The sequence below is a fragment of the Genypterus blacodes genome, unplaced genomic scaffold (assembly GCF_046128005.1).
Source record: "Genypterus blacodes isolate CSIRO-AG114 ecotype Tasmania unplaced genomic scaffold, CSIRO-AGI_Gbla_v1 ptg000083l_1, whole genome shotgun sequence".
In the NCBI taxonomy this organism is placed as follows: Eukaryota; Metazoa; Chordata; class Actinopteri; order Ophidiiformes; family Ophidiidae; genus Genypterus; species Genypterus blacodes.
Genome location: NW_027466888.1, coordinates 657,836 through 729,004, shown reverse-complemented (window position 1 = coordinate 729,004; position 71,169 = coordinate 657,836). Strand labels below are relative to the sequence as shown.

At 40.7% G+C, this 71,169-nt stretch overlaps 17 non-coding genes and 2 pseudogenes across 17 annotated transcripts; all 19 read left to right on the top strand.

Annotated features, from left to right (window-relative positions):
• Positions 1-35,587: 35,587 nt before the first annotated feature.
• Positions 35,588-35,706, top strand: LOC143007264 (5S ribosomal RNA). Its single transcript, XR_012964428.1, has one exon. It is a non-coding gene; the product is annotated as a 5S ribosomal RNA (ribosomal RNA).
• A 245-nt stretch (positions 35,707-35,951) lies between these two features.
• On the top strand, positions 35,952-36,070 carry LOC143007178 (5S ribosomal RNA). The gene has a single exon (XR_012964397.1). It is a non-coding gene; the product is annotated as a 5S ribosomal RNA (ribosomal RNA).
• A 448-nt stretch (positions 36,071-36,518) lies between these two features.
• Positions 36,519-36,637, top strand: LOC143007243 (5S ribosomal RNA). Its single transcript, XR_012964417.1, has one exon. It is a non-coding gene; the product is annotated as a 5S ribosomal RNA (ribosomal RNA).
• Positions 36,638-37,349: 712 nt separating this feature from the next.
• On the top strand, positions 37,350-37,468 carry LOC143007161 (5S ribosomal RNA). The gene has a single exon (XR_012964381.1). It is a non-coding gene; the product is annotated as a 5S ribosomal RNA (ribosomal RNA).
• Positions 37,469-37,925: 457 nt separating this feature from the next.
• On the top strand, positions 37,926-38,044 carry LOC143007232 (5S ribosomal RNA). Its single transcript, XR_012964416.1, has one exon. It is a non-coding gene; the product is annotated as a 5S ribosomal RNA (ribosomal RNA).
• Positions 38,045-38,483: 439 nt separating this feature from the next.
• Positions 38,484-38,602, top strand: LOC143007152 (5S ribosomal RNA). Its single transcript, XR_012964372.1, has one exon. It is a non-coding gene; the product is annotated as a 5S ribosomal RNA (ribosomal RNA).
• Positions 38,603-39,066: 464 nt separating this feature from the next.
• LOC143007144 (5S ribosomal RNA) lies at positions 39,067-39,185 on the top strand. Its single transcript, XR_012964365.1, has one exon. It is a non-coding gene; the product is annotated as a 5S ribosomal RNA (ribosomal RNA).
• Positions 39,186-39,642: 457 nt separating this feature from the next.
• On the top strand, positions 39,643-39,761 carry LOC143007272 (5S ribosomal RNA). Its single transcript, XR_012964436.1, has one exon. It is a non-coding gene; the product is annotated as a 5S ribosomal RNA (ribosomal RNA).
• A 246-nt stretch (positions 39,762-40,007) lies between these two features.
• Positions 40,008-40,126, top strand: LOC143007169 (5S ribosomal RNA). Its single transcript, XR_012964389.1, has one exon. It is a non-coding gene; the product is annotated as a 5S ribosomal RNA (ribosomal RNA).
• A 3,080-nt stretch (positions 40,127-43,206) lies between these two features.
• Positions 43,207-43,325, top strand: LOC143007173 (5S ribosomal RNA). Its single transcript, XR_012964392.1, has one exon. It is a non-coding gene; the product is annotated as a 5S ribosomal RNA (ribosomal RNA).
• Positions 43,326-43,570: 245 nt separating this feature from the next.
• On the top strand, positions 43,571-43,689 carry LOC143007196 (5S ribosomal RNA; annotated as a pseudogene).
• Positions 43,690-44,146: 457 nt separating this feature from the next.
• On the top strand, positions 44,147-44,265 carry LOC143007180 (5S ribosomal RNA). Its single transcript, XR_012964399.1, has one exon. It is a non-coding gene; the product is annotated as a 5S ribosomal RNA (ribosomal RNA).
• A 245-nt stretch (positions 44,266-44,510) lies between these two features.
• On the top strand, positions 44,511-44,629 carry LOC143007150 (5S ribosomal RNA). Its single transcript, XR_012964370.1, has one exon. It is a non-coding gene; the product is annotated as a 5S ribosomal RNA (ribosomal RNA).
• A 463-nt stretch (positions 44,630-45,092) lies between these two features.
• LOC143007163 (5S ribosomal RNA) lies at positions 45,093-45,211 on the top strand. Its single transcript, XR_012964383.1, has one exon. It is a non-coding gene; the product is annotated as a 5S ribosomal RNA (ribosomal RNA).
• A 245-nt stretch (positions 45,212-45,456) lies between these two features.
• LOC143007139 (5S ribosomal RNA) lies at positions 45,457-45,575 on the top strand. The gene has a single exon (XR_012964360.1). It is a non-coding gene; the product is annotated as a 5S ribosomal RNA (ribosomal RNA).
• Positions 45,576-46,038: 463 nt separating this feature from the next.
• Positions 46,039-46,157, top strand: LOC143007162 (5S ribosomal RNA). The gene has a single exon (XR_012964382.1). It is a non-coding gene; the product is annotated as a 5S ribosomal RNA (ribosomal RNA).
• Positions 46,158-46,402: 245 nt separating this feature from the next.
• LOC143007181 (5S ribosomal RNA) lies at positions 46,403-46,521 on the top strand. Its single transcript, XR_012964400.1, has one exon. It is a non-coding gene; the product is annotated as a 5S ribosomal RNA (ribosomal RNA).
• Positions 46,522-46,984: 463 nt separating this feature from the next.
• On the top strand, positions 46,985-47,103 carry LOC143007233 (5S ribosomal RNA; annotated as a pseudogene).
• A 239-nt stretch (positions 47,104-47,342) lies between these two features.
• LOC143007146 (5S ribosomal RNA) lies at positions 47,343-47,461 on the top strand. Its single transcript, XR_012964366.1, has one exon. It is a non-coding gene; the product is annotated as a 5S ribosomal RNA (ribosomal RNA).
• The last annotated feature ends 23,708 nt before the right edge of the window (positions 47,462-71,169 follow it).

Here is a 71,169-nt window from a genome sequence, read left to right as displayed (position 1 = left end):
AAACTTTAAAAGCCAATATCTGTGACAAGGAAGGAGATAGAGAGCAAAAATTTCAGACGCAGCATCCAGGCAGAAATGCCATCAATGTGTGTAAATTTGGGGCAAATTGGGGAATATTGAACATTTTCTAAAAATGTTGACCCGGGTCATCAATTTTTGAAACTGGAGAAAACTTTAAAAGCCAATATCTGTGACAAGGAAGGAGATAGAGAGCTAAAATTTCAGACGCAGCATCCAGACAGAAATCCCATCAATTTGTGTAAATTTGGGACAAATTGGGTAATATTGAAAATTTTCTAAAAATGTTGACCCGGGTCATCAATTTTTGAAACTGGAGAAAACTTGAAAAGCCCATATCTGTGACAAGGAAGGAGATAGAGAGCTAAAATTTCAGACGCAGCATCCAGGCAGAAATGCCATCAATGTGTGTAAATTTGGGGCAAATTGGGTAATATTGAAAATTTTCTAAAAATGTTGACCCGGGTCATCAATTTTTGAAACTGGAGAAAACTTGAAAAGCCCATATCTGTGACAAGGAAGGAGATAGAGAGCTACAATTTCAGAAGCAGCATCCAGACAGAAATGCCATCAATTTGTGTAAATTTGGGACAAATTGGGGAATATTGAAAATTTTCTAAAAATGTTGACCCGGGTCATCGATTTTTGAAACTAGAGAAAACTTGAAAAGCCCATATCTGTGACAAGGAAGGAGATAGAGAGCTACAATTTCAGACGCAGCATCCAGGCAGAAATGCCATCAATGTGTGTAAATTTGGGGCAAATTGGGGAATATTGAAAATTTTCTAAAAATGTTGACCCGCGGGTCATCGATTTTTGAAACTGGAGAAAACTTGAAAAGCCCATATCTGTGACAAGGAAGGAGATAGAGAGCTAAAATTTCAGACGCAGCATCCAGACAGAAATGCCATCAATTTGTGTAAATTTGGGACAAATTGGGGAATATTGGAAATTTTCTAAAAATGTTGACCCGCGGGTCATCGATTCTTGAAACTAGAGAAAACTTGAAAAGCCCATATCTGTGACAAGGAAGGAGATAGAGAGCTACAATTTCAGACGCAGCATCCAGGCAGAAATGTCATCAATGTGTGTAAATTTGGGGCAAATTGGGGAATATTGAAAATTTTCTAAAAATGTTGACCCGCGGGTCATCGATTTTTGAAACTGGAGAAAACTTGAAAAGCCCATATCTGTGACAAGGAAGGAGATAGAGAGCTACAATTTCAGAAGCAGCATCCAGACAGAAATGCCATCAATTTGTGTAAATTTGGGACAAATTGGGGAATATTGGAAATTTTCTAAAAATGTTGACCCGGGTCATCAATTTTTGAAACTGGAGAAAACTTTAAAAGCCAATATCTGTGACAAGGAAGGAGATAGAGAGCTACAATTTCAGACGCAGCATCCAGGCAGAAATGCCATCAATGTGTGTAAATTTGGGGCAAATTGGGGAATATTGAAAATTTTCTAAAAATGTTGACCCACGGGTCATCGATTCTTGAAACTAGAGAAAACTTTAAAAGCCAATATCTGTGACAAGGAAGGAGATAGAGAGCTAAAATTTCAGACGCAGCATCCAGGCAGAAATGCCATCAATGTGTGTAAATTTGGGACAAATTGGGGAATATTGAAAATTTTCTAAAAATGTTGACCCGCGAGTCATCGATTCTTGAAACTAGAGAAAACTTGAAAAGCCCATGTCTGTGACAAGGAAGGAGATAGAGAGCTAAAATTTCAGACGCAGCATCCAGGCAGAAATGCCATCAATGTGTGTAAATTTGGGGCAAATTGGGGAATATTGGAAATTTTCTAAAAATGTTGACCCGCGGGTCATCGATTCTTGAAACTAGAGAAAACTTGAAAAGCCCATATCTGTGACAAGGAAGGAGATAGAGAGCTACAATTTCAGACGCAGCATCCAGGCAGAAATGTCATCAATGTGTGTAAATTTGGGGCAAATTGGGGAATATTGAAAATTTTCTAAAAATGTTGACCCGCGGGTCATCGATTTTTGAAACTGGAGAAAACTTGAAAAGCCCATATCTGTGACAAGGAAGGAGATAGAGAGCTACAATTTCAGAAGCAGCATCCAGACAGAAATGCCATCAATTTGTGTAAATTTGGGACAAATTGGGGAATATTGGAAATTTTCTAAAAATGTTGACCCACGGGTCATCGATTCTTGAAACTAGAGAAAACTTTAAAAGCCAATATCTGTGACAAGGAAGGAGATAGAGAGCTAAAATTTCAGACGCAGCATCCAGGCAGAAATGCCATCAATGTGTGTAAATTTGGGACAAATTGGGGAATATTGAAAATTTTCTAAAAATGTTGACCCGCGAGTCATCGATTCTTGAAACTAGAGAAAACTTGAAAAGCCCATGTCTGTGACAAGGAAGGAGATAGAGAGCTAAAATTTCAGACGCAGCATCCAGGCAGAAATGCCATCAATGTGTGTAAATTTGGGGCAAATTGGGGAATATTGAAAATTTTCTAAAAATGTTGACCCGCGGGTCATCGATTCTTGAAACTAGAGAAAACTTGAAAAGCCCATATCTGTGACAAGGAAGGAGATAGAGAGCTACAATTTCAGACGCAGCATCCAGGCAGAAATGCCATCAATTTGTGTAAATTTGGGACAAATTGGGGAATATTGAAAATTTTCTAAAAATGTTGACCCGGGACATCAATTTTTGAAACTGGAGAAAACTTTAAAAGCCAATATCTGTGACAAGGAAGGAGATAGAGAGCTAAAATTTCAGACGCAGCATCCAGGCAGAAATGCCATCAATGTGTGTTAATTTGGGGCAAATTGGGGAATATTGAAAATTTTCTAAAAATGTTGACCCGCGGGTCATCGATTTTTGAAACTGGAGAAAACTTGAAAAGCCCATATCTGTGACAAGGAAGGAGATAGAGAGCTACAATTTCAGAAGCAGCATCCAGACAGAAATGCCATCAATTTGTGTAAATTTGGGACAAATTGGGGAATATTGAAAATTTTCTAAAAATGTTGACGCGGGTCATCAATTTTTGAAACTGGAGAAAACTTTAAAAGCCAATATCTGTGACAAGGAAGGAGATAGAGAGCTAAAATTTCAGACGCAGCATCCAGGCAGAAATGCCATCAATGTGTGTAAATTTGGGGCAAATTGGGGAATATTGAAAATTTTCTAAAAATGTTGACCCGCGGGTCATCGATTTTTGAAACTGGAGAAAACTTGAAAAGCCCATATCTGTGACAAGGAAGGAGATGGAGAGCTAAAATTTCAGACGCAGCATCCAGACAGAAATGCCATCAATTTGTGTAAATTTGGGACAAATTGGGGAATATTGAAAATTTTGGAAAAAAGTTGACCCGCGGGTCATCGATTCTTGAAACTAGAGAAAACTTGAAAAGCCCATATCTGTGACAAGGAAGGAGATAGAGAGCTACAATTTCAGACGCAGCATCCAGGCAGAAATCCCATCAATTTGTGTAAATTTGGGACAAATTGGGGAATATTGAAAATTTTCTAAAAATGTTGACCAGGGTCATCAATTTTTGAAACTGGAGAAAACTTGAAAAGCCCATATCTGTGACAAGGAAGGAGATAGAGAGCTAAAATTTCAGACGCAGCATCCAGACAGAAATTCCATCAATTTGTGTAAATTTGGGACAAATTGGGGAATATTGAAAATTTTGGAAAAAAGTTGACCCGCGGGTCATCGATTCTTGAAACTAGAGAAAACTTGAAAAGCACATATCTGTGACAAGGAAGGAGATAGAGAGCTAAAATTTCAGACGCAGCATCCAGACAGAAATGCCATCAATTTGTGTAAATTTGGGACAAAATGGGGAATATTGAAAATTTTGGAAAAAAGTTGACCCGCGGGTCATCGATTCTTGAAACTAGAGAAAACTTGAAAAGCCCATATCTGTGACAAGGAAGGAGATAGAGAGCTACAATTTCAGACGCAGCATCCAGGCAGAAATCCCATCAATTTGTGTAAATTTGGGACAAATTGGGGAATATTGAAAATTTTGGAAAAAAGTTGACCCGCGGGTCATCGATTCTTGAAACTAGAGAAAACTTGAAAAGCACATATCTGTGACAAGGAAGGAGATAGAGAGCTACAATTTCAGACGCAGCATCCAGACAGAAATGCCATCAATGTGTGTTAATTTGGGGCAAATTGGGGAATATTGAAAATTTTCTAAAAATGTTGACCCGCGGGTCATCGATTTTTGAAACTGGAGAAAACGTGAAAAGCCCATATCTGTGACAAGGAAGGAGATAGAGAGCTAAATTTTCAGACGCAGCATCCAGACAGAAATCCCATCAATTTGTGTAAATTTGGGACAAATTGGGGAATATTGGAAATTTTCTAAAATTGTTGACCCGGGTCATCAATTTTTGAAACTGGAGAAAACTTTAAAAGCCAATATCTGTGACAAGGAAGGAGATAGAGAGCAAAAATTTCAGGTGCAGCATCCAGGCAGAAATGCCATCAATGTGTGTAAATTTGGGGCAAATTGGGGAATATTGAAAATTTTCTAAAATTGTTGACCCGGGTCATCAATTTTTGAAACTGGAGAAAACTTTAAAAGCCCATATCTGTGACAAGGAAGGAGATAGAGAGCCAAATTTTCAGACGCAGCATCCAGACAGAAATCCCATCAATTTGTGTAAATTTGGGACAAATTGGGGAATATTGAAAATTTTCTAAAAATGTTGACCCGGGTCATCAATTTTTGAAACTGGAGAAAACTTTAAAAGCCAATATCTGTGACAAGGAAGGAGATAGAGAGCTAAAATTTCAGACGCAGCATCCAGGCAGAAATGCCATCAATGTGTGTAAATTTGGGGCAAATTGGGGAATATTGAACATTTTCTAAAAATGTTGACCTGGGTCATCAATTTTTGAAACTGGAGAAAACTTTAAAAGCCAATATCTGTGACAAGGAAGGAGATAGAGAGCTAAAATTTCAGACGCAGCATCCAGACAGAAATCCCATCAATTTGTGTAAATTTGGGACAAATTGGGTAATATTGAAAATTTTCTAAAAATGTTGACCCGGGTCATCAATTTTTGAAACTGGAGAAAACTTGAAAAGCCCATATCTGTGACAAGGAAGGAGATAGAGAGCTAAAATTTCAGACGCAGCATCCAGGCAGAAATTCCATCAATGTGTGTAAATTTGGGGCAAATTGGGTAATATTGAAAATTTTCTAAAAATGTTGACCCGGGTCATCAATTTTTGAAACTGGAGAAAACTTGAAAAGCCCATATCTGTGACAAGGAAGGAGATAGAGAGCTACAATTTCAGAAGCAGCATCCAGACAGAAATGCCATCAATTTGTGTAAATTTGGGACAAATTGGGGAATATTGAAAATTTTCTAAAAATGTTGACCCGGGTCATCGATTTTTGAAACTAGAGAAAACTTGAAAAGCCCATATCTGTGACAAGGAAGGAGATAGAGAGCTACAATTTCAGACGCAGCATCCAGGCAGAAATGCCATCAATGTGTGTAAATTTGGGGCAAATTGGGGAATATTGAAAATTTTCTAAAAATGTTGACCCGCGGGTCATCGATTTTTGAAACTGGAGAAAACTTGAAAAGCCCATATCTGTGACAAGGAAGGAGATAGAGAGCTAAAATTTCAGACGCAGCATCCAGACAGAAATGCCATCAATTTGTGTAAATTTGGGACAAATTGGGGAATATTGGAAATTTTCTAAAAATGTTGACCCGCGGGTCATCGATTCTTGAAACTAGAGAAAACTTGAAAAGCCCATATCTGTGACAAGGAAGGAGATAGAGAGCTACAATTTCAGAAGCAGCATCCAGACAGAAATGCCATCAATTTGTGTAAATTTGGGACAAATTGGGGAATATTGAAAATTTTCTAAAAATGTTGACCCGGGTCATCAATTTTTGAAACTGGAGAAAACTTTAAAAGCCAATATCTGTGACAAGGAAGGAGATAGAGAGCTAAAATTTCAGACGCAGCATCCAGGCAGAAATGCCATCAATGTGTGTAAATTTGGGGCAAATTGGGGAATATTGAAAATTTTCTAAAAATGTTGACCCGCGGGTCATCGATTTTTGAAACTGGAGAAAACTTGAAAAGCCCATATCTGTGACAAGGAAGGAGATGGAGAGCTAAAATTTCAGACGCAGCATCCAGACAGAAATGCCATCAATTTGTGTAAATTTGGGACAAATTGGGGAATATTGAAAATTTTGGAAAAAAGTTGACCCGCGGGTCATCGATTCTTGAAACTAGAGAAAACTTGAAAAGCCCATATCTGTGACAAGGAAGGAGATAGAGAGCTACAATTTCAGACGCAGCATCCAGGCAGAAATCCCATCAATTTGTGTAAATTTGGGACAAATTGGGGAATATTGAAAATTTTCTAAAAATGTTGACCCGGGTCATCAATTTTTGAAACTGGAGAAAACTTGAAAAGCCCATATCTGTGACAAGGAAGGAGATAGAGAGCTAAAATTTCAGACGCAGCATCCAGACAGAAATTCCATCAATTTGTGTAAATTTGGGACAAATTGGGGAATATTGAAAATTTTGGAAAAAAGTTGACCCGCGGGTCATCGATTCTTGAAACTAGAGAAAACTTGAAAAGCACATATCTGTGACAAGGAAGGAGATAGAGAGCTAAAATTTCAGACGCAGCATCCAGACAGAAATGCCATCAATTTGTGTAAATTTGGGACAAAATGGGGAATATTGAAAATTTTGGAAAAAAGTTGACCCGCGGGTCATCGATTCTTGAAACTAGAAAAAACTTGAAAAGCCCATATCTGTGACAAGGAAGGAGATAGAGAGCTACAATTTCAGACGCAGCATCCAGGCAGAAATCCCATCAATTTGTGTAAATTTGGGACAAATTGGGGAATATTGAAAATTTTGGAAAAAAGTTGACCCGCGGGTCATCGATTCTTGAAACTAGAGAAAACTTGAAAAGCACATATCTGTGACAAGGAAGGAGATAGAGAGCTACAATTTCAGACGCAGCATCCAGACAGAAATGCCATCAATGTGTGTTAATTTGGGGCAAATTGGGGAATATTGAAAATTTTCTAAAAATGTTGACCCGCGGGTCATCGATTTTTGAAACTGGAGAAAACGTGAAAAGCCCATATCTGTGACAAGGAAGGAGATAGAGAGCTAAATTTTCAGACGCAGCATCCAGACAGAAATCCCATCAATTTGTGTAAATTTGGGACAAATTGGGGAATATTGGAAATTTTCTAAAATTGTTGACCCGGGTCATCAATTTTTGAAACTGGAGAAAACTTGAAAAGCCAATATCTGTGACAAGGAAGGAGATAGAGAGCAAAAATTTCAGGTGCAGCATCCAGGCAGAAATGCCATCAATGTGTGTAAATTTGGGGCAAATTGGGGAATATTGAAAATTTTCTAAAATTGTTGACCCGGGTCATCAATTTTTGAAACTGGAGAAAACTTTAAAAGCCCATATCTGTGACAAGGAAGGAGATAGAGAGCCAAATTTTCAGACGCAGCATCCAGACAGAAATCCCATCAATTTGTGTAAATTTGGGACAAATTGGGGAATATTGAAAATTTTCTAAAAATGTTGACCCGGGTCATCAATTTTTGAAACTGGAGAAAACTTTAAAAGCCAATATCTGTGACAAGGAAGGAGATAGAGAGCTAAAATTTCAGACGCAGCATCCAGGCAGAAATGCCATCAATGTGTGTAAATTTGGGGCAAATTGGGGAATATTGAACATTTTCTAAAAATGTTGACCCGGGTCATCAATTTTTGAAACTGGAGAAAACTTTAAAAGCCAATATCTGTGACAAGGAAGGAGATAGAGAGCTAAAATTTCAGACGCAGCATCCAGACAGAAATCCCATCAATTTGTGTAAATTTGGGACAAATTGGGTAATATTGAAAATTTTCTAAAAATGTTGACCCGGGTCATCAATTTTTGAAACTGGAGAAAACTTGAAAAGCCCATATCTGTGACAAGGAAGGAGATAGAGAGCTAAAATTTCAGACGCAGCATCCAGGCAGAAATGCCATCAATGTGTGTAAATTTGGGGCAAATTGGGTAATATTGAAAATTTTCTAAAAATGTTGACCCGGGTCATCAATTTTTGAAACTGGAGAAAACTTGAAAAGCCCATATCTGTGACAAGGAAGGAGATAGAGAGCTACAATTTCAGAAGCAGCATCCAGACAGAAATGCCATCAATTTGTGTAAATTTGGGACAAATTGGGGAATATTGAAAATTTTCTAAAAATGTTGACCCGGGTCATCGATTTTTGAAACTAGAGAAAACTTGAAAAGCCCATATCTGTGACAAGGAAGGAGATAGAGAGCTACAATTTCAGACGCAGCATCCAGGCAGAAATGCCATCAATGTGTGTAAATTTGGGGCAAATTGGGGAATATTGAAAATTTTCTAAAAATGTTGACCCGCGGGTCATCGATTTTTGAAACTGGAGAAAACTTGAAAAGCCCATATCTGTGACAAGGAAGGAGATAGAGAGCTACAATTTCAGAAGCAGCATCCAGACAGAAATGCCATCAATTTGTGTAAATTTGGGACAAATTGGGGAATATTGGAAATTTTCTAAAAATGTTGACCCGGGTCATCAATTTTTGAAACTGGAGAAAACTTTAAAAGCCAATATCTGTGACAAGGAAGGAGATAGAGAGCTACAATTTCAGACGCAGCATCCAGGCAGAAATGCCATCAATGTGTGTAAATTTGGGGCAAATTGGGGAATATTGAAAATTTTCTAAAAATGTTGACCCACGGGTCATCGATTCTTGAAACTAGAGAAAACTTTAAAAGCCAATATCTGTGACAAGGAAGGAGATAGAGAGCTAAAATTTCAGACGCAGCATCCAGGCAGAAATGCCATCAATGTGTGTAAATTTGGGACAAATTGGGGAATATTGAAAATTTTCTAAAAATGTTGACCCGCGAGTCATCGATTCTTGAAACTAGAGAAAACTTGAAAAGCCCATGTCTGTGACAAGGAAGGAGATAGAGAGCTAAAATTTCAGACGCAGCATCCAGGCAGAAATGCCATCAATGTGTGTAAATTTGGGGCAAATTGGGGAATATTGAAAATTTTCTAAAAATGTTGACCCGCGGGTCATCGATTCTTGAAACTAGAGAAAACTTGAAAAGCCCATATCTGTGACAAGGAAGGAGATAGAGAGCTACAATTTCAGACGCAGCATCCAGGCAGAAATGCCATCAATGTGTGTAAATTTGGGGCAAATTGGGGAATATTGAAAATTTTCAAAAAATGTTGACCCGCGGGTCATCGATTCTTGAAACTAGAGAAAACTTGAAAAGCCAATATCTGTGACAAGGAAGGAGATAGAGAGCTACAATTTCAGACGCAGCATCCAGGCAGAAATGCCATCAATTTGTGTAAATTTGGGACAAATTGGGGAATATTGAAAATTTTCTAAAAATGTTGACCCGGGACATCAATTTTTGAAACTGGAGAAAACTTTAAAAGCCAATATCTGTGACAAGGAAGGAGATAGAGAGCTAAAATTTCAGACGCAGCATCCAGGCAGAAATGCCATCAATGTGTGTTAATTTGGGGCAAATTGGGGAATATTGAAAATTTTCTAAAAATGTTGACCCGCGGGTCATCGATTTTTGAAACTGGAGAAAACTTGAAAAGCCCATATCTGTGACAAGGAAGGAGATAGAGAGCTACAATTTCAGAAGCAGCATCCAGACAGAAATGCCATCAATTTGTGTAAATTTGGGACAAATTGGGGAATATTGAAAATTTTCTAAAAATGTTGACCCGGGTCATCAATTTTTGAAACTGGAGAAAACTTTAAAAGCCAATATCTGTGACAAGGAAGGAGATAGAGAGCTAAAATTTCAGACGCAGCATCCAGGCAGAAATGCCATCAATGTGTGTAAATTTGGGGCAAATTGGGGAATATTGAAAATTTTCTAAAAATGTTGACCCGCGGGTCATCGATTTTTGAAACTGGAGAAAACTTGAAAAGCCCATATCTGTGACAAGGAAGGAGATGGAGAGCTAAAATTTCAGACGCAGCATCCAGACAGAAATGCCATCAATTTGTGTAAATTTGGGACAAATTGGGGAATATTGAAAATTTTGGAAAAAAGTTGACCCGCGGGTCATCGATTCTTGAAACTAGAGAAAACTTGAAAAGCCCATATCTGTGACAAGGAAGGAGATAGAGAGCTACAATTTCAGACGCAGCATCCAGGCAGAAATCCCATCAATTTGTGTAAATTTGGGACAAATTGGGGAATATTGAAAATTTTCTAAAAATGTTGACCCGGGTCATCAATTTTTGAAACTGGAGAAAACTTGAAAAGCCCATATCTGTGACAAGGAAGGAGATAGAGAGCTAAAATTTCAGACGCAGCATCCAGACAGAAATTCCATCAATTTGTGTAAATTTGGGACAAATTGGGGAATATTGAAAATTTTGGAAAAAAGTTGACCCGCGGGTCATCGATTCTTGAAACTAGAGAAAACTTGAAAAGCACATATCTGTGACAAGGAAGGAGATAGAGAGCTAAAATTTCAGACGCAGCATCCAGACAGAAATGCCATCAATTTGTGTAAATTTGGGACAAAATGGGGAATATTGAAAATTTTGGAAAAAAGTTGACCCGCGGGTCATCGATTCTTGAAACTAGAGAAAACTTGAAAAGCCCATATCTGTGACAAGGAAGGAGATAGAGAGCTACAATTTCAGACGCAGCATCCAGGCAGAAATCCCATCAATTTGTGTAAATTTGGGACAAATTGGGGAATATTGAAAATTTTGGAAAAAAGTTGACCCGCGGGTCATCGATTCTTGAAACTAGAGAAAACTTGAAAAGCACATATCTGTGACAAGGAAGGAGATAGAGAGCTACAATTTCAGACGCAGCATCCAGACAGAAATGCCATCAATGTGTGTTAATTTGGGGCAAATTGGGGAATATTGAAAATTTTCTAAAAATGTTGACCCGCGGGTCATCGATTTTTGAAACTGGAGAAAACGTGAAAAGCCCATATCTGTGACAAGGAAGGAGATAGAGAGCTAAATTTTCAGACGCAGCATCCAGACAGAAATCCCATCAATTTGTGTAAATTTGGGACAAATTGGGGAATATTGAAAATTTTCTAAAAATGTTGACCCGGGTCATCAATTTTTGAAACTGGAGAAAACTTGAAAAGCCAATATCTGTGACAAGGAAGGAGATAGAGAGCTAAAATTTCAGACGCAGCATCCAGGCAGAAATGCCATCAATGTGTGTAAATTTGGGGCAAATTGGGTAATATTGAAAATTTTCTAAAAATGTTGACCCGGGTCATCAATTTTTGAAACTGGAGAAAACTTTAAAAGCCCATATCTCTGACAAGGAAGGAGATAGAGAGCTACAATTTCAGACGCAGCATCCAGGCAAAAATGCCATCAATGTGTGTAAATTTGGGGCAAATTGGGGAATATTGAAAATTTTCTAAAAATGTTGACCCGGGTCATCGATTTTTGAACCTGGAGAAAACTTGAAAAGCCCATATCTGTGACAAGGAAGGAGATAGAGATCTAAATTTTCAGACGCAGCATCCAGACAGAAATCCCATCAATTTGTGTAAATTTGGCACAAATTGGGGAATATTGAAAATTTTCTAAAAATGTTGACCCGGGTCATCAATTTTTGAAACTAGAGAAAACTTGAAAAGCCCATATCTGTGACAAGGAAGGAGATAGAGAGCTACAATTTCAGACGCAGCATCCAGGCAGAAATCCCATCAATTTGTGTAAATTTGGGACAAATTGGGGAATATTGAAAATTTTGGAAAAAAGTTGACCCGCGGGTCATCGATTCTTGAAACTAGAGAAAACTTGAAAAGCACATATCTGTGACAAGGAAGGAGATAGAGAGCTACAATTTCAGACGCAGCATCCAGACAGAAATGCCATCAATGTGTGTTAATTTGGGGCAAATTGGGGAATATTGAAAATTTTCTAAAAATGTTGACCCGCGGGTCATCGATTTTTGAAACTGGAGAAAACGTGAAAAGCCCATATCTGTGACAAGGAAGGAGATAGAGAGCTAAATTTTCAGACGCAGCATCCAGACAGAAATCCCATCAATTTGTGTAAATTTGGGACAAATTGGGGAATATTGAAAATTTTCTAAAAATGTTGACCCGGGTCATCAATTTTTGAAACTGGAGAAAACTTGAAAAGCCAATATCTGTGACAAGGAAGGAGATAGAGAGCTAAAATTTCAGACGCAGCATCCAGGCAGAAATGCCATCAATGTGTGTAAATTTGGGGCAAATTGGGTAATATTGAAAATTTTCTAAAAATGTTGACCCGGGTCATCAATTTTTGAAACTGGAGAAAACTTTAAAAGCCCATATCTCTGACAAGGAAGGAGATAGAGAGCTACAATTTCAGACGCAGCATCCAGGCAAAAATGCCATCAATGTGTGTAAATTTGGGGCAAATTGGGGAATATTGAAAATTTTCTAAAAATGTTGACCCGGGTCATCGATTTTTGAACCTGGAGAAAACTTGAAAAGCCCATATCTGTGACAAGGAAGGAGATAGAGATCTAAATTTTCAGACGCAGCATCCAGACAGAAATCCCATCAATTTGTGTAAATTTGGCACAAATTGGGGAATATTGAAAATTTTCTAAAAATGTTGACCCGGGTCATCAATTTTTGAAACTGGAGAAAACTTGAAAAGCCCATATCTGTGACAAGGAAGGAGATAGAGAGCTAAAATTTCAGACGCAGCATCCAGACAGAAATGCCATCAATTTGTGTAAATTTGGGACAAATTGGGGAATATTGAAAATTTTGGAAAAAAGTTGACCCCCGGGTCATCGATTCTTGAAACTAGAGAAAACTTGAAAAGCCCATATCTGTGACAAGGAAGGAGATAGAGAGCTAAAATTTCAGACGCAGCATCCAGGCAGAAATGCCATCAATGTGTGTAAATTTGGGACAAATTGGGGAATATTGAAAATTTTGGAAAAAAGTTGACCCCCGGGTCATCGATTCTTGAAACTAGAGAAAACTTGAAAAGCCCATATCTGTGACAAGGAAGGAGATAGAGAGCTAAAATTTCAGACGCAGCATCCAGACAGAAATTCCATCAATTTGTGTAAATTTGGGACAAATTGGGGAATATTGAAAATTTTCTAAAAATGTTACCCCGGGTCATCAATTTTTGAAACTGGAGAAAACTTGAAAAGCACATATCTGTAACAAGGAAGGAGATAGAGAGCTAAAATTTCAGACGCAGCATCCAGACAGAAATGCCATCAATTTGTGTAAATTTGGGACAAATTGGGGAATATTGAAAATTTTGGAAAAAAGTTGACCCGCGGGTCATCGATTCTTGAAACTAGAGAAAACTTGAAAAGCCCATATCTGTGACAAGGAAGGAGATAGAGAGCTAAAATTTCAGACGCAGCATCCAGACAGAAATGCCATCAATGTGTGTAAATTTGGGACAAATTGGGGAATATTGAAAATTTTGGAAAAAAGTTGACCCGCGGGTCATCGATTCTTGAAACTAGAGAAAACTTGAAAAGCCCATATCTGTGACAAGGAAGGAGATAGAGAGCTAAATTTTCAGACGCAGCATCCAGACAGAAATCCCATCAATTTGTGTAAATTTGGGACAAATTGGGGAATATTGACAATTTTCTAAAAATGTTGACCCGGGTCATCAATTTTTGAAACTGGAGAAAACTTGAAAAGCCCATATCTTTGACAAGGAAGGAGATAGAGAGCTACAATTTTCAGACGCAGCATCCAGACAGAAATCCCATCAATTTGTGTAAATTTGGGACAAATTGGGGAATATTGAAAATTTTCTAAAAATGTTGACCCGGGTCATCAATTTTTGAAACTGGAGAAAACTTGAAAAGCCCATATCTGTGACAAGGAAGGAGATAGAGAGCTACAATTTCAGAAGCAGCATCCAGACAGAAATGCCATCAATTTGTGTAAATTTGGGACAAATTGGGGAATATTGAAAATTTTCTAAAAATGTTGACCCGGGTCATCAATTTTTGAAACTGGAGAAAACTTGAAAAGCCCATATCTGTGACAAGGAAGGAGATAGAGAGCTACAATTTCAGAAGCAGCATCCAGACAGAAATGCCATCAATTTGTGTAAATTTGGGACAAATTGGGGAATATTGAAAATTTTCTAAAAATGTTGACCCGGGTCATCAATTTTTGAAACTGGAGAAAACTTGAAAAGCCCATATCTGTGACAAGGAAGGAGATAGAGAGCTAAAATTTCAGACGCAGCATCCAGACAGAAATGCCATCAATTTGTGTAAATTTGGGACAAATTGGGGAATATTGAAAATTTTGGAAAAAAGTTGACCCGCGGGTCATCGATTTTTGAAACTGGAGAAAACTTGAAAAGCCCATATCTGTGACAAGGAAGGAGATGGAGAGCTAAAATTTCAGACGCAGCATCCAGACAGAAATGCCATCAATTTTGTGTAAATTTGGGACAAAATGGGGAATATTGAAAAATTTGGAAAAAAGTTGACCCCCGGGTCATCAATTCTTGAAACTAGAGAAAACTTGAAAAGCCCAAATCTGTGACAAGGAAGGAGATAGAGAGCTACAAATTTCAGACGCAGCATCCAGACAGAAATGCCATCAATTTGTGTAAATTTGGGACAAATTGGGGAATATTGAAAATTTTCTAAAAATGTTGACCCGCGAGTCATCGATTCTTGAAACTAGAGAAAACTTGAAAAGCCCATGTCTGTGACAAGGAAGGAGATAGAGAGCTAAAATTTCAGACGCAGCATCCAGGCAGAAATGCCATCAATGTGTGTAAATTTGGGGCAAATTGGGGAATATTGTAAATTTTCTAAAAATTTTGACCCGCGGGTCATCGATTCTTGAAACTAGAGAAAACTTGAAAAGCCCATATCTGTGACAAGGAAGGAGATAGAGAGCTAAAATTTCAGACGCAGCATCCAGACAGAAAAGCCATCAATTTGTGTAAATTTGGGACAAATTGGGGAATATTGAAAATTTTGGAAAAAAGTTGACCCGCGGGTCATCGATTTTTGAAACTGGAGAAAACTTGAAAAGCCCATATCTGTGACAAGGAAGGAGATAGAGAGCTAAAATTTCAGACGCAGCATCCAGACAGAAATGCCATCAATTTGTGTAAATTTGGGACAAATTGGGGAATATTGAAAATTTTCTAAAAATGTTGACCCGCGAGTCATCGATTCTTGAAACTAGAGAAAACTTGAAAAGCCCATGTCTGTGACAAGGAAGGAGATAGAGAGCTAAAATTTCAGACGCAGCATCCAGGCAGAAATGCCATCAATGTGTGTAAATTTGGGGCAAATTGGGGAATATTGTAAATTTTCTAAAAATTTTGACCCGCGGGTCATCGATTCTTGAAACTAGAGAAAACTTGAAAAGCCCATATCTGTGACAAGGAAGGAGATAGAGAGCTAAAATTTCAGACGCAGCATCCAGACAGAAAAGCCATCAATTTGTGTAAATTTGGGACAAATTGGGGAATATTGAAAATTTTGGAAAAAAGTTGACCCGCGGGTCATCGATTTTTGAAACTGGAGAAAACTTGAAAAGCCCATATCTGTGACAAGGAAGGAGATAGAGAGCTAAAATTTCAGACGCAGCATCCAGACAGAAATGCCATCAATTTGTGTTAATTTGGGACAAATTGGGGAATATTAAAAATTTTCTAAAAATGTTGACCCGCGGGTCATCGATTCTTGAAACTAGAGAAAACTTGAAAACCCATATCTGTGACAAGGAAGGAGATAGAGAGCTAAAATTTCAGACGCAGCATCCAGGCAGAAATGCCATCAATGTGTGTAAATTTGGGGCAAATTGGGGAATATTGTAAATTTTCTAAAAATTTTGACCCGCGGGTCATCGATTCTTGAAACTAGAGAAAACTTGAAAAGCCCATATCTGTGACAAGGAAGGAGATAGAGAGCTAAAATTTCAGACGCAGCATCCAGACAGAAAAGCCATCAATTTGTGTAAATTTGGGACAAATTGGGGAATATTGAAAATTTTCTAAAAATGTTGACCCGCGGGTCATCGATTCTTGAAACTAGAGAAAACTTGAAAACCCATATCTGTGACAAGGAAGGAGATAGAGAGCTACAATTTCAGACGCAGCATCAAGGCAAAAATGCCATCAATTTGTGTAAATTTGGGGCAAATTGGGGAATATTGAAAATTTTCTAAAAATGTTGACCCGCGGGTCATCGATTCTTGAAACTAGAGAAAACTTGAAAAGCCCATATCTGTGACAAGGAAGGAGATAGAGAGCTACAATTTCAGACGCAGCATCCAGGCAGAAATGCCATCAATGTGTGTAAATTTGGGGCAAATTGGGGTATATTGAAAATTTTCTAAAAATGTTGACCCGGGTCATCGATTTTTGAACCTGGAGAAAACTTGAAAAGCCCATATCTGTGACAAGGAAGGAGATAGAGAGCTAAATTTTCAGACGCAGCATCCAGACAGAAATCCCATCAATTTGTGTAAATTTGGGACAAATTGGGGAATATTGACAATTTTCTAAAAATGTTGACCCGGGTCATCAATTTTTGAAACTGGAGAAAACTTGAAAAGCCCATATCTGTGACAAGGAAGGAGATGGAGAGCTAAAATTTCAGACGCAGCATCCAGACAGAAATGCCATCAATTTGTGTAAATTTGGGGCAAATTGGGGAATATTGAAAATTTTCTAAAAATGTTGACCCGCGGGTCATCGATTCTTGAAACTAGAGAAAACTTGAAAAGCCCATATCTGTGACAAGGAAGGAGATAGAGAGCTACAATTTCAGACGCAGCATCCAGGCAGAAATGCCATCAATGTGTGTAAATTTGGGGCAAATTGGGGTATATTGAAAATTTTCTAAAAATGTTGACCCGGGTCATCGATTTTTGAACCTGGAGAAAACTTGAAAAGCCCATATCTGTGACAAGGAAGGAGATAGAGAGCTAAATTTTCAGACGCAGCATCCAGACAGAAATCCCATCAATTTATGTAAATTTGGGACAAATTGGGGAATATTGACAATTTTCTAAAAATGTTGACCCGGGTCATCAATTTTTGAAACTGGAGAAAACTTGAAAAGCCCATATCTGTGACAAGGAAGGAGATGGAGAGCTAAAATTTCAGACGCAGCATCCAGACAGAAATGCCATCAATTTGTGTAAATTTGAGACAAATTGGGGAATATTGAAAATTTTCTAAAAATGTTGACCCGGGTCATCAATTTTTGAAACTGGAGAAAACTTTAAAAGCCAATATCTGTGACAAGGAAGGAGATAGAGAGCTAAAATTTCAGACGCAGCATCCAGGCAGATATGCCATCAATGTGTGTAAATTTGGGGCAAATTGGGGAATATTGAAAATTTTCTAAAAATGTTGACCCGCGGGTCATCGATTTTTGAAACTGGAGAAAACTTGAAAAGCCCATATCTGTGACAAGGAAGGAGATGGAGAGCTAAAATTTCAGACGCAGCATCCAGACAGAAATGCCATCAATTTGTGTAAATTTGGGACAAAATGGGGAATATTGAAAATTTTGGAAAAAAGTTGACCCGCGGGTCATCGATTCTTGAAACTAGAGAAAACTTGAAAAGCCCATATCTGTGACAAGGAAGGAGATAGAGAGCTACAATTTCAAACGCAGCATCCAGGCAGAAATGTCATCAATGTGTGTAAATTTGGGGCAAATTGGGGAAATTGAAAATTTTCTAAAAATGTTGACCCGGGTCATCGATTTTTGAAACTGGAGAAAACTTGAAAAGCCAAAATCTGTGACAAGGAAGGAGATAGAGAGCTACAATTTCAGACGCAGCATCCAGACAGAAATGCCATCAATGTGTGTTAATTTGGGGCAAATTGGGGAATATTGAAAATTTTCTAAAAATGTTGACCCGCGGGTCATCGATTTTTGAAACTGGAGAAAACTTGAAAAGCCCATATCTGTGACAAGGAAGGAGATGGAGAGCTAAAATTTCAGACGCAGCATCCAGACAGAAATGCCATCAATTTGTGTAAATTTGGGACAAAATGGGGAATATTGAAAATTTTGGAAAAAAGTTGACCCCCGGGTCATCAATTCTTGAAACTAGAGAAAACTTGAAAAGCCCAAATCTGTGACAAGGAAGGAGATAGAGAGCTAAAATTTCAGACGCAGCATCCAGACAGAAATGCCATCAATTTGTGTAAATTTGGGACAAATTGGGGAATATTGAAAATTTTCTAAAAATGTTGACCCGCGAGTCATCGATTCTTGAAACTAGAGAAAACTTGAAAAGCCCATGTCTGTGACAAGGAAGGAGATAGAGAGCTAAAATTTCAGACGCAGCATCCAGGCAGAAATGCCATCAATGTGTGTAAATTTGGGGCAAATTGGGGAATATTGTAAATTTTCTAAAAATGTTGACCCGCGGGTCATCGATTCTTGAAACTAGAGAAAACTTGAAAAGCCCATATCTGTGACAAGGAAGGAGATAGAGAGCTAAAATTTCAGACGCAGCATCCAGACAGAAAAGCCATCAATTTGTGTAAATTTGGGACAAATTGGGGAATATTGAAAATTTTGGAAAAAAGTTGACCCGCGGGTCATCGATTTTTGAAACTGGAGAAAACTTGAAAAGCCCATATCTGTGACAAGGAAGGAGATAGAGAGCTAAAATTTCAGACGCAGCATCCAGACAGAAATGCCATCAATTTGTGTTAATTTGGGACAAATTGGGGAATATTGAAAATTTTCTAAAAATGTTGACCCACGGGTCATCGATTCTTGAAACTAGAGAAAACTTGAAAACCCATATCTGTGACAAGGAAGGAGATAGAGAGCTACAATTTCAGACGCAGCATCCAGGCAAAAATGCCATCAATGTGTGTAAATTTCGGGCAAATTGGGGAATATTGAAAATTTTCTAAAAATGTTGACCCGCGGGTCATCGATTCTTGAAACTAGAGAAAACTTGAAAAGCCCATATCTCTGACAAGGAAGGAGATAGAGAGCTAAAATTTCAGACGCAGCATCCAGACAGAAATGCCATCAATGTGTGTAAATTTGGGTCAAATTGGGGAATATGGATAATTTTCTAAAAATGTTGACCCGGGTCATCGATTTTTGAACCTGGAGAAAACTTGTAAAGCCCATATGTGTGACAAGGAAGGAGATAGAGAGCTAAAATTTCAGACGCAGCATCCAGACAGAAATGCCATCAATGTGTGTAAATTTGGGACAAATTGGGGAATATTGAAAATTTTCTAAAAATGTTGATCGGGTCATCAATTTTTGAAACTGGAGAAAACTTTAAAAGCCCATATCTGTGACAAGGAAGGAGATAGAGAGCTACAATTTCAGACGCAGCATCCAGACAGAAATGCCATCAATGTGTGTAAATTTGGGGCAAATTGGGGAATATTGAAAATTTTCTAAAAATGTTGAACCCCGGGTCATCAATTTTTGAAACTGGAGAAAACTTTAAAAGCCCATATCTGTGACAAGGAAGGAGATAGAGAGCTAAAATTTCAGACGCAGCATCCAGGCAGAAATGCCATCAATTTGTATAAATTTGCGACAAATTGGGGAATATTGAAAATTTTGTAGAAAAGTTGACCCGGGTCATCGATTTTTGAAACTGGAGAAAACTTAAAAAGCCCATATCTGTGACAAGGAAGGAGATAGAGAGCTACAATTTCAGACGCAGCATCCAGGCAGAAATGCCATCAATGTGTGTGAATTTGGGGCAAATTGGGGAATATTGAAAATTTTCTAAAATTTTTGACCCGGGTCATCAATTTTTGAAACTGGAGAAAACTTGAAAAGCCCATATCTGTGACAAGGAAGGAGAAAGAGAGCTAAAATTTCAGACGCAGCATCCAGGCAGAAATGCCATCAATTTGTATGAATTTGCGACAAATTGGGGAATATTGAAAATTTTGTAGAAAAGTTGACCCGGGTCATCAATTTTTGAAACTGGAGAAAACTTTAAAAGCCAATATCTGTGACAAGGAAGGAGATAGAGAGCTACAATTTCATACGCAGCATCCAGGCAGAAATGCCATCAATGTGTGTAAATTTGGGGCAAATTGGGGAATATTGAAAATTTTCTAAAAATGTTGACCCGCGGGTCATCGATTTTTGAAACTGGAGAAAACTTGAAAAGCCCATATCTGTGACAAGGAAGGAGATGGAGAGCTAAAATTTCAGACGCAGCATCCAGACAGAAATGCCATCAATTTGTGTAAATTTGGGACAAAATGGGGAATATTGAAAATTTTGGAAAAAAGTTGACCCCCGGGTCATCGATTCTTGAAACTAGAGTAAACTTGAAAAGCCCATATCTGTGACAAGGAAGGAGATAGAGAGCTACAATTTCAGACGCAGCATCCAGGCAAAAATGCCATCAATGTGTGTAAATTTGGGGCAAATTGGGGAATATTGAAAATTTTCTAAAAATGTTGACCCGGGTCATCGATTTTTGAACCTGGAGAAAACTTGAAAAGCCCATATCTGTGACAAGGAAGGAGTAAGAGAGCTAAATTTTCAGACGCAGCATCCAGGCAGAAATGCCATCAATGTGTGTAAATTTCGGGCAAATTGGGGAATATTGAAAATTTTCTAAAAATGTTGAACCCCGGGTCATCAATTTTTGAAACTGGAGAAAACTTTAAAAGCCCATATCTGTGACAAGGAAGGAGATAGAGAGCTAAAATTTCAGACGCAGCATCCAGGCAGAAATGCCATCAATTTGTATAAATTTGCGACAAATTGGGGAATATTGAAAGTTTTGTAGAAAAGTTGACCCGGGTCATCGATTTTTGAAACTGGAGAAAACTTAAAAAGCCCATATCTGTGACAAGGAAGGAGATAGAGAGCTAAAATTTCAGACGCAGCATCTAGGCAGAAATGTCATCAATGTGTGTAAATTTGGGGCAAATTGGGGAATATTGAAAATTTTGGAAAAAAGTTGAACCCCGGGTCATCAATTTTTGAAACTGGAGAAAAATTGAAAAGCCCATATCTGTGACAAGGAAGGAGATAGAGAGCTAAAATTTCAGACGCAGCATCCAGACAGAAATGCCATCAATTTGTGGAAATTTGGGACAAATTGGGGAATATTGAAAATTTTCTAAAAATGTTGACCCGCGAGTCATCGATTCTTGAAACTAGAGAAAACTTGAAAAGTCCATGTCTGTGACAAGGAAGGAGATAGAGAGCTAAAATTTAAGACGCAGCATCCAGGCAGAAATGCCATCAATGTGTGTAAATTTGGGGCAAATTGGGGAATATTGAAAATTTTCTAAAAAGTTGACCCGCGGGTCATCGATTTTTGAAACTGGAGAAAACTTGAAAAGCCCATATCTGTGACAAGGAAGGAGATAGAGAGCTAAAATTTCAGACGCAGCATCCAGACAGAAATGCCATCAATTTGTGTTAATTTGGGACAAATTGGGGAATATTGAAAATTTTCTAAAAATGTTGACCCGCGGGTCATCGATTCTTGAAACTAGAGAAAACTTGAAAAGCCCATATCTCTGACAAGGAAGGAGATAGAGAGCTAAAATTTCAGACGCAGCATCCAGACAGAAATGCCATCAATGTGTGTAAATTTGGGTCAAATTGGGGAATATGGATAATTTTCTAAAAATGTTGACCCGGGTCATCGATTTTTGAACCTGGAGAAAACTTGTAAAGCCCATATGTGTGACAAGGAAGGAGATAGAGAGCTAAAATTTCAGACGCAGCATCCAGACAGAAATGCCATCAATTTGTGTAAATTTGGGGCAAATTGGGGAATATTGAAAATTTTCTAAAAATGTTGACCCGGGTCATCGATTTTTGAACCTGGAGAAAACTTGAAAAGCCCATATCTGTGACAAGGAAGGAGATAGAGAGCTAAATTTTCAGACGCAGCATCCAGACAGAAATGCCATCAATTTGTGTAAATTTGGGACAAATTGGGGAATATTGAAAATTTTGGAAAAAAGTTGACCCGCGGGTCATCGATTCTTGAAACTAGAGAAAACTTGAAAAGCCCATATCTGTGACAAGGAAGGAGATAGAGAGCTAAAATTTCAGACGCAGCATCCAGACAGAAATGCCATCAATGTGTGTAAATTTGGGACAAATTGGGGAATATTGAAAATTTTCTAAAAATGTTGATCGGGTCATCAATTTTTGAAACTGGAGAAAACTTTAAAAGCCCATATCTGTGACAAGGAAGGAGATAGAGAGCTACAATTTCAGACGCAGCATCCAGACAGAAATGCCATCAATGTGTGTAAATTTGGGGCAAATTGGGGAATATTGAAAATTTTCTAAAAATGTTGAACCCCGGGTCATCAATTTTTGAAACTGGAGAAAACTTTAAAAGCCCATATCTATGACAAGGAAGGAGATAGAGAGCTAAAATTTCAGACGCAGCATCCAGGCAGAAATGCCATCAATTTGTATAAATTTGCGACAAATTGGGGAATATTGAAAGTTTTGTAGAAAAGTTGACCCGGGTCATCGATTTTTGAAACTGGAGAAAACTTAAAAAGCCCATATCTGTGACAAGGAAGGAGATAGAGAGCTAAAATTTCAGACGCAGCATCTAGGCAGAAATGTCATCAATGTGTGTAAATTTGGGGCAAATTGGGGAATATTGAAAATTTTGGAAAAAAGTTGAACCCCGGGTCATCAATTTTTGAAACTGGAGAAAAATTGAAAAGCCCATATCTGTGACAAGGAAGGAGATAGAGAGCTAAAATTTCAGACGCAGCATCTAGGCAGAAATGTCATCAATGTGTGTAAATTTGGGGCAAATTGGGGAATATTGAAAATTTTCTAAAAATGTTGACCCGGTTCATCAATTTTTGAAACTGTAGAAAACTTGAAAAGCCCATATCTGTGACAAGGAAGGAGATAGATAGCTAAAATTTCAGACACAGCATCCAGACAGAAATGCCATCAATTTGTGTAAATTTGAGACAAATTGGGGAATATTGAACATTTTCTAAAAATGTTGACCCGCGGGTCATCGATTCTTGAAACTAGAGAAAACTTGAAAAGCCCATATCTGTGACAAGGAAGGAGATAGAGAGCTACAATTTCAGACGCAGCATCCAGACAGAAATGCCATCAATGTGTGTAAATTTGGGGCAAATTGGGGAATATTGAAAATTTTCTAAAAATGTTGACCCGGGTCATCAATTTTTGAAACTGGAGAAAACTTTAAAAGCCCATAACTGTGACAAGGAAGGAGATAGAGAGCTACAATTTCAGACGCAGCATCCAGACAGAAATGCCATCAATTTGTGTAAATTTGGGACAAATTGGGGAATATTGAAAATTTTCTAAAAATGTTGACCCGGGTCATCAATTTTTGAAACTGGAGAAAACTTTAAAAGCCAATATCTGTGACAAGGAAGGAGATAGAGAGCTACAATTTCAGACGCAGCATCCAGGCAGAAATGCCATCAATGTGTGTAAATTTGGGGCAAATTGGGGAATATGGAAAATTTTCTAAAAATGTTGACCCGGGTCATCGATTTTTGAACCTGGAGAAAACTTGAAAAGCCCATATCTGTGACAAGGAAGGAGATAGAGAGCTAAAATTTCAGACGCAGCATCCAGGCAGAAATGCCATCAATTTGTATAAATTTGCGACAAATTGGGGAATATTGAAAGTTTTGTAGAAAAGTTGACCCGGGTCATCGATTTTTGAAACTGGAGAAAACTTAAAAAGCCCATATCTGTGACAAGGAAGGAGATAGAGAGCTAAAATTTCAGACGCAGCATCTAGGCAGAAATGTCATCAATGTGTGTAAATTTGGGGCAAATTGGGGAATATTGAAAATTTTGGAAAAAAGTTGAACCCCGGGTCATCAATTTTTGAAACTGGAGAAAAATTGAAAAGCCCATATCTGTGACAAGGAAGGAGATAGAGAGCTAAAATTTCAGACGCAGGCTAAAATTTCAGACGCAGCATCTAGGCAGAAATGTCATCAATGTGTGTAAATTTGGGGCAAATTGGGGAATATTGAAAATTTTCTAAAAATGTTGACCCGGTTCATCAATTTTTGAAACTGTAGAAAACTTGAAAAGCCCATATCTGTGACAAGGAAGGAGATAGATAGCTAAAATTTCAGACACAGCATCCAGACAGAAATGCCATCAATTTGTGTAAATTTGAGACAAATTGGGGAATATTGAACATTTTCTAAAAATGTTGACCCGCGGGTCATCGATTCTTGAAACTAGAGAAAACTTGAAAAGCCCATATCTGTGACAAGGAAGGAGATAGAGAGCTACAATTTCAGACGCAGCATCCAGACAGAAATGCCATCAATGTGTGTAAATTTGGGGCAAATTGGGGAATATTGAAAATTTTCTAAAAATGTTGACCCGGGTCATCAATTTTTGAAACTGGAGAAAACTTTAAAAGCCCATAACTGTGACAAGGAAGGAGATAGAGAGCTACAATTTCAGACGCAGCATCCAGACAGAAATGCCATCAATTTGTGTAAATTTGGGACAAATTGGGGAATATTGAAAATTTTCTAAAAATGTTGACCCGGGTCATCAATTTTTGAAACTGGAGAAAACTTTAAAAGCCAATATCTGTGACAAGGAAGGAGATAGAGAGCTACAATTTCAGACGCAGCATCCAGGCAGAAATGCCATCAATGTGTGTAAATTTGGGGCAAATTGGGGAATATGGAAAATTTTCTAAAAATGTTGACCCGGGTCATCGATTTTTGAACCTGGAGAAAACTTGTAAAGCCCATATCTGTGACAAGGAAGGAGATAGAGAGCTAAAATTTCAGACGCAGCATCTAGGCAGAAATGTCATCAATGTGTGTAAATTTGGGGCAAATTGGGGAATATTGAAAATTTGGGAAAAAAGTTGAACCCCGGGTCATCAATTTTTGAAACTGGAGAAAAATTGAAAAGCCCATATCTGTGACAAGGAAGGAGATAGAGAGCTAAATTTTCAGACGCAGCATCCAGACAGAAATGCCATCAATTTGTGGCAATTTGGGACAAATTGGGGAATATTGAAAATTTTCTAAAAATGTTGACGCGGGTCATCAATTTTTGCAACTGGAGAAAACTTAAAAAGCCCATATCTGTGACAAGGAAGGAGATAGAGAGCTAAAATTTCAGACGCAGCATCCAGACAGAAATGCCATCAATTTGTGGAAATTTGGGACGAATTGGGGAATATTGAAAATTTTGGAAAAAAGTTGAACCCCGGGTCATCAATTTTTGAAACTGGAGAAAAATTGAAAAGCCCATATCTGTGACAAGGAAGGAGATAGAGAGCTAAATTTTCAGACGCAGCATCCAGACAGAAATGCCATCAATTTGTGGCAATTTGGGACAAATTGGGGAATATTGAAAATTTTCTAAAAATGTTGACCCGGGTCATCAATTTTTGAAACTGGAGAAAACTTAAAAAGCCCATATCTGTGACAAGGAAGGAGATAGAGAGCTAAAATTTCAGACGCAGCATCCAGACAGAAATGCCATCAATTTGTGGAAATTTGGGACGAATTGGGGAATATTGAAAATTTTGGAAAAAAGTTGACCGGCGGGTCAGCGATTCTTGAAACTCGAGAAAACTTGAAAAGCCCATATCTGTGACAAGGAAGGAGATAGATAGCTACAATTTCAGACGCAGCATCCAGACAGAAATACCATCAATGTGTGTAAATTTGGGGCAAATTGGGGAATATTGAAAATTTACTAAAAATGTTGACCCGGGTCATCAATTTTTGAAACTGGAGAAAACTTTAAAAGCCCATAACTGTGACAAGGAAGGAGATAGAGAGCTACAATTTCAGACGCAGCATCCAGACAGAAATGCCATCAATTTGTGTAAATTTGGGACAAATTGGGGAATATTGAAAATTTTCTAAAAATGTTGACCCGGGTCATCAATTTTTGAAACTGGAGAAAACTTTAAAAGCCAATATCTGTGACAAGGAAGGAGATAGAGAGCTACAATTTCAGACGCAGCATCCAGGCAGAAATGCCATCAATGTGTGTAAATTTGGGGCAAATTGGGGAATATGGAAAATTTTCTAAAAATGTTGACCCGGGTCATCGATTTTTGAACCTGGAGAAAACTTGAAAAGCCCATATCTGTGACAAGGAAGGAGATAGAGAGCTAAAATTTCAGACGCAGCATCTAGGCAGAAATGTCATCAATGTGTGTAAATTTGGGGCAAATTGGGGAATATTGAAAATTTTGGAAAAAAGTTGAACCCCGGGTCATCAATTTTTGAAACTGGAGAAAAATTGAAAAGCCCATATCTGTGACAAGGAAGGAGATAGAGAGCTAAATTTTCAGACGCAGCATCCAGACAGAAATGCCATCAATTTGTGGAAATTTGGGACAAATTGGGGAATATTGAAAATTTTCTAAAAATGTTGACCCGGGTCATCAATTTTTGAAACTGGAGAAAACTTAAAAAGCCCATATCTGTGACAAGGAAGGAGATAGAGAGCTAAAATTTCAGACGCAGCATCCAGACAGAAATGCCATCAATTTGTGGAAATTTGGGACGAATTGGGGAATATTGAAAATTTTGGAAAAAAGTTGACCGACGGGTCAGCGATTCTTGAAACTCGAGAAAACTTGAAAAGCCAATATCTGTGACAAGGAAGGAGATAGAGAGCTACAATTTCAGACGCAGCATCCAGACAGAAATGCCATCAATGTGTGTAAATTTGGGGCAAATTGGGGAATATTGAACATTTTCTAAAAATGTTGACCCGGATCATCGATTTTTGAACCTGGAGAAAACTTGTAAAGCCCATATCTGTGACAAGGAAGGAGATAGAGAGCTAAAATTTCAGACGCAGCATCCAGGCAGAAATGCCATCAATTTGTGTAAATTTGAGACAAATTGGGGTATATTGAACATTTTCTAAAAATGTTGACGCGGGTCATCGATTCTTGAAACTAGAGAAAACTTGAAAAGCCCATATCTGTGACAAGGAAGGAGATAGAGAGCTAAAATTTCAGACGCAGCATCCAGACAGAAATGCCATCAATGTGTGTAAATTTGGGGCAAATTGGGGAATATTGAAAATTTTCTAAAAATGTTGACCCGGGTCATCAATTTTTGAAACTGGAGAAAACTTAAAAAGCCCATATCTGTGACAAGGAAGGAGATAGAGAGCTAAAATTTCAGACGCAGCATCCAGGCAGAAATGCCATCAATGTGTGTGAATTTGGGGCAAATTGGGGAATATTGAAAATTTTCTAAAAATGTTGACCCGGTTCATCAATTTTTGAAACTGTAGAAAACTTGAAAAGCCCATATCTGTGACAAGGAAGGAGATAGATAGCTAAAATTTCAGACACAGCATCCAGACAGAAATGCCATCAATTTGTGTAAATTTGAGACAAATTGGGGAATATTGAACATTTTCTAAAAATGTTGACCCGCGGGTCATCGATTCTTGAAACTAGAGAAAACTTGAAAAGCCCATATCTGTGACAAGGAAGGAGATAGAGAGCTACAATTTCAGACGCAGCATCCAGACAGAAATGCCATCAATGTGTGTAAATTTGGGGCAAATTGGGGAATATTGAAAATTTACTAAAAATGTTGACCCGGGGCATCAATTTTTGAAACTGGAGAAAACTTTAAAAGCCAATATCTGTGACAAGGAAGGAGATAGAGAGCTACAATTTCAGACGCAGCATCCAGGCAGAAATGCCATCAATGTGTGTAAATTTGGGGCAAATTGGGGAATATGGAAAATTTTCTAAAAATGTTGACCCGGATCATCGATTTTTTAAAACCTGGAGAAAACTTGAAAAGCCCATATCTGTGACAAGGAAGGAGATAGAGAGCTAAAATTTCAGACGCAGCATCCAGACAGAAATGCCATCAATTTGTGTAAATTTGGGACAAATTGGGGAATATTGAAAATTTGGGCAAAATGTTGAACCGCGGGTCATCGATTTTTGAAACTGGAGAAAACTTGAAAAGCCCATATCTGTGACAAGGAAGGAGATAGAGAGCTCAAATTTCAGACGCAGCATCCTGGCAGAAATGCCATCAATGTGTGTAAATTTGGGGCAAATTGGGGAATATTGAAAATTTTCTAAAAATGTTGACCCGGGTCATCGATTTTTGAACCTGGAGAAAACTTGTAAAGCCCATAACTGTGACAAGGAAGGAGATAGAGAGCTACAATTTCAGACGCAGCATCCAGACAGAAATGCCATCAATGTGTGTAAATTTGGGGCAAATTGGGGAATATTGAAAATTTTGGAAAAAAGTTGACCCCCGGGTCATCGATTTTTGAAACTGGAGAAAACTTTAAAAGCCCATATCTGTGACAAGGAAGGAGATAGAGAGCTAAAATTTCAGACGCAGCATCCAGACAGAAATGCCATCAATTTGTGTAAATTTGGGGCAAATTGGGGAATATTGAAAAATTTCTAAAAATGTTGACCCGCGGATCATCGATTCTTGCAACTAGAGAAAACTTGAAAAGCCCATATCTGTGACAAGGAAGGAGATAGAGAGCTAAAATTTCAGACGCAGCATCCAGACAGAAATGCCATCAATTTGTGTAAATTTGAGACAAATTGGGGAATATTGAAAATTTTGGAAAAAAGTTGACCTGCGGGTCATCGATTCTTGAAACTAGAGAAAACTTGAAAAGCCCATATCTGTGACAAGGAAGGAGATAGAGAGCTAAAATTTCAGACGCAGCATCCAGACAGAAATGCCATCAATTTGTGTAAATTTGAGACAAATTGGGGAATATTGAACATTTTCTAAAAATGTTGACCCGCGGGTCATCGATTCTTGTAACTAGAGAAAACCTGAAAAGCCCATGTCTGTGACAAGGAAGGAGATAGAGAGCTACAATTTCAGACACAGCATCCAGGCAGAAAAGCCATCAATGTGTGTAAATTTGGGGCAAATTGGGGAATATTGAAAATTTTGGAAAAAAGTTGACCCCCGGGTCATCGATTTTTGAAACTGGAGAAAACTTTAAAAGCCCATATCTGTGACAAGGAAGGAGATAGAGAGCTAAAATTTCAGACGCAGCATCCAGACAGAAATGCCATCAATTTGTGTAAATTTGGGGCAAATTGGGGAATATTGAAAATTTTCTAAAAATGTTGACCCGCGGGTCATCGATTCTTGAAACTAGAGAAAACTTGAAAAGCCCATATCTGTGAAAAGGAAGGAGATAGAGGCTTCTGTGTTCTTCTGATGAAGGCATCATGTAAATTGTGATATACATGAACTTGAGTGTAGTCATGTGTACACGGTGACTTGAACTGGGTCTGTCTCACCTATAAAGAGCCTCTGTGTGGCTGCGCTCCTCGTTTACGGCCATACCACTCTGAACACGGAAGTAAGAGGAGGTGTGTGTGAGCTCCAGGCGTGCGTGTATTTTGACTGATCCTGTGCGGCAATTTTGATTTTGAGTTTGAACTGTGGCGTTTCTTTAAGCCCAGTTTTTTCGTTTCTTTGATAGCTCGGTTTTTGGAGCCACCCCCAGCAGTTTTGACTGTCTGGGGGACACTTTAAGTTATTTGTTTGTTTGGTTTGTGTTTTCCTGATGGAAAATAGTTTATACTGTGCTCCAAGTATGGTGAGAACCAGAGGAAAGGGAGCCAGAGTCGCTGCACCGGGCCCGGACCGGACGGCCGAGGCAAACGAGCCGATGGTGAAAGACGATCGGGCGTACAGGACCGTGGACGGTCAGAATATGACGGGAGAAATGGAGGACACACGTGCGGTGACAGCTCCTGACGTAGCCGAAAATGCGGAAGGAGGAAGAGGGCAGGAGAGAGAAATCATCAGAGAGGAAGAGATACGGATTATTAAGGATAAAGCTGAAGAGTTTCAGCAAAATTTAACGCTCGCCCTGGAGCTGATTGGAGAAGATAAAGTGACCGCAATGGAGCTGATCCAGGCAATACAAGACACTTGTGGGAAAATCATCGCCTGCCGGTACACGGGCAGAAATAAATATGAGATCACAATGAATCACCCGAAGGGGAAAGAAAGACTATTGGACGGCATAAAAATTGGACAGACCGCGATCATGTCCAAGGAGTTATGTAATGATGAGCTGGTGGTCTCGTTTCTGGGGCTGCCGGCGTATATCACGGACAGCGTCATTCTGGGCAAGCTGAACAGCTGGGGAGTGAGTGCAGTATCCCCGATCATCAGGAGAATGTGGCCGGGAACTAGAATTGCTGACGGAACAAGATACGTGAAAGTTAAATTCACGGAGACGGTCCAATCACTTCCATATTCGACCAAGTTTGAGACGGCTTTTGGAGCAGAGTTCTTCAGAGTTTTGCACGACAAACAGGTGAAAGTGTGCAGACAGTGCATACAGACTGGTCATATCCTGAGGGACTGTCCAGATTTCCTTTGTAGAAAATGTGGAGAGCAGGGGCACTATGCAAGGGAGTGCATGGGCAGAGGGAACAAATGCCAGAGCTGCAAAAAGGAGAGCAGCAGATGTGTTTGTGAGGACGTTGATCATGCTCCAGGGACGGGAGGAAAGCAACGTGAGGAGCAGGAAGAATCGAGAGAGAATATCTCTGAGAGGGAGGAGACCGAGAAGGATCGTGCGGAGGGGGAAGCGGAGAAAGGAAGAGACATACTGGAGTCGGACGGAGAGCAAGGAATGGAGGTGAGAGGATCGACAGCTGAGGTGCCGGGACATGGAGACGCAGCAGAGGGGCAGAGTGTGGATACATCGGAGAGAAAGGAGAGGAAGGTGAAAATTGTTCAACTTCAGCGGCCCCCAGAATCAGACTCAGAGATATGCTTGACGGGGTCTCAAGAGTCGGGGAACTCGGAGTCTGATATGGACCTCGGAAACAGCCAGGAGCTGGGGAAGAGAAGACTGCAATGGATGCTGAAGACAAGGGGATCAAAAAGAGGAAAAAGTAAGACGTGAACTGTAGCATAAAGATGATGGGCCTGATTTATCTCTATGTATTTACAATGTTAAAAATACTATCGCAAAACACAAACGGCTTAAGATGTATTAACAAGATGCGAGATGTTTTAAGGGTGGATACTTTTGACATCCTCTGTGTACAAGAGACTAAGTGGACAAGGGAGTGGAGAAGCTATCTGAGGGATACATGGGCTGGGAAAGTGTGGGCAAACAACGGTGTAAATGGACGAGCCGGAGTCGCTATTTTTGCTAAAGGAGATAAGATCCAAAATGTTAAGGAAATAGTGAAGGATGATGAGGGAAGGGTGATCGGTATTGAATTTATTTACAGGAATGTGCTTTACAAACTTTTGAATATTTATGCACCGAATGAGGACAACAAGCGTGGAATTTTCTTTGATCAACTAAAACCGCATTTGGGAGGGAACATTTGTGTAGTGGGGGATTTTAACTGTGCACTTACGAGATTGGATATATCAAGCAACAATACATACAAAAGTGATATAAGTAGGAAATCGCTAAATGAGCTTTTTGACTATTTCAACCTGGTAGATCTGTGGAGGGTGCGCAATATGGGAGAAAGGGGCTTTTCCAGACGACAGACGGTTCTGGGGAAACTTAAACAGTCCAGGATTGACTTATGTCTATTAGCATCTGGGCTGGAAAAAAAGATTTCAAAATGCTGGTATGAGTTCACAGGGTTTAGCGATCATGCAAGGTTATGGGTGGAGCTGGGGGAGAAAGAGCACAAAGGTGGAGGGTTATGGTGTTTAAATAACAGTGTTTTGCTGGATGAAAAATATAGGGAGAAAGTTGAAAATCTACTGAAAGAAAGAAAAAGAGAACTGCAGGGTGAGGGTTGTATAAATATGGGGGAGTGGTGGGAGGAGGTGAAATTGCACATCAAAAAAGTGACAATAAACTATTGTAAAAATAAAATGGAGAAGGAAAGAAGGACTGAGTATAGTTTAAGAGACCAGATTGATAAAGAGCTGGAAAGGTCGATTGCAGAGGAAAACTTCAACAATCTAAAATATCTCATGCTGAGAAAACAATTAGATGAGCTTGAGAAGAAATGGAGCAGAGGGGCAGCTATCAGATCGAGGATGAAGGATATTTTAGAAGGGGAAAAGAATACAAGTTTCTTTTTAGGGCTTGAAAAAAGACAGCAAAAGAAAGCTCATCTGCAAAACCTGAAAAATGAAGAGGGTAAGACAATGGAGAAGACAGGGGAAATGCTGGAGGTGGCTCATAAACATTTTAAAAAACTTTTTTCAAAGATGGAGGTAAACTCTACAGACCACAGTGTTTTTGAAGGGATAGAAAAAAAATTAGGGGAAGAGGACAGAGCAGACTGTGATAAAAACATAACAGAGGAAGAATTGGAAAGAGCAATAAATGGTTTGAATAAGAACAAAAGTCCAGGGCTGGATGGGTTATCGGGGGAATTTTACATCACCTTTAAACAGGTGATAAAGCCAATTCTCCTGAGAATCTTTCAATGCATGGAGCGGGAGGGGAAAGCATCTGGGGACTTCTTCACGGGGCTAATCCGAGTGGTGTATAAGAATAAGGGTGACAAAGGTGATTTGGGGAATTATAGGCCAATTAGTCTGCTAAATACAGATTATAAAATACTGGCTAAAATCCTGGCAAACAGATTGAAGGAGGTGATAGGCACAGTGGTGAATCCCTGTCAGTGTTATGGTGTGGTAGGGAGAGACATTAGTGACATCATCTTATCGATCCAGGACATCTTTGACAAAATGAATCAGAAGGGAGGGCTGTACATAGGGGTTGATTTAGAGAAGGCGTTTGATAGGGTGGATCATGATTTTTTGTTTAAAACACTGGGAAAGATGGGTTTCGGGGAAGGTTTCACTAAATGGATTAAGTTAATATATAGGAATGCCATCAGTAGGGTGAAAATAAACGGGAGGTTAACTGAGAGCTTCGCTCTGGAGAGGTCAATCAGGCAAGGATGCCCGCTTTCAGCTTTGTTATACTCCATAGCGGCAGAACCCTTGTCTGCCCTCATTAGGAGGGACCCAGGGATTTTGGGGATTGAAATGGAAGATAAAACGGACACGAAAATCTACCAGTACGCAGATGACATAAGTATTACGGTTAGGGATGAGAGGAGTGTAGACAGGGTGCTGCAGCATGTAGAGTGCTATGAGAGGGCATCTGGGGCCAAAATCAATGGGGAAAAAACCGAGCTAATGGGCTTTGGTGATGGTTTCGATTGTGTAAATAAATGGAATTTTGTAAAGAGAAATGAAATGGTGAAGGTTTTGGGTGTATACGTAGGTAAGAATCGAGATGCAGCAACAAAACAAACGTGGGGTGAAATAGAGGGAAAAATCAAAATGCGATTGGATTTCTGGTCCGGGAGGAAATTGAATCTAAGGGGTAAAGTGATAGTAACTAACGCCCTCCTCCTGTCCAAGTGTCAGTATGCGCTAAGAGTCTGTGAAATGCCGGACAGGGTAATAGGAAAGCTGAATGACATGATGAGTGCTTTCATCTGGAATAAAAAACAGCATTTGATAGCCAGGAAGGTGCTCATCAATGGGCAGAAGGAGGGCGGTTTGAAATTGGTGGACCTGAAAAGTAAAAAGCTTAGTGCACGGATTCGACTGTTAGGGAAATTTATGGGAAACGCAAAGATTTACGCGTGGCAGAAGTGCCTCGACTCTTGCCTACAGGGGTGGGATAATAGAGGAGTGTTTAATCTATGTAGGGAAACGGAGCAAAGGGAAAGAGCACAGGTTAATGCATTTACAGGGGAAATACTCGAAGCGTGGAATATTTTACTGGGGGATTTAAAGTTTAGATGTGAGACTGCGGAGCAGGTGTTACACCAACCAGTTTTCAGAAATCCGGCAATAAGGTGTCAGGGGAAGGTATTTTCAGGGAGGTACTTGGAGGAACTAGGTTTAAATCAGGTGAAGCACTTTATCCAAAGAGGTGGTGGATTTCTGCAGGAGGAAGTAATCCAGGAGGTCAGGGGAAGATTAGGGAAAGTGAGACCAATAGAGATCAAAAGACTATGCCAGAGAATTTTAGAGGGGTTACCTCGTAGCTGGGTGGCGCTGGTGAAGGGGGGGAGGGCAGAGAAGGCTCTGGAGTTGGTCAGTTTCTCCCTCATCCAAGGAGGGAAAGAGCATGACATACGATCAGTTAACTCCAAGATACTATATAGAGTGTTTTTGGGAAAGGAAAAGAAGAAAGCGGCAGCTGAGGAAGTATGGCTAAGGCAGTTCCATGGGCTTCAGAGGGAACACATTTGGTCAGATCTAAATGTGAAGTTCATTTCATCAGAGTGCTTTGATACAAATTTCAGGCTCAGACACAATAGAATATTTGTCAATTTGGTGCTAAACCAGATAAATAGACTCAACAGCAAGGTTTGTGATATATGTGAGGTGGAAGTGGAGACATTTAGGCACTTTATTTTTGAATGTAAGGAGTTAAAAGTGTTTTTTGAGAAACTGGACCAATGCTTTCAAAAATGTAGAGTCACAATCACGGAAAAGGAAAAATGGGAGAGGTTTTTTCTATTTGGGTATAAGGAAAGGAAAGCAGGGGTGAACAAATGGCTTATCAATTACATTCTGAGTTATGCCAAACATGTCATCAGACTTCGGAGAAACTATTCACATTTCGAGGACAAAAAAGTGAACATCTGGAGATTTTTCTGTAACTTAATGAAAAGGAATGTGAGTCTGCTGTGGGATGGTGGGGACAAGAATTTCAAACAAAAGGTGCTGGAAGATAACTGTCTATTTGTGTGTGGAAATCAGGGTGGGGTGCAAATGTCAATAGGTCAAGGGTGAGGGGTGATGGGTGAAGGAAAAAAAAAGAAAAAAAAAAAGATGTGATTAATGGTGTTATGGATTGTTGGAAATAATTTGATTTGATTTGAAATGACTTGTATTTACTTGTGTAAAATGTATTTGTAAAAATATTTATTTTTTGATAATAAAAGAGAAAAAAAAAAAAAAAAACACGCCTGATCTCGTCTGATCTCGGAAGCTAAGCAGCGTCGGGCCAGGTTAGCACTTGGATGGGAGACCGCCTGGGAATACCCGGTGCCGTAAACATTTTGTCCCTCTGAGCAGCAGGCCTCACCTGGTCCTCCTCCCTCATGTTTCACTTCCTCTGTCAACACCCAATTTCCCTCAGGAGAATAAAGTTGTATCTTATCTTATCTTATATGAAAGCATACATTCAGAAAATGAGTATTGCACATGGTCATAATATGAGAAGATTGAATGCACATGAGAAGTGAAGTACACGAGCCACTGTGTGACGATGATGATGATGAAAGTGAGCGTCAGAGATGTAAGTTGTCCCTCTGTATGTTCTATGTGATGATTATCAGTTTCATTAGGTAAGACTTCATTATCCAGAAATGTGTGTTTCTGATGAAGGCATCATGTAAATTGTGATATACATGAACTTGAGTGTAGTCATGTGTACACGGTGACTTGAACCTGGTCCGTCTCACCTATAAAGAGCCTCTGTGTGGCTGCTCTCCTCGTTTACGGCCATACCACTCTGAACACGCCCGATCTCATCTGATCTCGGAAGCTAAGCAGCGTCGGGCCAGGTTAGTACTTGGATGGGAGACCGCCTGGGAATACCCGGTGCTGCAAGCATTTTGGCCCTCTGAGCAGCAGGCCTCACCTGGTCCTCCTCCCTCATGTTTCACTACTTCTGTCAACACGCAATTTCCCTCTGGAGAATAAAGTTGTATCTTATCTTATCTGAAATGTTAGTGTTCTTCTGATGAAGGCATCATGTAAATTGTGATATACATGAACTTGAGTGTAGTCATGTGTACACGGTGACTTGAACTGGGTCTGTCTCACCTATAAAGAGCCTCTGTGTGGCTGCTCTCCTATTTTACGGCCATACCACTCTGAACACGCCCGATCTCGTCTGATCTCAGAAGCTAAGCAGCGTTGGGCCAGGTTTGTACTTGGATGGGAGACCGCCTGGGAATACCCGGTGCCGTTAGCATTTTGGCCCTCTGAGCAGCAGGCCTCACCTGGTCCTCCTCCCTCATGTTTCACTCCCTCTGTAAACACGCAATTTCCCTCGGGAGAATAAAGTTGTATCTTATCTTATCTTATATGAAAGCATACATTCAGAAAATGAGTATTGCACATGGTCATAATATGAGAAGATTGAATGCACATGAGAAGTGAAGTACACGAGCCACTGTGTGACAATGATGATGATGATGAGGATGAAAGTGAGCGTCAGAGATGTTAGTGGTCCCTCTGTATGTTCTATGTGATGATTATCAGTTTCATTAGGTAAGACTTCATTATCCAGAAATGTGTGTTTCTGATGAAGGCATCATGTAAATTGTGATATACATGAACTTGAGTGTAGTCATGTGTACACGGTGACTTGAACTGGGTCTGTCTCACCTATAAAGAGCCTCTGTGTGGCTGCTCTCCTCGTTTACGGCCATACCACTCTGAACACGCCCGATCTCGTCTGATCTCGGAAGCTAAGCAGCGTCGGGCCAGGTTAGTACTTGGATGGGAGACTGCCTGGGAATACCCGGTGCCGTAAGCATTTTGGCCCTCTGAGCAGCAGGCCTCACCTGGTCCTCCTCCCTCATGTTTCACTCCCTCTGTCAACACCCAATGTCCCTCGGGAGAATAAAGTTGTTTCTTATCTTATCTTATATGAAAGCATACATTCAGAAAATGAGTATTGCACATGGTCATAATATGAGGAGGTTGAATGCACATGAGAAGTGAAGTACACGAGCCTCTGTGTGACGATGATGATGATGAAAGTGAGCGTCAGAGATGTTAGTGGTCCCTCTTTATGTTCTATGTGATGATTATCAGTTTCATTGGGTTATACTTCATTATCCAGAAATGTGTGTTTCTGATGAAGGCATCATGTAACTTGTGATATACATGAACTTGAGTGTGTTCATGCGTACACAGCGTCTGATCTCGGAAACTAAGCAGCGTCGGGCCAGGTTAGTACTTGGATGGGAGACTGCCTAGGAATACCCGGTGCCGTAAACATTTTGTCCCTCTGAGCAGCAGGCCTCACCTGGTCCTCCTCCCTCATGTTTCACTCCCTCTGTGAACACGCAATTTCCCTCGGGAGAATAAAGTTGTATCTTATCTTATCTGAAATGTTAGTGTTCTTCTGATGAAGGCATCATGTAAATTGTGATATACATGAACTTGAGTGTAGTTATGTGTACACGGTGACTTGAACTGGGTCTGTCTCACCTATAAAGAGCCTCTGTGTGGCTGCTCTTCTCGTTTACGGCCATACCACTCTGAACACGCCTGATCTCGTCTGATCTCGGAAGCTAAGCAGCGTCGGGCCAGGTTAGTACTTGGATGGGAGACCGCCTGGGAATACCCGGTGCCGTAAGCATTTTGGCCCTCTGAGCAGCAGACCTCACCTGGTCCTCCTCCCTCATGTTTCACTCCATCTATCAACACCCAATGTCCCTCGGGAGAATAAAGTTGTATCTTATCTTATCTTATATGAAAGCATACATTCTGAAAATGAGTATTGCACATGGGCATAATATGAGTTGATTGAATGCACATGAGGAGTGAAGTACACGAGCCACTGTGTGACGATGATGATGATGATGATGATGATGATGATGAAAGTGAGCATCAGAGATGTTAGTGGTCCCTCTTTATGTTCTATGTGATGATTATCAGTTTCATTAGGTAAGACTTCATTATCCAGAAATGTGTGTTTCTGATGAAGGCATCATGTAAATTGTGATATTCATGAACTTGAGTGTAGTCATGTGTACACGGTGACTTGAACTGGGTCTGTCTCACCTATAAAGAGCCTCTGTGTGGCTGCTCTCCTCGTTTACGGCCATACCACTCTGAACACGCCCGATCTCGTCTGATCTCGGAAGCTAAGCAGCGTCGGGCCAGGTTAGTACTTGGATGGGAGACTGCCTGGGAATACCCGGTGCCGTAAGCATTTTGGCCCTCTGAGCAGCAGGCCTCACCTGGTCCTCCTCCCTCATGTTTCACTCCCTCTGTCAACACCCAATGTCCCTCGGGAGAATAAAGTTGTTTCTTATCTTATCTTATATGAAAGCATACATTCAGAAAATGAGTATTGCACATGGTCATAATATGAGGAGGTTGAATGCACATGAGAAGTGAAGTACACGAGCCTCTGTGTGACGATGATGATGATGAAAGTGAGCGTCAGAGATGTTAGTGGTCCCTCTTTATGTTCTATGTGATGATTATCAGTTTCATTAGGTAAGACTTCATTATCCAGAAATGTGTGTTTCTGATGAAGGCATCATGTAAATTGTGATATACATGAACTTGAGTGTAGTCATGTGTACACGGTGACTTGAACTGGGTCTTTCTCACCTATAAAGAGCCTCTGTGTGGCTGCTCTCCTCGTTTACGGCCATACCACTCTAAACACGCCTGATCTCGTCTGATCTCGGAAGCTAAGCAGCGTCGGGCCAGGTTAGTATTTGGATGGGAGACCGCCTGGGAATACCCGGTGCCGTAAGCATTTTGGCCCTCTGAGCAGCAGGCCTCACCTGGTCCTCCTCCCTCATGTTTCACTCCCTCTGTCAACACGCAATTTCCCTCAGGAGAATAAAGTTGTATCTTATCTTATCTCATATGAAAGCATACATTCAGAAAATGAGTATTGCACATGGGCATAATATGAGAAGATTGAATGCACATGAGAAGTGAAGTACACGAGCCTCTGTGTGACGATGATGATGATGATGATGATGATGATGATGATGATGAAAGTGAGCGTCAGAGATGTTAGTGGTCCCTCTTAATGTTCTATGTGATGATTATCAGTTTCATTAGGTTAGACTTCATTATCCAGAAATGTGTGTTTCTGATGAAGGCATCATGTAAATTGTGATATACATGAACTTGAGTGTAGTCATGCGTACACGGTGACTTGAACCTGGGTCTGTCTCACCTATAAAGAGCCTCTGTGTGGCTGCTCTCCTCGTTTACGGCCATACCACTCTGAACACGCCCGATCTCTTCTGATCTCAGAAGCTAAGCAGCGTCGGGCCAGGTTAGTACTTGGATGGGAGACCGCCTGGGAATACCCGGTGCCGTTAGCATTTTGGCCCTCTGAGCAGCAGGACTCACCTGGTCCTCCTTCCTCATGTTTCACTCACTCTGTGAACACGCAAGTTCCCTCGGGAGAATAAAGCTGTATCTTATCTTATCTTATATGAAAGCATACATTCAGAAAATGAGTATTGCACATGGGCATAATATGAGAAGATTGAATGCACATGAGAAGTGAAGTACACGAGCCACTGTGTGATGATGATGATGATGATGATGATGATGATGATGAAAGTGAGGGTCAGAGATGTTAGTGGTCCCTCTTTATGTTCTATGTGATGATTATCAGTTTCATTAGGTAAGACTTCATTATCCAGAAATGTGTGTTTCTGATGAAGGCATCATGTAAATTGTGATATACATGAACTTGAGTGTAGTCATGTGTACACGGTGACTTGAACCTGGTCTGTCTCACCTATAAAGAGCCTCTGTGTGGCTGCTCTCCTCGTTTACGGCCATACCACTCTGAACACGCCCGATCTCGTCTGATCTCGGAAGCTAAGCAGCGTCGGGCCAGGTTAGTACTTGGATGGGAGACCGCCTGGGAATACCCGGTGCAGTAAGCATTTTGGCCCTCTGAGCAGCAGGCCTCACCTGGTCCTCCTCCCTCATGTTTCACTCCCTCTGTCAACACGCAATTTCCCTCGGGAGAATAAAGTTGTATCTTATCTTATCTGAAATGTTAGTGTTCTTCTGATGAAGGCATCATGTAAATTGTGATATACATGAACTTGAGTGTAGTCATGCGTACACGGTGACTTGAACCTGGGTCTGTCTCACCTATAAAGAGCCTCTGTGTGGCTGCTCTCCTCGTTTACGGCCATACCACTCTGAACACGCCTGATCTCGTCTGATCTCGGAAGCTAAGCATCGTTGGGCCAGGTTCGTACTTGGATGGGAGACCGCCTAGGAATACCCGGTGCCGTAAGCATTTTGGCCCTCTGAGCAGCAGGCCTCAGCTGGTCCTCCTCCCTCATGTTTCACTCCCTCTGTCAACACCCAATGTCCCTCGGGAGAATAAAGTTGTATCTTATCTTATCTTATATGAAAGCATACATTCAGAAAATGAGTATGGCACATGGGCATAATATGAGATGATTGAATGCACATGAGAAGTGAAGTACACGAGCCACTGTGTGACGATGATGATGATGATGATGATGATGATGATGATGATGAAAGTCAGCGTCAGAGATGTTAGTGGTCCCTCTTAATGTTCTATGTGATGATTATCAGTTTCATTAGGTAAGACTTCATTATCCAGAAATGTGTGTTTCTGATGAAGGCATCATGTAAATTGTGATATTGTGGTGATTATACATAATTCCCCCTCGGACTATGGTGTGGGTAGGTGTGTTCCCCACGGTGGTTAAAAGGGCGAGGACTTCCGGTCCGTAGGTGTTGTTGTTCTGCTGTATTGATTGTACGAGACGAGTGAATCCGCATGTCTATAAAGTGGACGTTAAAACTCAATACGCCGCCTCCGACTCCCGTCCTTCGGCACTACACTGGTGACCCTGACGCGAGTCTCGACGAAGTATCCGAGACTGGACTGAACATGGCCGTTTTTCTGAAATTGCCGGAGTTTTGGGAGACGTCCGCGGCGGCATGGTTCGCACAGACGGAAGCTCAATTCGCCCTCCGCGGGATAACGGATGACGACACACGCTATTTCCACGTCGTCTCCGCACTGGGGAGCTCTACAGCGGCCCGGACAGTGGGGTGTATTACTTCTCTTCCTGCCCTGGAGAAATATGCAGCATTCAAGACTCTCCTGCTCAAAACCTTCGAGCTGTCACGGCCGGAACGAGCCCGACGCCTGTTCGCTATTCACGGCCTCGGAGACAGTAAGCCCTCAGAGCACATGGAGATGATGCTGAACCTGCTAGGTAAAGAAGAGCCAAATTTCCTGTTCATGGAACTGTTCCTTTGGCACATGCCGCCACACGTGCAAACAGCCTTAACTAATACAGCTATCACGGAGCCACGAGCTTTCGCCGAGGAGGCTGATCGCTTTTTCCTGGCTACCCAGCGTTTCGCCCCTGAGGTGCTAGCCCCGACGCGCAGCTACATGCCCCCCAGCAGAGGAATGCTAACTACAGGAGACCCTGTGACTGCTGACGGCCGCACAAATTCAAGCATGTGCTACTTCCATGCGCGTTTCGGCGCTAAAGCTAAGAGATGCCGGCCCCCTTGCAACTATGGACCGGCGGGAAACGACAGGGCCCACGTTCAGTTGTAGCCGTGAGCGTGGGTGCAACAAGCAGACTACTATTCATTAAGGACACCCTCTCCAGGCGTAACTTCCTCTGCGACACCGGAGCTAACAGGAGCGTTTTGCCGGCCACGAGGAGTGACACCGCCAGCGGAGGCTACGGCCCCCCATTGACGTCTGCTAACGACACCCCTATCCGCACCTATGGCACAAAGACTGTGAACCTGTGTCTCGAGGGCCGGCAGTTTACGTGGGATTTTGTTACGGCCGACATTTCCTTCCCCATCCTCGGTGCGGATTTCCTGTGCGCTCACGGACTACTAGTGGACGTCAAGAACAGCCGCTTGGTAGACGCATTGACATTCTCCTCGCTTGCTTGTGTCCGCGGTGAGGCAACATACGGCGGACTCTCCAGCTCTCTTGCTGAGGGGGACAGATATCAACGCCTACTTGGTGAGTTTCCCAGCCTGACGAAGCCCACCTTTTCCGCCACTACCATCAAGCACGGGGTTGAACACCACATTGACACTAAGGGCCCCCCGGTCTACGCTAGGGCCCGGCGGCTCAATCCTGTCAGGCTGGCAGTCGCCAGGTCAGAGTTTGCCAACATGGAGTGCCTGGGCATTATCCACCGCTCTGACAGCCCATGGGCCTCACCCCTCCACATCGTCCCTAAACCAGATGGCGGTTGTCGTCCGTGCGGAGACTACCGCCGCCTTAACGACGCTACCACACCGGACCGCTACCCGGTCCCCCACATCCAGGATTTCTCCGCACATCTGGCTGGCAAACTGGTTTTCTCCAAAGTGGATCTGGTGCGGGGCTACCACCAAGTCCCGGTGCACCCTGCAGACATCCCCAAAACGGCGGTGGTCACGCCGTTCGGACTGTTTGAGTTCCTGCGGATGCCGTTTGGACTTAAGAACGCTGCACAGTCTTTCCAGCGGTTGATGGATTCGGCGCTAAGACACATGCCGTTCATTTTCGTTTACCTAGACGATATTCTCGTTGCCAGCTCCTCGGAGGGAGAGCACCAAGTACACCTCCGGGATCTCTTCAAAAGGCTCGACCAGCACGGCTTGATTATCAACCCTGCGAAGTGCGTGTTCGGGTTGCCCTCCATCCAATTCCTCGGACATCTGGTGAGCAAAGAGGGGGCTGCCACCCTCCCGGCAAAGGTGGAGGCCGTGTCCGACTTTCCAAGACCGCACACAGCTCGTGCACTCCGGGAGTTTCTGGGGATGGTGACCTTTTATCACCGGTTCATCCGCCGGGCCGCCCACACTATGCGCCCGCTATACGAGGCTCTTAAGGGTAAGTCCCCCGGTCAGGCCGTCGACTGGACGGCTGAGAGGGATGCCGCGTTCGATGCCACCAAAGCCGCCCTGAGCCAAGCCACCATGCTGGCCCACCCGTCGCACAAGGCCCCCATCGCTATCACCACGGACGCGTCTGATTATGCTGTGGGAGCGGTGCACGAGCAATGGGTCGACGGCGCCTGGCAGCCACTCGCCTTTTTCAGCCGCCAGTTGACCCCCAGGGAGCGCAAGTACAGTGCGTTTGACAGAGAGCTCCTCGGCCTCTGGTTGGCAGTCCGCCATTTCAGGTTCCTGCTGGAAGGTCGAGAGTTTACGGCATTCGTGGACCATAAGCCGCTCACGTTCTGCATGTCCAAGGTGGCCGAGCCGTGGTCGGCCCGCCAGCAGCGTCAGCTCTCCTTCATATCGGAATACACCACGGACATCCGACACGTCGCCGGAAAGGACAACGTGGTGCTCTGTGTGGCTGCTCTCCTCGTTTACGGCCATACCACTCTGAACACGCCCGATCTCGTCTGATCTCGGAAGCTAAGCAGCGGCGGGCCAGGTTAGTACTTGGATGGGAGACCGCCTGGGAATACCCGGTGCCGTAAGCATTTTGGCCCTCTGAGCAGCAGGCCTCACCTGGTCCTCCTCCCTCATGTTTCACTCCCTCTGTCAACACGCAATTTCCCTCGGGAGAATAAAGTTGTATCTTATCTTATCTGAAATGTTAGTGTTTTTCTGATGAAGGCATCATGTAAATTGTGATATACATGAACTTGAGTGTAGTCATGTGTACACGGTGACTTGAACTTGGTCTGTCTCACCTATAAAGAGCCTCTGTGTGGCTGCTCTCCTATTTTACGGCCATACCACTCTGAACACGCCCGATCTCGTCTGATCTCAGAAGCTAAGCAGCGTTGGACCAGGTTTGTACTTGGATGGGAGACCGCCTGGGAATACCCGGTGCCGTTAGCATTTGGGCCCTCTGAGCAGCAGGCCTCACCGTGTCCTCCTCCCTCATGTTTCACTCCCTCTGTAAACACGCAATTTCCCTCGGGAGAATAAAGTTGTATCTTATCTTATCTTATATGAAAGCATACATTCAGAAAATGAGTATTGCACATGGGCATAATATGAGAAGATTGAATGCACATGAGAAGTGAAGTACACGAGCCACTGTGTGACGATGATGATGATGGAGATGATGATGATGATGAAAGTGAGCGTCAGAGATGTTAGTGGTCCCTCTTTATGTTCTATATGATGATTATCAGTTTCATTAGGTAAGACTTCATTATCCAGAAATGTGTGTTTCTGATGAAGGCATCATGTAAATTGTGATATACATGAACTTGAGTGTAGTCATGTGTACACGGTGACTTGAACTGGGTCCGTCTCACCTATGAAGAGCCTCTGTGTGGCTGCTCTCCTCGTTTACGGCCATACCACTCTGAACACGCCCGATCTCGTCTGATCTCGGAAGCTAAGCAGCATCGGGCCAGGTTAGTACTTGGATGGGAGACTGCCTGGGAATACCCGGTGCAGTAAGCATTTTGGCCCTCTGAGCAGCAGGCCTCACCTGGTCCTCCTCCCTCATGTTTCTCTACCTCTGTGAACACGCAATTTCCCTCGGGAGAATGAAGTTGTATCTTATCTTATCTGAATTGTTAGTGTTCTTCTGATGAAGGCATCATGTAAATTGTGATATACATGAACTTGAGTGTAGTCATGCGTACATGGTGACTTGAACTGGGTCTGTCTCACCTATAAAGAGCCTCTGTGTGGCTGTTCTCCTCGTTTACGGCCATACCACTCTGAACACGCCTGATCTCGTCTGATCTCGGAAGCTAAGCAGCGTCGGGCCAGGTTAGTACTTGGATGGGAGACCGCCTGGGAATACCCGGTGCCGTAAGCATTTTGGCCCTCTGAGCAGCAGGCCTCACCTGGTCCTCCTCCCTCATGTTTCACTCCCTCTGTCAACACCCAATGTCCCTCGGGAGAATAAAGTTGTATCTTATCTTATCTTATATGAAAGCATACATTCAGAAAATGAGTATTGCACATGGGCATAATATGAGATGATTGAATGCACATGAGGAGTGAAGTACACGAGCCACTGTGTGACGATGATGATGATGATGATGATGATGATAATGATGATGAAAGTGAGCGTCAGAGATGTTAGTGGTCCCTCTTTATGTTCTATGTGATGATTATCAGTTTCATTAGGTAAGACTTTATTATCCAGAAATGTGTGTTTCTGATGAAGGCATCATGTAAATTGTGATATACATGAACTTGAGTGTAGTCATGTGTACACGGTGACTTGAAATGGGTCTGTCTCACCTATAAAGAGCCTCTGTGTGGCTGCTCTCCTCGTTTACGGCTATACCACTCTGAACACGCCCGATCTCGTCTGATCTCGGAAGCTAATCAGCGTCGGGCCAGGTTAGTACTTGGTTGGGAGACCACATGGGAATAGCCGGTGCCGTAAGCATTTTGGCCCTCTGAGCAGCAGGCCTCACCTGGTCCTCCTCCCTCATGTTTCACTCCCTCTGTCAACACGCAATTTCCCTCGGGAGAATAAAGTTGTATCTTATCTTATCTGAAATGTTAGTGTTCTTCTGATGAAGGCATCATGTAAATTGTGATATACATGAACTTGAGTGTAGTCATGCGTACACGGTGACTTGAACTGGGTCTGTCTCACCTATAAAGAGCCTCTGTGTGGCTGTTCTCCTCGTTTACGGCCATACCACTCTGAACACGCCCGGTCTCGTCTGATCTCGGAAGCTAATCAGCGTCGGGCCAGGTTAGTACTTGGATGGGAGACTGCCTGGGAATACCCGGTGCCGTAAGCATTTTGGCCCTCTGAGCAGCAGGCCTCACCTGGTCCTCCTCCCTCATGTTTCACTCCCTCTGTCAACAACCAATGTCCCTCGGGAGAATAAAGTGGTATCTTATCTTATCTTATATGAAAGCATACATTCAGAAAATGAGTATTGCACATGGGCATAATATGAGATGATTGAATGCACATGGGGAGTGAAATACAGGAGCCACTGTGTGACGATGATGATGATGATGATGATGATGATGATGAGGATAAAAGTGAGCGTCAGAGATGTAAGTGGTCCCTCTGTATGTTCTATGTGATGATTATCAGTTTCATTAGGTAAGACTTTATTATCCAGAAATGTGTGTTTCTGATGAAGGCATCATGTAAATTTTGATATACATGAACTTGAGTGTAGTCATGTGTACACGGTGACTTGAACTGGGTCTGTCTCACCTATAAAGAGCCTCTGTGTGGCTGCTCTCCTCGTTTACGGCTATACCACTCTGAACACGCCCGATCTCGTCTGATCTCGGAAGCTAATCAGCGTCGGGCCAGGTTAGTACTTGGTTGGGAGACCACATGGGAATAGCCGGTGCCGTAAGCATTTTGGCCCTCTGAGCAGCAGGCCTCACCTGGTCCTCCTCCCTCATGTTTCACTCCCTCTGTCAACACGCAATTTCCCTCGGGAGAATAAAGTTGTATCTTATCTTATCTGAAATGTTAGTGTTCTTCTGATGAAGGCATCATGTAAATTGTGATATACATGAACTTGAGTGTAGTCATGCGTACACGGTGACTTGAACTGGGTCTGTCTCACCTATAAAGAGCCTCTGTGTGGCTGTTCTCCTCGTTTACGGCCATACCACTCTGAACACGCCCGGTCTCGTCTGATCTTGGAAGCTAATCAGCGTCGGGCCAGGTTAGTACTTGGATGGGAGACTGCCTGGGAATACCCGGTGCCGTAAGCATTTTGGCCCTCTGAGCAGCAGGCCTCACCTGGTCCTCCTCCCTCATGTTTCACTCCCTCTGTCAACAACCAATGTCCCTCGGGAGAATAAAGTGGTATCTTATCTTATCTTATATGAAAGCATACATTCAGAAAATGAGTATTGCACATGGGCATAATATGAGATGATTGAATGCACATGGGGAGTGAAGTACAGGAGCCACTGTGTGACGATGATGATGATGATGATGATGATGATGATGAGGATAAAAGCGAGCGTCAGAGATGTAAGTGGTCCCTCTGTATGTTCTATGTGATGATTATCAGTTTCATTAGGTAAGACTTTATTATCCAGAAATGTGTGTTTCTGATGAAGGCATCATGTAAATTTTGATATACATGAACTTGAGTGTAGTCATGTGTACACGGTGACTTGAACTGGGTCTGTCTCACCTATAAAGAGCCTCTGTGTGGCTGCTCTCCTCGTTTACGGACATACCACTCTGAACACGCCCGATCTCGTCTGATCTCGGAAGCTAATCAGCGTCGGGCCAGGTTAGTACTTGGATGGGAGACAGCCTGGGAATACCCGGTGCAGTAAGCATTTTGGCCCTATGAGCCGCAGGCCTCACCTGGTCCTCCTCGTTTCACTCCCTCTGTGAACACGCAATTTCCCTCGGGAGAATAAAGTTGTATCTTATCTTATCTGAAATGTTAGTGTTTTTCTGATGAAGGCATCATGTAAATTGGGATATACATGAACTTGAGTGTAGTCATGCGTACACGGTGACTTGAACTGGGTCTGTCTCACCTATAAAGAGCCTCTGTGTGGCTGCTCTCCTCGTTTACGGCCATACCACTCTGAACACGCCCGATCTCTTCTGATCTCGGAAGCTAATCAGCGTCGGGCCAGGTTAGTACTTACATGGGAGACCACTTGGGAATACCCGGTGCCGTAAGCATTTTGGCCCTCTGAGCAGCAGGCCTCACCTGGTCCTCCTCCCTCATGTTACACTCCCTCTGTCAACACGCAATTTCCCTCGGGAGAATAAAGTTGTATGTTATCTTATCTTATATGAAAGCATACATTCAGAAAATGAGTATTGCACATGGGCATAATATGAGAAGATTGAATGCACATGAGAAGTGAAGTACACGAGCCACTGTGTGACGATGATGATGATGATGATGATGATGATGATGAAAGTGCGCAGCATCCAGGCAGAAATGCCATCAATGTGTGTAAATTTGGGGCAAATCGGGGAATATTGAAAATTTTCTAAAAATGTTGACCCGGGTCATCAATTTTTGAAACTGGAGAAAACTTGAAAAGCCCATATCTGTGACAAGGAAGGAGATAGAGAGCTAAAATTTCAGACGCAGCATCCAGACAGAAATGCCATCAATGTGTGTAAATTTGGGGCAAATCGGGGAATATTGAAAATTTTCTAAAAATGTTGACCCGGGTCATCAATTTTTGAAACTGGAGAAAACTTGAAAAGCCCATATCTGTGACAAGGAAGGAGATAGAGAGCTAAAATTTCAGACGCAGCATCCAGGCAGAAATGCCATCAATGTGTGTAAATTTGGGGCAAATTGGGGAATATTGAAAATTTTCTAAAAATGTTGACCCGCGGGTCATTTATTTTTGAAACTGGAGAAAACTTTAAAAGCCCATATCTGTGACAAGGAAGGAGATAGAGAGCTAAAATTTCAGACGCAGCATCCAGACAGAAATGCCATCAATTTGTGTAAATTTGGGACAAATTGGGGAATATTGAAAATTTTCTAAAAATGTTGACCCGCGGGTCATCGATTCTTGAAACTAGAGAAAACTTGAAAAGCCCATATCTGTGACAAGGAAGGAGATAGAGAGCTTAAATTTCAGACGCAGAATCCAGACAGAATTTGTGTAAATTTGGGGCAAATTGGGGAATATTGAAAATTTTGGAAAAAAGTTGACCCCCGGGTCATCGATTTTTGAAACTGGAGAAAACTTGAAAAGCCCATATCTGTGACAAGGAAGGAGATAGAGAGCTAAAATTTCAGACGCAGCATCCAGACAGAAATGCCATCAATTTGTGTAAATTTGGGACAAATTGGGGAATATTGAAAATTTTCTATCTGTGACAAGGAAGGAGATAGAGAGCTAAAATTTCAGGCGCAGCATCCAGGCAGAAATGCCATCAATGTGTGTAAATTTGGGGCAAATTGGGGAATATTGAAAATTTTCTAAAAATGTTGACCCGCGGGTCATCGATTCTTGAAACTAGATAAAACTTGAAAAGCCCATATCTGTGACAAGGAAGGAGATAGAGAGCTAAAATTTCAGACGCAGCATCCAGACAGAAATGCCATCAATTTGTGTAAATATGGGGCAAATTGGGGAATATTGAAAATTTTCTAAAAATGTTGACCCGCGGGTCATCGATTCTTGAAACTAGAGAAAACTTGAAAAGCCCATATCTGTGACAAGGAAGGAGATAGAGAGCTAAAATTTCAGACGCAGAATCCAGACAGAATTTGTGTAAATTTGGGACGAATTGGTGAATATTGAAAATTTTCTAAAAATGTTGACCCGCGGGTCATTTATTTTTGAAACTGGAGAAAACTTTAAAAGCCCATATCTGTGACAAGGAAGGAGATAGAGAGCTAAAATTTCAGACGCAGCATCCAGACAGAAATGCCATCAATTTGTGTAAATTTGGGACAAATTGGGGAATATTGAAAATTTTCTATCTGTGACAAGGAAGGAGATAGAGAGCTAAAATTTCAGACGCAGCATCCAGGCAGAAATGCCATCAATGTGTGTAAATTTGGGGCAAATTGGGGAATATTGAAAATTTTCTAAAAATGTTGACCCGCGGGTCATCGATTCTTGAAACTAGATAAAACTTGAAAAGCCCATATCTGTGACAAGGAAGGAGATAGCATCCAGGCAGAAATGCCATCAATGTTGTAAATTTGGGACAAATTGGGGAATATTGAAAATATTCTAAAAATGTTGACCCGGGTCATCGATTCTTGAAACTAGAGAAAACTTGAAAAGCCCATATCTGTGACAAGGAAGGAGGTAGCATCCAGGCAGAAATGCCATCAATGTGTGTAAATTTGGGACAAATTGGGGAATATTGAAAATTTTCTAAAAATGTTGACCCGCGGGTCATCGATTTTTGAAACTGGAGAAAACTTTAAAAGCCCATATCTGTGACAATGAAGGAGATAGAGAGCTAAAATTTCAGACGCAGCATCCAGACAGAAATGCCATCAATTTGTGTAAATTTGGGACAAATTGGGGAATATTGAAAATTTTCTAAAAATGTTGACCCCCGGGTCATCGATTTTTGAAACTAGAGAAAACTTGAAAAGCCCATATCTGTGACAAGGAAGGAGATAGAGAGCTACAATTTCAGACGCAGCATCCAGGCAGAAATGCCATCAATTTGTGTAAATTTGGGACAAATTGGGGAATATTGAAAATTTTCTAAAAATGTTGACCCGCGGGTCATCGATTCTTGAAACTAGAGAAAACTTGAAAAGCCCATATCTGTGACAAGGAAGGAGATAGAGAGCTACAATTTCAGACGCAGCATCCAGGCAGAAATGCCATCAATGTGTATAAATTTGGGGCAAATTGGGGAATATTGAAAATTTTGGAAAAAAGTTGACCCCCGGGTAATCGATTTTTGAAACTGGAGAAAACTTGAAAAGCCCATATCTGTGACAAGGAAGGAGATAGAGAGCAGCATCCAGACAGAAATGCCATCAATTTGTGTAAATTTGGGACAAATTGGGGAATATTGAAAATTCTCTAAAAATGTTGACCCGCGGGTCATCGATTCTTGAAACTACAGAAAACTTGAAAAGCCCATATCTGTGACAAGGAAGGAGATAGAGAGCTACAAATTCAGACGCAGCATCCAGACAGAAATGCCATCAATTTGTGTAAATTTGGGCCAAATTGGGGAATATTTAAAATTTTGGAAAAATGTTGACCCGGGTCATCAATTTTTGAAACTGGAGAAAACTTTAAAAGCCAATATCTGTGACAAGGAAGGAGATAGAGAGCTACAATTTCAGACGCAGCATCCAGGCAGAAATGCCATCAATTTGTGTAAATTTGGGCCAAATTGGGGAATATTTAAAATTTTGGAAAAAAGTTGACCCCCGGGTCATCAATTTTTGAAACTGGAGAAAACTTTAAAAGCCCATATCTGTGACAAGGAAGGAGATAGAGAGCTAAAATTTCAGACGCAGCATCCAGACAGAATTTGTGTAAATTTGGGACAAATTGGGGAATATTGAAAATTTTCTAAAAATGTTGACCCGCGGGTCATCGATTCTTGAAACTACAGAAAACTTGAAAAGCCCATATCTGTGACAAGGAAGGAGATAGAGAGCTAAAATTTCAGACGCAGCATCCAGACAGAATTTGTGTAAATTTGGGACAAATTGGGGAATATTGAAATTTTCTAAAAATGTTGACCCGCGGGTCATCGATTTTTGAAACTGGAGAAAACTTGAAGAACCATATCTGTGACAAGGAAGGAGATAGAGAGCTACAATTTCAGACGCAGCATCCAGGCAGAAATGCCATCAATTTGTGTAAATTTGAGACAAATTGGGGAATATTGAAAATTTTCTAAAAATGTTGACCCGCGGGTCATCGATTCTTGTAACTAGAGAAAACTTGAAAAGCCCATGTCTGTGTCAAGGAAGGAGATATTGAGCTACAATTTCAGACGCAGCATACAGGCAGAAATGCCATCAATGTGTGTAAATTTGGGGCAAATTGGGGAATATTGAAAATTTTGGAAAAAAGTTGACCCCCGGGTCATCGATTCTTGTAACTAGAGAAGACTTGAAAAGCACATATCTGTGACAAGGAAGGAGATAGAGTGCTACAATTTCAGACGCAGCATCCAGACAGAAATGCCATCAATGTGTGTTAATTTGGGGCAAATTGGGGAATATTGAAAATTTTGGAAAAAAGTTGACCCGCGGGTCATCGATTCTTCAAACTAGAGAAAACTTGAAAAGCCCATATCTGTGACAAGGAAAGAGATAGAGAGCTAAAATTTCAGACGCAGCATCCAGACAGAAATGCCATCAATGTGTGTAAATTTGGGGCAAATTGGGGAATATTGAAAATTTGGGAAAAAGTTGACCCCCGGGTCATCGATTTTTGAAACTGGAGAAAACTTGAAAAGCCCATATCTGTGACAAGGAAGGAGATAGAGAGCTACAATTTCAGACGCAGCATCAAGGCAGAAATGCCATCAATTTGTGTAAATTTGGGACAAATTGGGGAATATTGAAAATTTTCTAAAAATGTTGACCCGGGTCATCGATTCTTGTAACTAGAGAAAACTTGAAAAGCCGATATCTGTGACAAGGAAGGAGATAGAGTGCTAAAATTTCAGACGCAGCATCCAGACAGAAATGCCATCAATGTGTGTAAATTTGGGGCCAATTGGGGAATATTGAAAATTTGGGAGAAAAGTTGACCCCCGGGTCATCGATTTTTGAAACTGGAGAAAACTTGAAAAGCCCATATCTGTGACAAGGAAGGAGATAGAGAGCTAAAATTTCAGACGCAGCATCCAGACAGAAATGCCATCAATGTGTGTAAATTTGGGGCAAATTGGGGAATATTGAAAATTTTGGAAAAAAGTTGACCCGGGTCATCGATTTTTGAAACTGGAGAAAACTTGTAAAGCCCATATCTGTGACAAGGAAGGAGATAGAGAGCTAAAATTTCAGATGCAGCATCCAGACAGAAATGCCATCAATTTGTGTAAATTTGGGACAAATTGGGGAATATTGAAAATTTTCTAAAAATGTTGACCCCCGGGTCATCGATTCTTGAAACTAGAGAAAACTTGAAAAGCCCATATCTGTGACAAGTAAGGAGATAGAGAGCTAAAATTTCAGACGCAGCATCCAGACAGAAATGCCATCAATGTGTGTAAATTTGGGGCAAATTGGGGAATATTGAAAATTTTCTAAAAATGTTGACCCGCGGGTCATCGATTTTTGAAAGTGGAGAAAACTTGAAAAGCCCATATCTGTGACAAGGAAGGAGATAGAGAGCTACAATTTCAGACGCAGCATCCAGGCAGAAATGCCATCAATGTGTGTAAATTTGGGGCAAATTGGGGAATATTGAAAATTTTGGAAAAAAGTGAACCCCCGGGTCATTGATTTTTGAAACTGGAGAAAACTTTAAAAGCCCATATCTGTGACAAGGAAGGAGATAGAGAGCTAAAATTTCAGACGCAGCATCCAGACAGAAATGCCATCAATGTGTGTAAATTTGGGGCAAATTGGGTAATATTGAAAAATTTCTAAAAATGTGGACCCACGGTTCATCGATTCTTGAAACTAGAGAAATCTTGAAAAGCCCATATCTGTGACAAGGAAGGAGATAGAGAGCTAAAATTTCAGACGCAGCATCCAGGCAGAAATGCCATCAATTTGTGTAAATTTGGGACAAATTGGGGAATATTGAAAATTTTCTAAAAATGTTGACCCCCGGGTCATCGATTCTTGTAACTAGAGAAAACTTGAAAAGCGGATATCTGTGACAAGGAAGGAGATAAAAAGCTACAATTTCAGACGCAGCATCCAGGCAGAAATGCCATCAATGTGTGTAAATTTGAGGCAAATTGGGGAATATTGAAAATTTTGGAAAAAAGTTGACCCCCGGGTTATCGATTTTTGAAACTGGAGAAAACTCTAAAAGCCCATATCTGTGACAAGGAAGGAGATAGAGAGCTACAATTTCAGATGCAGCATCCAGACAGAAATGCCATCAATTTGTGTAAACTTGGGACAAATTGGGGAATATTGAAAATTTTCTAAAAATGTTGACCCGCGGGTCATCGATTCTTGAAACTAGTGAAAACTTGAAAAGCCGATATCTGTGACAAGGAAGGAGATAAAAAGCTACAATTTCAGACGCAGCATCCAGGCAGAAATGCCATCAATGTGTGTAAATTTGGGGCAAATTTGGGAATATTGAAAATTTTCTAAAAATGTTGACCCGGGTCATCAGTTTTTGAAACTGGAGAAAACTTGAAAAGCCCATATCTGTGACAAGGAAGGAGATAGAGTGCTAAAATTTCAGACGCAGCATCCAGACAGAAATGCCATCAATTTGTGTAAATTTGGGGCAAATTGGGGAATATTGAAAATTTTCTAAAAATGTTGACCCGCGGGTCATCGATTCTTGAAACTAGAGAAAACTTGAAAAGCCCATATCTGTGACAAGGAAGGAGATAGAGAGCTAAAATTTCAGACGCAGCATCCAGGCAGAAATGCCATCAATGTGTGTAAATTTGGGGCAAATTGGGGAATATTGAAAATTTTGGAAAAAAGCTGACCCCCGGGTCATCGATTCTTGTAACTACAGAAATCTTGAAAAGCCCATGTCTGTGACAAGGAAGGAGATAGAGAGCTACAATTTCAGACGCAGCATCCAGGCAGAAATGCCATCAATGTGTGTAAATTTGGGGCAAATTGGGGAATATTGAAAATTTTCTAAAAATGTTGACCCGCGAGTCATCGATTCTTGAAACTAGAGAAAACTTGAAAAGCCCATATCTGTGACAAGGAAGGAGATAGAGAGCTAAATTTTCAGACGCAGCATCCAGACAGAAATCCCATCAATTTGTGTAAATTTGGGACAAATTGGGGAATATTGAAAATTTTCTAAAAATGTTGACCCGGGTCATCAATTTTTGAAACTGGAGAAAACTTGAAAAGCCCATATCTGTGACAAGGAAGGAGATAGAGAGCTAAAATTTCAGACGCAGCATCCAGACAGAAATGCCATCAATTTGTGTAAATTTGGGACAAATTGGGGAATATTGAAAATTTTGGAAAAAAGTTGACCCGGGTCATCGATTTTTGAACCTGGAGAAAACTTGTAAAGCCCATATCTGTGACAAGGAAGGAGATAGAGAGCTAAAATTTCAGACGCAGCATCCAGGCAGAAATGTCATCAATGTCTGTAAATTTGGGGCAAATTGGGGAATATTGAAAATTTTCTAAAAATGTTGACCCGCGGGTCATCGATTTTTGAAACTGGAGAAAACTTGAAAAGCCCATATCTGTGACAAGGAAGGAGATAGAGAGCTAAATTTTCAGACGCAGCATCCAGACAGAAATCCCATCAATTTGTGTAAATTTGGGACAAATTGGGGAATATTGAAAATTTTCTAAAAATGTTGACCCGGGTCATCAATTTTTGAAACTGGAGAAAACTTGAAAAGCCCAAATCTGTGACAAGGAAGGAGATAGAGAGCTACAATTTCAGACGCAGCATCCAGGCAGAAATGCCATCAATGTGTGTAAATTTGGGGCAAATTGGGGAATATTGAAAATTTTGGAAAAAAGTTGACCCCCGGGTCATCGATTCTTGTAACTAGAGAAATCTTGAAAAGCCCATGTCTGTGACAAGGAAGGAGATAGAGAGCTAAAATTTCAAACGCAGCATCCAGACAGAAATGCCATCAATGTGTGTAAATTTGGGGCAAATTGGGGAATATTGAAAATTTTGGAGAAAAGTTGACCCCTGGGTCATCGATTTTTCAAAACTGGAGAAAACTTGAAAAGCCCATATCTGTGACAAGGAAGGAGATAGAGAGCTACAATTTCAGACGCAGCATCCAGACAGAAATGCCATCAATGTGTGTAAATTTGGGGCAAATTGGGGAATATTGAAAATTTTGGAGAAAAGTTGACCCCTGGGTCATCGTTTTTTGAAACTGGAGAAAACTTGAAAAGCCCATATCTGTGACAAGGAAGGAGATAGAGAGCTAAAATTTCAGACGCAGCATCCAGGCAGAAATGCCATCAATTTGTGTAAATTTGGGACAAATTGGGGAATATTGAACATTTTCTAAAAATGTTGACCCGGGTCATCAATTTTTGAAACTGGAGAAAACTTGAAAAGCCCATATCTGTGACAAGGAAGGAGATAGAGAGCTAAAATTTCAGACGCAGCATCCAGACAGAAATGCCATCAATTTGTGTAAATTTGGGACAAATTTGGGAATATTGAAAATTTTGGAAAAAAGTTGACCCGGGTCATCGATTTTTGAACCTGGAGAAAACTTGTAAAGCCCATATCTGTGACAAGGAAGGAGATAGAGAGCTAAAATTTCAGACGCAGCATCCAGGCAGAAATGTCATCAATGTCTGTAAATTTGGGGCAAATTGGGGAATATTGAAAATTTTCTAAAAATGTTGACCCGCGGGTCATCGATTTTTGAAACTGGAGAAAACTTGAAAAGCCCATATCTGTGACAAGGAAGGAGATAGAGAGCTAAATTTTCAGACGCAGCATCCAGACAGAAATCCCATCAATTTGTGTAAATTTGGGACAAATTGGGGAATATTGAAAATTTTCTAAAAATGTTGACCCGGGTCATCAATTTTTGAAACTGGAGAAAACTTGAAAAGCCCAAATCTGTGACAAGGAAGGAGATAGAGAGCTACAATTTCAGACGCAGCATCCAGGCAGAAATGCCATCAATGTGTGTAAATTTGGGGCAAATTGGGGAATATTGAAAATTTTGGAAAAAAGTTGACCCCCGGGTCGTCGATTCTTGTAACTAGAGAAATCTTGAAAAGCCCATGTCTGCGACAAGGAAGGAGATAGAGAGCTACAATTTCAGACGCAGCATCCAGGCAGAAATGCCATCAATTTGTGTAAATTTGGGACAAATTGGGGAATATTGAAAATTTTCTAAAAATGTTGACCCGCGGGTCATCGATTCTTGTAAGTAGAGAAAACTTGAAAAGCCCATGTCTGTGACAAGGAAGGAGATGGAGAGCTAAAATTTTAGACGCAGCATCCAGGCAGAAATGCCATCAATGTGTGTAAATTTGGGGCAACTTGGGGAATATTGAAAATTTTCTAAAAATGTTGACCCGCGGGTCATCGATTCTTGTAACTAGAGAAAACTTGAAAAGCCGATATTTGTGACAAGGAAGGAGATAGAGAGCTACAATTTCAGACGCAGCATCCAGGCAGAAATGCCATCAATTTGTGTAAATTTGGGGCAAATTGGGGAATATTGAAAATTTTCTAAAAATGTTGACCCGCGGGTCATCGATTTTTGAAACTGGAGAAAACGTTAAAAGCCCATAACTGTGACAAGGAAGGAGATAGAGAGCTAAAATTTAGGACGTTGCATCCAGACAGAAATGCCATCAATTTGTGTAAATTTGGGACAAATTGGGGAATATTGAAAATTTTCTAAAAATGTTGACCCGCGGGTCATCGATTTTTGAAACTGGAGAAAACTTGAAAAGCCCATATCTGTGACAAGGAAGGAGATAGAGAGCAAAATTTTCAGACGCAGCATCCAGACAGAAATCCCATCAATTTGTGTAAATTTGGGACAAATTGGGGAATATTGAAAATTTTCTAAAAATGTTGACCCGGGTCATCGATTTTTGAAACTGGAGAAAACTTTAAAAGCCAATATCTGTGACAAGGGAGGAGATAGAGAGCTACAATTTCAGACGCAGCATCCAGGCAGAAATGCCATCAATGTGTGTAAATTTGGGGCAAATTGGGGAATATTGAAAATTTTGGAAAAAAGTTGACCCCCGGGTCATCGATTCTTGTAACTAGAGAAATCTTGAAAAGCCCATGTCTGTGACAAGGAAGGAGATAGAGAGCTACAATTTCAGACGCAGCATCCAGGCAGAAATGCCATCAATGTGTGTTAATTTGGGACAAATTGGGGAATATTGAAAATTTTCTAAAAATGTTGACCCGCGGGTCATCGATTCTTGAAACTAGAGAAAACTTGAAAAGCCCATATCTGTGACAAGGAAGGAGATAGAGAGCTACAATTTCAGACGCAGCATCCAGGCAGAAATGCCATCAATGTGTGTAAATTTGGGGCAAATTGGGGAATATTGAAAATTTTGGAAAAAAGTTGACCCCCGGGTCATCGATTCTTGTAACTAGAGAAATCTTGAAAAGCCCATGTCTGTGACAAGGAAGGAGATAGAGAGCTAAAATTTCAAACGCAGCATCCAGACAGAAATGCCATCAATGTGTGTAAATTTGGGGCAAATTGGGGAATATTGAAAATTTTGGAGAAAAGTTGACCCCTGGGTCATCGATTTTTCAAAACTGGAGAAAACTTGAAAAGCCCATATCTGTGACAAGGAAGGAGATAGAGAGCTACAATTTCAGACGCAGCATCCAGACAGAAATGCCATCAATGTGTGTAAATTTGGGGCAAATTGGGGAATATTGAAAATTTTGGAGAAAAGTTGACCCCTGGGTCATCGTTTTTTGAAACTGGAGAAAACTTGAAAAGCCCATATCTGTGACAAGGAAGGAGATAGAGAGCTAAAATTTCAGACGCAGCATCCAGGCAGAAATGCCATCAATTTGTGTAAATTTGGGACAAATTGGGGAATATTGAAAATTTTCTAAAAATGTTGACCCGCGGGTCATCGATTCTTGAAACTAGAGAAAACTTGAAAAGCCCATATCTGTGACAAGGAAGGAGATAGAGAGCTACAATTTCAGACGCAGCATCCAGGCAGAAATGCCATCAATGTGTGTAAATTTTGGGCAAATTGGGGAATATTGAAAATTTTCTAAAAATGTTGAACAGGGTCATCAATTTTTGAAACTGGAGAAAACTTGAAAAGCCCATATCTGTGACAAGGAAGGAGATAGAGAGCTACAATTTCAGACGCAGCATCCAGGCAGAAATGCCATCAATTTGTGTAAATTTGGGACAAATTTGGGAAAATTGAAAATTTTCTAAAAATGTTGACCCGCGGGTCATCGATTCTTGAAACTAGAGAAAACTTGAAAAGCCCATATCTGTGACAAGGAAGGAGATAGAGAGCTACAATTTCGGACGCAGCATCCAGACAGAAATGCCATCAATGTGTGTAAATTTGGGGCAAATTGGGGAATATTGAACATTTTCTAAAAATGTTGACCCGGGTCATCAATTTTTGAAACTGGAGAAAACTTGAAAAGCCCATATCTGTGACAAGGAAGGAGATAGAGAGCTAAAATTTCAGACGCAGCATCCAGACAGAAATGCCATCAATTTGTGTAAATTTGGGACAAATTTGGGAATATTGAAAATTTTGGAAAAAAGTTGACCCGGGTCATCGATTTTTGAACCTGGAGAAAACTTGTAAAGCCCATATCTGTGACAAGGAAGGAGATAGAGAGCTACAATTTCAGACGCAGCATCCAGGCAGAAATGTCATCAATGTCTGTAAATTTGGGGCAAATTGGGGAATATTGAAAATTTTCTAAAAATGTTGACCCGCGGGTCATCGATTTTTGAAACTGGAGAAAACTTGAAAAGCCCATATCTGTGACAAGGAAGGAGATAGAGAGCTAAATTTTCAGACGCAGCATCCAGACAGAAATCCCATCAATTTGTGTAAATTTGGGACAAATTGGGGAATATTGAAAATTTTCTAAAAATGTTGACCCGGGTCATCAATTTTTGAAACTGGAGAAAACTTGAAAAGCCCAAATCTGTGACAAGGAAGGAGATAGAGAGCTACAATTTCAGACGCAGCATCCAGGCAGAAATGCCATCAATGTGTGTAAATTTGGGGCAAATTGGGGAATATTGAAAATTTTGGAAAAAAGTTGACCCCCGGGTCGTCGATTCTTGTAACTAGAGAAATCTTGAAAAGCCCATGTCTGCGACAAGGAAGGAGATAGAGAGCTACAATTTCAGACGCAGCATCCAGGCAGAAATGCCATCAATTTGTGTAAATTTGGGACAAATTGGGGAATATTGAAAATTTTCTAAAAATGTTGACCCGCGGGTCATCGATTCTTGTAAGTAGAGAAAACTTGAAAAGCCCATGTCTGTGACAAGGAAGGAGATGGAGAGCTAAAATTTTAGACGCAGCATCCAGGCAGAAATGCCATCAATGTGTGTAAATTTGGGGCAACTTGGGGAATATTGAAAATTTTCTAAAAATGTTGACCCGCGGGTCATCGATTCTTGTAACTAGAGAAAACTTGAAAAGCCGATATTTGTGACAAGGAAGGAGATAGAGAGCTACAATTTCAGACGCAGCATCCAGGCAGAAATGCCATCAATTTGTGTAAATTTGGGGCAAATTGGGGAATATTGAAAATTTTCTAAAAATGTTGACCCGCGGGTCATCGATTTTTGAAACTGGAGAAAACGTTAAAAGCCCATAACTGTGACAAGGAAGGAGATAGAGAGCTAAAATTTCAGACGTTGCATCCAGACAGAAATGCCATCAATTTGTGTAAATTTGGGACAAATTGGGGAATATTGAAAATTTTCTAAAAATGTTGACCCGCGGGTCATCGATTTTTGAAACTGGAGAAAACTTGAAAAGCCCATATCTGTGACAAGGAAGGAGATAGAGAGCAAAATTTTCAGACGCAGCATCCAGACAGAAATCCCATCAATTTGTGTAAATTTGGGACAAATTGGGGAATATTGAAAATTTTCTAAAAATGTTGACCCGGGTCATCGATTTTTGAAACTGGAGAAAACTTTAAAAGCCAATATCTGTGACAAGGGAGGAGATAGAGAGCTACAATTTCAGACGCAGCATCCAGGCAGAAATGCCATCAATGTGTGTAAATTTGGGGCAAATTGGGGAATATTGAAAATTTTGGAAAAAAGTTGACCCGCGGGTCATCGATTCTTGAAACTAGAGAAAACTTGAAAAGCCCATATCTGTGACAAGGAAGGAGATAGAGAGCTACAATTTCAGACGCAGCATCCAGGCAGAAATGCCATCAATGTGTGTAAATTTGGGGCAAATTGGGGAATATTGAAAATTTTCTAAAAATGTTGACCAGGGTCATCAATTTTTGAAACTGGAGAAAACTTGAAAAGCCCATATCTGTGACAAGGAAGGAGATAGAGAGCTACAATTTCAGACGCAGCATCCAGGCAGAAATGCCATCAATTTGTGTAAATTTGGGACAAATTGGGGAATATTGAAAATTTTCTAAAAATGTTGACCCCCGGGTCATCGATTCTTGTAACTAGAGAAAACTTGAAAAGCCGATATCTGTGACAAGGAAGGAGATAAAAAGCTACAATTTCAGACGCAGCATCCAGGCAGAAATGCCATCAATGTGTGTAAATTTGGGGCAAATTGGGGAATATTGAAAATTTTCTAAAAATGTTGACCCGGGTCATCAGTTTTTGAAACTGGAGAAAACTTGAAAGCCCATATCTGTGACAAGGAAGGAGATAGAGAGCTACAATTTCAGACGCAGCATCCAGACAGAAATGCCATCAATGTGTGTTAATTTGGGGCAAATTGGGGAATATTGAAAAATTTCTAAAAATGTTGACCCCCCGGGTCATCGATTCTTGTAACTAGAGAAATCTTGAAAAGCCCATGTCTGTGACAAGGAAGGAGATAGAGAGCTACAATTTCAGACGCAGCATCCAGGCAGAAATGCGATCAATTTGTGTAAATTTGGGACAAAATGGGGAATATTGAAAATTTTGGAAAAAAGTTGACCCGCGGGTCATCGATTCTTGAAACTAGAGAAAACTTGAAAAGCCCATATCTGTGACAAGGAAGGAGATAGAGAGCTACAATTTTCAGACGCAGCATCCAGACAGAAATCCCATCAATTTGTGTAAATTTGGGACAAATTGGGGAATATTGAAAATTTTCTAAAAATGTTGACCCGGGTCATCAATTTTTGAAACTGGAGAAAACTTGAAAAGCCCATATCTCTGACAAGGAAGGAGATAGAGAGCAACAATTTCAGAAGCAGCATCCAGACAGAAATGCCATCAATTTGTGTAAATTTGGGACAAATTGGGTAATATTGAAAATTTTCTAAAAATGTTGACCCGGCCCATCAATTTTTGAAACTGGAGAAAACTTGAAAAGCCCATATCTGTGACAAGGAAGGAGATGGAGAGCTAAAATTTCAGACGCAGCATCCAGACAGAAATGCCATCAATTTGTGTAAATTTGGGACAAAATGGGGAATATTGAAAATTTTGGAAAAAAGTTGACCCGCGGGTCATCGATTCTTGAAACTAGAGAAAACTTGAAAAGCCCATATCTGTGACAAGGAAGGAGATAGAGAGCTACAATTTCAGACGCAGCATCCAGGCAAAAATGCCATCAATGTGTGTAAATTTGGGACAAATTGGGTAATATTGAAAATTTTCTAAAAATGTTGACCCGCGGGTCATCGATTCTTGTAACTAGAGAAAACTTGAAAAGCCGATATTTGTGACAAGGAAGGAGATAGAGAGCTACAATTTCAGACGCAGCATCCAGGCAGAAATGCCATCAATTTGTGTAAATTTGGGGCAAATTGGGGAATATTGAAAATTTTCCAAAGATGTTGACCCGGGTCATCAATTTTTGAAACTGGAGAAAACGTTAAAAGCCCATAACTGTGACAAGGAAGGAGATAGAGAGCTAAATTTTCAGACGCAGCATCCAGACAGAAATCCCATCAATTTGTGTAAATTTGGGACAAATTGGGGAATATTGAAAATTTTCTAAAAATGTTGACCCTCGGGTCATCGATTCTTGTAAGTAGAGAAAACTTGAAAAGCCCATGTCTGTGACAAGGAAGGAGATGGAGAGCTAAAATTTTAGACGCAGCATCCAGGCAGAAATGCCATCAATGTGTGTAAATTTGGGGCAACTTGGGGAATATTGAAAATTTTCTAAAAATGTTGACCCGCGGGTCATCAATTTTTGAAACTGGAGAAAACTTTAAAAGCCAATATCTGTGACAAGGAAGGAGATAGAGAGCTAAAATTTCAGACGCAGCATCCAGACAGAAATGCCATCAATGTGTGTTAATTTGGGGCAAATTGGGGAATATTGAAAAATTTCTAAAAAAGTTGACCCCCGGGTCATCGATTCTTGTAACTAGAGAAATCTTGAAAAGCCCATGTCTGTGACAAGGAAGGAGATAGAGAGCTACAATTTCAGACGCAGCATCCAGGCAGAAATGCCATCAATTTGTGTAAATTTGGGACAAATTGGGTAATATTGAAAATTTTCTAAAAATGTTGACCCGCGGGTCATCGATTCTTGTAACTAGAGAAAACTTGAAAAGCCCATATCTGTGACAAGGAAGGAGATGGAGAGCTAAAATTTCAGACGCAGCATCCAGACAGAAATGCCATCAATTTGTGTAAATTTGGGACAAAATGGGGAATATTGAAAATTTTGGAAAAAAGTTGACCCGCGGGTCATCGATTCTTGAAACTAGAGAAAACTTGAAAAGCCCATATCTGTGACAAGGAAGGAGATAGAGAGCTACAATTTTCAGACGCAGCATCCAGACAGAAATCCCATCAATTTGTGTAAATTTGGGACAAATTGGGGAATATTGAAAATTTTCTAAAAATGTTGACCCGGGTCATCAATTTTTGAAACTGGAGAAAACTTGAAAAGCCCATATCTCTGACAAGGAAGGAGATAGAGAGCTACAATTTCAGAAGCAGCATCCAGACAGAAATGCCATCAATTTGTGTAAATTTGGGACAAATTGGGGAATATTGAAAATTTTCTAAAAATGTTGACCCGGGTCATCAATTTTTGAAACTGGAGAAAACTTGAAAAGCCCATATCTGTGACAAGGAAGGAGATGGAGAGCTAAAATTTCAGACGCAGCATCCAGACAGAAATGCCATCAATTTGTGTAAATTTGGGACAAAATGGGGAATATTGAAAATTTTGGAAAAAAGTTGACCCGCGGGTCATCGATTTTTGAAACTAGAGAAAACTTGAAAAGCCCATATCTGTGACAAGGAAGGAGATAGAGAGCTACAATTTCAGACGCAGCATCCAGGCAAAAATGCCATCAATGTGTGTAAATTTGGGGCAAATTGGGTAATATTGAAAATTTTCTAAAAATGTTGACCCGCGGGTCATCGATTCTTGTAACTAGAGAAAACTTGAAAAGCCGATATTTGTGACAAGGAAGGAGATAGAGAGCTACAATTTCAGACGCAGCATCCAGGCAGAAATGCCATCAATTTGTGTAAATTTGGGGCAAATTGGGGAATATTGAAAATTTTCCAAAGATGTTGACCCGGGTCATCAATTTTTGAAACTGGAGAAAACGTTAAAAGCCCATAACTGTGACAAGGAAGGAGATAGAGAGCTAAAATTTCAGACGTTGCATCCAGGCAGAAATGCCATCAATGTGTGTAAATTTGGGGCAAATTGGGGAATATTGAAAATTTTCTAAAAATGTTGACCCGGGTCATCGATTTTTGAAACTGGAGAAAACTTGAAAAGCCCATATCTGTGACAAGGATGGAGATAGAGAGCTAAAATTTCAGACGCAGCATCCAGACAGAAATGCCATCAATGTGTGTAAATTGGGGGCAAATTGGGGAATATTGCAAATTTTCTAAAAATGTTGACCCGGGTCATCAATTTTTGAAACTGGAGAAAACTTTAAAAGCCCATATCTGTGACAAGGAAGGAGATAGAGAGCTAAAATTTCAGACGCAGCATCCAGGCAGAAATGCCATCAATGTGTGTAAATTAGGGGCAAATTGGGGAATATTGAACATTTTGGAAAAAAGTTGACCCCCGGGTCAGCGATTTTTGAAACTGGAGAAAACTTGAAAAGCCCATATCTGTGACAAGGAAGGAGGTAGAGAGCTCAAATTTCAGACGCAGTATCCAGGCAGAAATGCCATCAATGTGTGTAAATTTGGGGCAAATTGGGGAATATTGAAAATTTTCTAAAAATGTTGACCCGCGGGTCATAGATTCTTGAAACTAGAGAAAACTTGAAAAGCCCATATCTGTGACAAGGAAGGAGATAGAGAGCTACAATTTCAGAGGCAGCATCCAGGCAGAAATGCCATCAATGTGTGTAAATTTGGGGCAAATTGGGGAATATTGTAAATTTTCTAAAAATGTTGACCCGGGTCATCAATTTTTGAAACTGGAGAATACTTTAAAAGCCCATATCTGTGACAAGGAAGGAGATAGAGAGCTAAAATTTCAGACGCAGCATCCGGGCAGAAATGCCATCAATGTGTGTAAATTTGGGGCAAATTGGGGAATATTGTAAATTTTCCAAAAATGTTGACCCGGGTCATCAATTTTTGAAACTGGAGAAAACTTGAAAAGCCCATATCTGTGACAAGGAAGGAGATAGAGAGCTAACATTTCAGACGCAGCATCCAGGCAGAAATGCCATCAATGTGTGTAAATTTGGGGCAAATTGAGGAATATTGAAAATTTTGGAAAAAAGTTGACCCCCGGGTCAGCGATTTTTGAAACTGGAGAAAACTTGAAAAGCCCATATCTGTGACAAGGAAGGAGGTAGAGAGCTAAAATTTCAGACGCAGTATCCAGGCAGAAATGCCATCAATGTGTGTAAATTTGGGGCAAATTGGGGAATATTGAAAATTTTCTAAAAATGTTGACCCGCGGGTCATCGATTCTTGAAACTAGAGAAAACTTGAAAAGCCCATATCTGTGACAAGGAAGGAGATAGAGAGCTACAATTTCAGACGCAGCATCCAGGCAGAAATGCCATCAATGTGTGTAAATTTGGGGCAAATTGGGGAATATTGTAAATTTTCTAAAAATGTTGATCCGGGTCATCAATTTTTGAAACTGGAGAATACTTTAAAAGCCCATATCTGTGACAAGGAAGGAGATAGAGAGCTAACATTTCAGACGCAGCATCCAGGCAGAAATGCCATCAATGTGTGTAAATTTGGGGCAAATTGGGGAATATTGAAAATTTTCTAAAAATGTTGACCCAGGTCATCAATTTTTGAAACTGGAGAAAACTTGAAAAGCCCATATCTGTGACAAGGAAGGAGATAGAGAGCTAAAATTTCAGACGCAGCATCCAGGCAGAAATGCCATCAATTTGTGTAAATTTGGGGCAAATTGGGGAATATTGAAAATTTCTAAAAATGTTGACCCGCGGGTCATCGATTTTTGAACTAGAGAATACTTTAAAAGCCCATATCTGTGACAAGGAAGGAGATAGAGAGCTAAAATTTCAGACGCAGCATCCAGGCAGAAATGCCATCAATGTGTGTAAATTGGGGCAAATTGGGGAATATTAAAAATTTTGGGAAAAAAGTTGACCCGCGGGTCATCGATTCTTGAAACTAGAGAAAACTTGAAAGCCCATATCTGTGACAAGGAAGGAGATAGAGAGCTAAAATTTCAGACGCAGCATCCAGGCAGAAATGCCATCAATGTGTGTAAATTTGGGGCAAATTGGGGAATATTAAAACATTTGGGAAAAAGTTGACCCCCGGGTCATCGATTTTTGAAACTGGAGAAAACTTGAAAAGCCCATATCTGTGACAAGGAAGGAGATAGAGAGCTAAAATTTCAGACGCAGCATCCAGGCAGAAATGCCATCAATTTGTGTAAATTTGGGGCAAATTGGGGAATATTGAAAATTTTCTAAAAATGTTGACCCGCGGGTCATCGATTCTTGAAACTAGAGAAAACTTGAAAAGCCCATATCTGTGACAAGGAAGGAGATAGAGAGCTACAATTTCAGACGCAGCATCCAGGCAGAAATGCCATCAATTTGTGTAAATTTGGGGCAAATTGGGGAATATTGTAAATTTTCTAAAAATGTTGACCCGGGTCATCAATTTTTGAAACTGGAGAAAACTTTAAAAGCCCATATCTGTGACAAGGAAGGAGATAGAGAGCTAAAATTTCAGACACAGCATCCAGGCAGAAATGCCATCAATTTGTGTAAATTTGGGACAAATTGGGGAATATTGAAAATTTTCTAAAAATGTTGACCCGGGTCATCAATTTTTGAAACTGGAGAAAACTTGAAAAGCCCATATCTGTGACAAGGAAGGAGATAGAGAGCTAAAATTTCAGACGCAGCATCCAGGCAGAAATGCCATCAATGTGTGTAAATTTGGGGCAAATTGGGGAATATTGAAAATTTTCTAAAAATGTTGACCCGGGTCATCGATTTTTGAAACTGGAGAAAACTTGAAAAGCCCATATCTGTGACAAGGATGGAGATAGAGAGCTAAAATTTCAGACGCAGCATCCAGACAGAAATGCCATCAATGTGTGTAAATTGGGGGCAAATTGGGGAATATTGCAAATTTTCTAAAAATGTTGACCCGGGTCATCAATTTTTGAAACTGGAGAAAACTTTAAAAGCCCATATCTGTGACAAGGAAGGAGATAGAGAGCTAAAATTTCAGACGCAGCATCCAGGCAGAAATGCCATCAATGTGTGTAAATTAGGGGCAAATTGGGGAATATTGAACATTTTGGAAAAAAGTTGACCCCCGGGTCAGCGATTTTTGAAACTGGAGAAAACTTGAAAAGCCCATATCTGTGACAAGGAAGGAGGTAGAGAGCTCAAATTTCAGACGCAGTATCCAGGCAGAAATGCCATCAATGTGTGTAAATTTGGGGCAAATTGGGGAATATTGAAAATTTTCTAAAAATGTTGACCCGCGGGTCATAGATTCTTGAAACTAGAGAAAACTTGAAAAGCCCATATCTGTGACAAGGAAGGAGATAGAGAGCTACAATTTCAGAGGCAGCATCCAGGCAGAAATGCCATCAATGTGTGTAAATTTGGGGCAAATTGGGGAATATTGTAAATTTTCTAAAAATGTTGACCCGGGTCATCAATTTTTGAAACTGGAGAATACTTTAAAAGCCCATATCTGTGACAAGGAAGGAGATAGAGAGCTAAAATTTCAGACGCAGCATCCGGGCAGAAATGCCATCAATGTGTGTAAATTTGGGGCAAATTGGGGAATATTGTAAATTTTCCAAAAATGTTGACCCGGGTCATCAATTTTTGAAACTGGAGAAAACTTGAAAAGCCCATATCTGTGACAAGGAAGGAGATAGAGAGCTAACATTTCAGACGCAGCATCCAGGCAGAAATGCCATCAATGTGTGTAAATTTGGGGCAAATTGAGGAATATTGAAAATTTTGGAAAAAAGTTGACCCCCGGGTCAGCGATTTTTGAAACTGGAGAAAACTTGAAAAGCCCATATCTGTGACAAGGAAGGAGGTAGAGAGCTAAAATTTCAGACGCAGTATCCAGGCAGAAATGCCATCAATGTGTGTAAATTTGGGGCAAATTGGGGAATATTGAAAATTTTCTAAAAATGTTGACCCGCGGGTCATCGATTCTTGAAACTAGAGAAAACTTGAAAAGCCCATATCTGTGACAAGGAAGGAGATAGAGAGCTACAATTTCAGACGCAGCATCCAGGCAGAAATGCCATCAATGTGTGTAAATTTGGGGCAAATTGGGGAATATTGTAAATTTTCTAAAAATGTTGATCCGGGTCATCAATTTTTGAAACTAGATAAAACTTGAAAAGCCCATATCTGTGACAAGGAAGGAGATAGAGAGCTAAAATTTCAGACACAGCATCCAGGCAGAAATGCCATCAATTTGTGTAAATTTGGGACAAATTGGGGAATATTGAAAATTTTCTAAAAATGTTGACCCGGGTCATCAATTTTTGAAACTGGAGAAAACTTGAAAAGCCCATATCTGTGACAAGGAAGGAGATAGAGAGCTAAAATTTCAGACGCAGCATCCAGGCAGAAATGCCATCAATGTGTGTAAATTTGGGGCAAATTGGGGAATATTGAAAATTTTCTAAAAATGTTGACCCGGGTCATCGATTTTTGAAACTGGAGAAAACTTGAAAAGCCCATATCTGTTACAAGGAAGGAGATAGAGAGCTTATATTTCAGACGCAGCATCCAGGCAGAAATGCCATCAATGTGTGTAAATTTGGGGCAAATTGGGGAATATAGAAAATTTTCTAAAAATGTTAACCCGGGGCATCAATTTTTGAAACTGGAGAAAACTTGAAAAGCCCATATCTGTGACAAGGAAGGAGATAGAGAGCTAAAATTTCAGACGCAGCATCCAGGCAGAAATGCCATCAATGTGTGTAAATTTGGGGCAAATTGGGGAATATTGAAGATTTTGGAAAAAAGTTGACCCGCGGGTCATCGATTCTTGAAACTAGAGAAAACTTGAAAGCCCATATCTGTGACAAGGAAGGAGATAGAGAGCTAAAATTTCAGACGCAGCTTCCAGGCAGAAATGCCATCAATGTGTGTAAATTTGGGGCAAATTGGGGAATACTAAAACATTTTGGGAAAAAGTTGACCCCCGGGTCATCGATTTTTGAAACTGGAGAAAACTTGAAAAGCCCATATCTGTGACAAGGAAGGAGATAGAGAGCTAAAATTTCAGACGCAGTATCCAGGCAGAAATGCCATCAATTTGTGTAAATTTGGGGCAAATTGGGGAATATTGAAAATTTTCTAAAAATGTTGACCCGGTTCATCGATTTTTGAAACTGGAGAAAACTTGAGAAGCCCATATCTGTGACAAGGAAGGAGATAGAGAGCTAAAATTTCAGACGCAGCATCCAGGCAGAAATGCCATCAATGTGTGTAAATTTGGGGCAAATTGGGGAATATTGAAAATTTTGGGAAAAAGTTGACCCCCGGGTCAGCGATTTTTGAAACTGGAGAATACTTTAAAAGCCCATATCTGTGACAAGGAAGGAGATAGAGAGCTAAAATTTCAGACACAGCATCCAGGCAGAAATGCCATCAATTTGTGTAAATTTGGGACAAATTGGGGAATATTGAAAATTTTCTAAAAATGTTGACCCGGGTCGTCAATTTTTGAAACTGGAGAAAAGTTGAAAAGCCCATATCTGTGACAAGGAAGGAGATAGAGAGCTAAAATTTCAGACGCAACATCCAGGCAGAAATGCCATCAATGTGTGTAAATTTGGGGCAAATTGGGGAATATTGAAAATTTTCTAAAAATGTTGACCGGCGGGTCATCGATTCTTGAAACTAGAGAAAACTTGAAAAGCCCATATCTGTGACAAGGAAGGAGATAGAGAACTAATATTTCAGACGCAGCATCCAGGCAGAATTGCCATCAATGTGTGTAAATTTGGGGCAAATTGGGGAATATTGAAAATTTTCTAAAAATGTTGACCCGGTTCATCAATTTTTGAAACTGGAGAAAACTTGAAAAGCCCATATCTGTGACAAGGAAGGAGATAGAGAGCTAACATTTCAGACGCAGCATCCAGGCAGAAATGCCATCAATGTGTGTAAATTTGGGGCAAATTGGGGAATATTGAAAATTATCTATAATTGTTGACCCGGGTCATCAATTTTTGAAACTGGAGAAAACTTGAAAAGCCCATATCTGTGACAAGGAAGGAGATAGAGAGCTAAAATTTCAGACGCAGCATCCAGGCAGAAATGCCATCAATGTGTGTAAATTAGGGGCAAATTGGGGAATATTGAAAATTTTGGAAAAAAGTTGACCCCCGGGTCATCGATTTTTGAAACTGGAGAAAACTTGAAAAGCCCATATCTGTGACAAGGAAGGAGATAGAGAGCTTATATTTCAGACGCAGCATCCAGGCAGAAATGCCATCAATGTGTGTAAATTTGGGGCAAATTGGGGAATATTGAAAATTTTCTAAAAATGTTGACCCGGGTCATCAATTTTTGAAACTGGAGAAAACTTGAAAAGCCCATATCTGTGACAAGGAAGGAGATAGAGAGCTAAAATTTCAGACGCAGCATCCAGACAGAAATGCCATCAATTTGTGTAAATTTGGGGCAAATTGGGGAATATTGAAAATTTCTAAAAATGTTGACCCGCGGGTCATCGATTTTTGAACTAGAGAATACTTTAAAAGCCCATATCTGTGACAAGGAAGGAGATAGAGAGCTAAAATTTCAGACGCAGCATCCAGGCAGAAATGCCATCAATGTGTGTAAATTTGGGGCAAATTGGGGAATATTGAAAATTTTGGGAAAAAAGTTGACCCGCGGGTCATCGATTCTTGAAACTAGAGAAAACTTGAAAGCCCATATCTGTGACAAGGAAGGAGATAGAGAGCTAAAATTTCAGACGCAGCATCCAGGCAGAAATGCCATCAATGTGTGTAAATTTGGGGCAAATTGGGGAATATTAAAACATTTGGGAAAAAGTTGACCCCCGGGTCATCGATTTTTGAAACTGGAGAAAACTTGAAAAGCCCATATCTGTGACAAGGAAGGAGATAGAGAGCTAACATTTCAGACGCAGCATCCAGGCAGAAATGCCATCAATTTGTGTAAATTTGGGGCGAATTGGGGAATATTGAAAATTTTCTAAAAATGTTGACCCGGGTCATCAATTTTTGAAACTGGAGAAAACTTGAGAAGCCCATATCTGTGACAAGGAAGGAGATAGAGAGCTAAAATTTCAGACGCAGCATCCAGGCAGAAATGCCATCAATGTGTGTAAATTTGGGGCAAATTGGGGAATATTGAAAATTTTGGAAAAAAGTTGACCCCCGGGTCAGCGATTTTTGAAACTGGAGAAAACTTGAAAAGCCCATATCTGTGACAAGGAAGGAGGTAGAGAGCTCAAATTTCAGACGCAGTATCCAGGCAGAAATGCCATCGATGTGTGTAAATTTGGGGCAAATTGGGGAATATTGAAAATTTTCTAAAAATGTTGACCCGCGGGTCATCGATTCTTGAAACTAGAGAAAACTTGAAAAGCCCATATCTGTGACAAGGAAGGAGATAGAGAGCTACAATTTTAGACGCAGCATCCAG